The sequence below is a fragment of the Malus sylvestris genome, chromosome 12, assembly GCF_916048215.2.
Source record: "Malus sylvestris chromosome 12, drMalSylv7.2, whole genome shotgun sequence".
Taxonomy (NCBI): Eukaryota; Viridiplantae; Streptophyta; class Magnoliopsida; order Rosales; family Rosaceae; genus Malus; species Malus sylvestris.
This window is the reverse complement of record NC_062271.1, coordinates 18,693,834-18,744,615: the sequence shown is the minus strand read 5'-3', so window position 1 is coordinate 18,744,615 and position 50,782 is coordinate 18,693,834. Positions and strand designations below refer to the sequence as shown.

Here is a 50,782-nt window from a genome sequence, read left to right as displayed (position 1 = left end):
GAGAGAGAGAGAGAGAGAGAGAAAAGAAGGAGAAAGATTATCTTTGTATTTATTTCAGAACTTGAATTATACAGTAACCTTACAACCTTCTTATATAGACCCTTAGTCCTTAAGCTAGCTGACAGTTACTAACTAACTAACCATTTATCTGAGGTGGCATAACAGAATTGTTGACATAGCATCTGATGTGGCACTATCTCCAACATCCCCCCGCAATCTCAACTGGGATTTCCAAGTTGAAGATTGTAACAATGACGATTGAATGTTGGACTATGTAACCCTTTTGTTAAAACATCAGCAGTTTGATCTGCGGTAGGCACATACACGACTTCTAAATCATTCTTCTGTACTCTCTCCCTAATAAAATGATAATCGGTGTCTAAATGCTTTATTCGAGAATGAAACACTGGATTGGCACTTAATGCTATGGCTGACATATTGTCACAATAGAGGACTGGAGGTGCAGACAATTGAACTCTCAGATCCTTCAAAACATTTCTCACCCATGCCAAATCAGCCGTAGTGTGTGCAAGAGCCTTATATTCAGCTTCAGTTGAACTTCTGGAAACTGAATTTTGTTTCTTTGCTTGCCAAGATATGGGATTGTGCCCCAAGAACACAACATAACCAGTCACTGATCTTCTAGTGTTTAGGTCCGCAGCCCAGTCTGAATCCAAGAATGCACTGAGACTAAACAATGTATTTGCAGTATAGTTAATGCCAGTGTGAATAGTACCTTTCAAATATCTGATAATTCGTTTTACTGCACCAAAATGTAGCTCTGTTGGAGTATGCATGAACTGACAAACTGAATTAACTGCAAAGGCAATGTCTGGTCGTGTGAAAGTTAGGTACTGTAATGATCCAACCAAGCTTCTGTATAAAGATGGATCTGCCATTGGAATCCCTTCGGCATTAAGTAATTGATTGTGTGGCTTACAAGGTGTATTTGCAGGTTTGCATGACTCCATTCCTGCCTTGTGAATCAAATCTGTAATATACTTTGACTGATTAACAAATATATGTCTTCCTTGTGTATGCGATGACTCTCCTTGCACACATAAAGCAGACATAGAAGTAGTGAGATTTGTCATTCTTGACTCAATATATCTTTCTGCACCAAGAAGCTGTGCTCGAAAATCTTTTAATGATATACAAGAATCCCTTGCCAAGATTACTGTTTTAATGACTTCAAATTCTGGTGGCAACCCAGATATCGCAGCAATTATAAAGTCATTATCAGCGATCTTTTCTCCAGCAGAAACTAGTTGATCTTTGATTGCTTTCAACCTTAACAAGTACTTATCCACCGAATCTGTGCCTTTCTGTATGGTATGAAACTCAGACTTCAATTGATTCACCCGAACAACAGAAACTGATGCAAATCTTTCTTGAAGAAATTCCCAAGCCTCCTGAGATGTTTTACAACCCACAATATGATCCATCGCCTCATCAGAGAGAGTAGCAATTAGCAAACTTAATAATGCCAAATCTTTCTTCACCCATTCTTTATATGCAGTTGTTATTTCCTTTGTAACCCCAGTTTCTGTACTCACAGAATACTTTGATGGACATTGAGACTCACCAGTAAAGAACTCAAAAAGATCATACCCTCTTAGCACAGACTGAAATTGATAACTCCACTTTGTAAAATTGTCATCTTGAAGCTTCACAGTTATCATTCCCAAAAGCCCTTCAATCTTTACAGAGTTTACCGCCATTGTATCCAATTTCGAACACCTTTCTTTCCCAGATTCCTTATTTCTTCTTCAAATTAACACCAACCAAACAACAATCAAACAAACACACCTGTAATCAATTTCAAATCTAATACTTATCACACTTTGGCATCGGCCTTTTTCAAGTGTTAATCAAGAAACACAACTATATCACTGTAATCACACTTTGGCATCGGCCTTTATCAAGTGGATATCAGAAAAGCAACTTCACAATTATATCAAAATTATCAATAACGGCTTCGGCCTCGTATTGATGATGCACACAGCACCTGACATTTACACAAACACATAGAGTGCAGTAACTTCAAACATACCCTGAAATCTCCACGAATCTTGAATCATGAACCCCAGATAGCATATCACATACTCCATACCCATTGCATAAAACCCTGATTCCTGAAAAACACTTTGCAAGAAATACCCAAGAACACCAACAGATTACCCTTTCAAGCTATCTGCAAAAAACCCCAAAGCTACCAGCAAAAGAAATACCGAAGAACATCAGCAGAAGACACTGTAGATCGTGAAGAATCACCAGCGGAAGAAATCACCAGTAGAAGAAATCACCAACGGAAGACCATCCTGGGCGATTGATACCATGTTAACATATCAACGATTCTGCCATTGATGAAGGCAAGAAGCATTGATATCACAGAGCCTTATACTCGAAGAAATGAATACAAGTGAAAGAAACAGAGAGAGAGAGAGAGAGAGAGAGAGAGAGAGAAAAGAAGGAGAAAGATTATCTTTGTATTTATTTCAGAACTTGAATTATACAGTAACCTTACAACCTTCTTATATAGACCCTTAGTCCTTAAGCTAGCTGACAGTTACTAACTAACTAACCATTTATCTGAGGTGGCATAACAGAATTGTTGACATAGCATCTGATGTGGCACTATCTCCAACACCCTATTTACACCCTCATTCTTATTTCCTCACCTACTTATTATTCCAATATTAACCCTTGTAGCTCCTTCCCACTCTAACCCTAGTCCTTGTTTTTTGAAAGGAAGACTTTGGATGAGATCCCTAACTATGAATATTCTTTTATTGAAATCTTGTTGGTTTTCAATTTTTGATCGAAGTCCTTGAAATTAATGTGATAATTTATTTCTATATACGTTACTATATTTTTTAAATTATAAATTATAAATTATAAATTTTAGGTGTTTATATAAATGAGATTTTAAATAAAAAAAATCATAATTTGTGGGATTAAAAATATTAAAATATAAATATACTATTGTGTGTGTGTGTAAACATGAGTACATTCATCAAAATTAACCAAAAAATTATTGTATCAAAACATGGGTATATTCTTCAAAATCACAAAGAAAAAAAAAGATATTAAGCTTAATAACATTAGTAAATTTCTTCGATTAAGCTTGACATGGATACATTTTAAAATCAAAGAAAAAAGAATGTACCCATATAAGTTTAAAAAATGGATTAGAAAAAAATTGAATAGATTTTATATATAAAAAAGGGTACATTTTACATATAACAAATTGGAATAGTTAAGAATGAGTACATTTTAAGATTAAAAATTTGAAAAAATTACATGAATGGTGGTATACATAATAGCATGGGTAAATTTGGCAAAATAAAAAATGTCACATCCTGGCCCGGGGCGGATCACTTCCTGGGCCCACTCCACCACTGTAGCACGATATTGTCCGCTTTGGGCTTACCATTCCCTCACGATTTTGTTTCTGGGAACTCACGAGCAACTTTCCAGTGGGTCACCTATCCTGGGAGTGCTCTGGTCCCCTTCTCGCTTAACTTCGGAGTTCCTACAGAGCCCGAAGCCAGTGAGCTCCCAAAAGGCCTCGTGCTAGGTAGGGATGAGAATATATATTTAAGGATCACTCCCCTGGGCAATGTGGGATGTTACAAAAAATGGGTACAAATAATTTTTTTTTTTTTAAATGGGCACAAATACAAATAAAACTTTAAAAAATATGGGCACAAAAAGAAATTAATATATGAGTACAAATTAAAACTGAAATGAAAATTGGTACAAACTAAAAAAGGGTTACAAATTAAAAATGGGTACAAACTAAAACTAAAAATATATGATAAAAAATTTAGTCATAAATATAAATATAGTAGTTGTAACATTTTTAACATTAAATGAATATATTTAGAAATAAAAAATATTTTATTATTGAAATAATTAATGATGTTATTAATACCCAAGAACCTTGATCAAAAATTGAAAAAGAATATGATTTTAATCAATAAAGTAGCAAAAGGAAGGATGAGAACCTAATTTTCCCATTTTGAAATTATAACGGTATTCTACTATAAAGAAATGACAGGAGATTTGAGTTAAGTTATACAATGAGTCTACCACAAAATATCGAATTCCACACACATATATATTGTTACCCTACACGAATACTTGTTTCTTGGTTGAATTTTCTAAAACCCATAATATGCTCTTCAGTAACTAAATTCTAAAGGTTTGGCAAACAAATAATAAAAAAGAATAAAATTTTGAGGTGCAAAATTTTATATACTGAGGAAAAAAAATGATAAAATAAAGAAAAAACATAAGGTACACACATGGGCAGCTCACAAAACTGGAGTAATTTTTCATTATTGTAACCAAGGTATTAAATATCGATGATATCAAAAATATCGGTAGTCCAAAAACACGGAAATTTCGATGGAAATATCAGGATATTATCGATATCGATAAAAATTGAATAAAAACCACGAAAACTGTAAGAAAAACTTGGAAATTTTTATTGAAACTTTGCAGGATGTTTATTTAGTCAATTATCTATTAGTTTATCACAAAAAATTGGAAGGAAATGCATTACATGATAGATATAACTGATTTAAGTTGATTACATAGCGAGCTGGCAAACATTGTGAGTGTAGAAAATATGTAGTAATTAATGAAAGAAGTTTAAACACACCATGATCATTTATATATAATGAATTAGTACAATATTTTACACTTTATACATTGCATGGTAAGATACATGAGTGACTTAGCAATGTCTAAAATATCGATGATATCAAAAATATCGGTAGTCCAAAAAAATATCAGTAGTCCAAAAACACGGAAATTTCGATGGAAATATCGGGATATTATGGATATTTTAGATCATGATTGTAACTTAAGGTGAGGCATATCAACATTGCTGTCTGCCACATTATAATTTAGCTACAGTAAAATTGCTTAAGTAGATAAAGTTGGGGCCAAACTAATTTTATAACTATTAATAAAGGTGTAGTTAAAAATATTATTTACTGACTCATTTATCCTTAATCGAAGTATACCAGCCCCATGTTATCATCTTCTTCGCATTCTTTAAAAGTCCTTTCAAGCTCGGCCCTTGTCACCGCCATCTCTTCCTCTCATTCTCATCGGACCTGGAACTGGGTGTGCACCTTTTCGTGGATTTGTAGAAGAAAGAGCCAAACAAAGTTTGAATGGTTCAAGAACTGCTCCAGTGATGTTCTTCTTTGGCTGCAGAAACAAAGATAAGGATTTTTTATACAAAGACTTTCGGTTATCTCATTCCGAAAATGGTGGGATTCTTTCAGAAGCAAAGGGTGGAGGGTTTTATGTTGCCAAACAAGTGCCTTGCACCGGTGTGGCACTTGGAATCTTGTCCCTTATCATAGTGGCATGAATCTATTGCCAAACAAGTGGGTGTTTAAGATCAAACGACGTGCATCTGGCTCAATTGAGAGACATAAGGTGAGGCTTGTGGCAAATGGTTTTCATCAGAAACCAGGGATCAATTACAAGGAGACCTTCAGTCTTGTTGTTAAGCATAGCACCATTAGACTTGTTTTAAGTCTTGCAGTTTCAAAGAAGTGGCATATTTGACAGTTGGACTTCCAAAATGCATTTTTGCATGGGTATCTGAATGAGGATGTATATATGAGACAACCATCGGGTTTCATTGATAAACAGTATCCTAATCATGTTTGCAAACTCCAGCGAAGTTTATATGGATTAAAACAGGCATCAAGGGCCTGGTTTCAAAGGTTTTCTGATTTTTTGTACTTCAATTAGGGTTCCAAGAGTCCATGTGTGATTACTCTCTATTTGTTTTTAATCAAAGAGGAGTCTATTTGATCTTGTTAATATATGTTGATGACATATTGCTCACAGGGAACAACAACACTCAAATGTCATGGTTAATCAAGAAGCTCAGCACGTTATTTTCCATGAAAGACTTAGGTCCATTAAGTTATTTCTTGGGTGTTGAAGTCACATATTTTGGTGATCACATGCATCTGACGCAATCAAAGTACGCTCTTGATTTGTTGGAACACACAAATTTTACAAATGCCAAGCCTATTGCAACTCCAGCTCCTGCAGGAAATAAACTCAATGTCTATGATGGTGAACCCTACAAGGATGAAGAACAATATATTGAAGCGTCGTCAATGCTTTACAATTTAATTATCACAAGGCCTTATATTTATTACGTTGTTAACCAGGTATGCCAGTTTATGCATTCACCCAAAGATATCCATTGGATGGCAATTAAACGTATATTACGTTACTTGAAGGCCACGTATGATCATGGTCTTGTATACAAACCTGGTGGTGTACAACTACATGTTTTTTCAGATGCAGATTATGCAAGCAACCCAGATACACGCCACTCCACTGACGATTTTTGTGTTTATTTGGGACCAAATTTAGTGTGTCATGGTCTTTGAAGAAACAGAAAAATGTCTCCAGGTCTAGTAAAGAAGCTAAGCATAGGCAGCTTGCATACACTGCCGCTGAGTTATCTTGGTTACGCTCATTGTTCAGAGACATGCATTTGAATCTTCTTAGGCCTCAAATATGGTGTGATAATGTTTCCTCCATAGCCTTAGCTTCTAACCCGGTGTTCCACTCGCGCATGAAACATTTAGAAGTAGATTATCACTATGTCAGGGAGAAGGTGGTCCGTGGAGAGCTTTTGGTAAGTTTTATATGTTCCGAAGATCAGATTGCTGACCTATTTACAAAGGGTCTGTCTTCATCACGTTTCAAGTTCTTAGTGTCCAAGCTTTCTGTGGTTGCTCGACCAAGCCAAACTTATCAAGCATCCAACTCTAGTTCAAACTCTTCAGTTGGATATTCTAAAGTTCAACCGTTATCCAAGGACAAGTGTGTTAGGTCTAAGTTTGATAGCTTTGTATAATTTGAAATTCAAACTGTGCGTGTAAATGGGGTTTTTCAAAACCCTTCTGTAATTTGTTGACTGATATAAATACAAGCAATCCATCATTATATGGATATGCAAATTGAGCTGAAAACCTTAAGTGTTCTAAGTTTTACAGTGTGCAGGTTGCTACGGTTTGTTTTGGTTGTTTTGTTGGGCTCAAAAGTCTGCTTTGACTTTTGTTTTGTTTTGTTTTGCTGGAGGTCCATTTCTTTTATGCTTACCATGATTGGCCTCCTATATGTAAATTTGATGTGTTGGTAATGAAATTACCTTTCTCTCAATAAAAGAAGATATTGACGAAAAAAAGACCAACCATCCACGTTACTGCTGATTAGTGATGACTATACAGAAATTTGAATAGACTGGAAAATTTTCAAAAAATGGAAACAAAATAAATATTTTTCCAAACTCGACGGCGGATCCCGTAAAAGCAGGAAGCACGTGGAGTACCAAAAATGTACCAAGACTGAAAGCCCAACGCTCCTCGCGGCCGACGTCGTGGGTAGGTATGTCTTGCACTTGCAGAGAGAGATGCCATTTCTTCAGTTCCAGTGAAGACTGAAGTGCTTTTTCAATGTGGCAATTATTTGCCGCAGCTGTTGCGGCCTCCACCGGACTCCTCGCCGAAAAACACATATTCTTCGAACCCACCGCCGTTCCCGATCACAATGCGGAGCGTCCCCGTCCAGACCCCAACAACCCCTCCGCCGCGTCGCCATTTCAGTCTCAGCCGCCTCTGTGGGAGATCAACGACTTCGAGGAGCAGCGAGAAGGGACCATAGGTCTGGCCCTGAGAAATTAGGGGTCCTAGGCGAGTCTTCGAGTGGGGGCTCTAAAGTTCTTTGACACCCAACTCATTGTACATTTATATGTATAAGAAAGGGTTTCGCTAAATACATGAAAAAGTTCATTTCTACATAAAAAATCATAGAATTCATATCCAAAGATGAAAGATATGCAAACATTACTTAAATATTACACGTCTCGCGTTTTTAGATGCAAATGTATTAATTAAGTTTACATAATCTAACTTTTCAACCAATTCTTTTTCAATTGACAAAATAGCAAACTCATTCAATCTTTCTTATGACATAGTGATCGAAGATACGATTTGATCAACTTTAATTTTGAGAAACTTTTTCCTGCAGAGGCAACTGTAACTGGTATGGTTAACAAAATTCAACATCGAAACTTTGAATTATCTTGAACCAAAACTAGTTAGGAAGCAAAAGTAACCAACCTTGTTAAGTGCACCCATAATCCATTTATCTTCTTGAAGGGATTTAACCACTTTATCAAGTGCATCCATAAGTTCGAATTTTATAACTACAATATAGACACTTGACAAGTGAATACTCTGATTTTGCATAAACAACATGCATTAAAATAAACAAATCATAAACCCTAGAATTGAAAATCCTAATTATATTTACAAGCACAGCACTCACAAGTCACAAATTAAATTATAGAAAAAGAAGCAGAAGAGAAGAGAAGCATTGATCGGGTACCTAACCTCTGTAAGTAGAGTGGGAAAGAACCGATTCGTAGGCCCAGACTTGCTACCAGTATGTTGTGCGTTAAATTCCCAAAAAAAAGTTGAATTGTTTCTGAAGTTTCACCCCACTCAAGACACTTTGTATGCCAAGTTTCAAGACAATTACATGATTTTATATTTAAATATTTTATTAAATTCAAACTCTAAAAATATATTTATATATATTATATATACACACATATTTATAAGAATGTTTTTGGGAGCCCCTACCCAAAATGCTACACGGCAAGTTCCAAAAAAATATTTATAATTTCATATTTAAATATTTTACTCAAACTGCAAAATTAAATATATAAATATATATAGAAAATTATGATTGCCACTCCAAAATTCTTATTTTACATTCCAAACTTTCTATATTTGGAAAAAAAAATATACTTGTGAAGAGTGTATGAAGAGATTTTTGAAGTGTCAATAACATTTCCCTATATAAAAAAATTAAAAAATTTAAAAAAAATTTGGGCCCCCCCCGAAGTGGAGGCCCTAGGTGGGCGCCTACTCGGGCTACCTCAGGTCGGCCCTGTCTTTAGGTTTTCGAGCGAGGCGGCGTCGGGTCGAGGCAGGAGTGGGACCTAATTTCTGATGAGGATGAAAACTGGTTCAATCAGGTCGAAGAAGAAGAAAGGGGTTGATGCTGAGGTTGAGAGATCTAACGGTGTGGAACAGAGGAGGACTGCTAGGAGAGGGGTTGGTGTTTGCTTGAAGAGGAGGAAGACTGGGAAGAATGTAGATGCTGCCAAATGTGGATCGTCTTGTTCCAAAGGTTAGTTTCGCGCTTTTCCCTCTCTTACTCGTTTCTGTTTGGTTGCTAAGAAAATCACGAGGCAAAAAAAAAAAAAAAAGGGGTTTTACTAATTTACGTTGATCATAGAAAATTATGAACTTTTATGAATTATAAAGCTGCTGATTGCTGAATCCTGTAAAATTGTGAGCATTTTAGTAACTTTTCGGAATTCAAATCGAATTAGGCATGCAAGAAGTAAATTATTGATGAAATTTGATCCCAATTCCGAATTGTTTATGATATTTCAACATCAGTGTGCACAATGTAGTCCTTGGGTTGCTTGCTGGGTATATTTTAATTGGGAACTTTAACGAAAAGCTCCTGGTACTGTTCACTTTAACGAAAAATCATATTTTTATACTAAAAAGTCAATCCTGGTACTATTCACTTTACCCTTTATTTTGTCCTTATCATTAAAACTCAAAGTTTTCAAGCCCTTTTCATTAGTTTTCCTATTTTAATTTGGGATTTTATGAAAAGCTTTCCCTTGGAAAAGTTTTTCTTGTTATTGGTCGTTTTTGAAATAATACTTGCGAACATATGTCACGAGTCGTTACCCAACAATCAACATTGTAAAAGACTAAAAGTAGAGTATTATGGACTTTGTTTATACCATACTTAGGGCCTCCGTATTTAGACATCGTATAAATACTCGGAGGACTCAAATGTAATTATGTAATAAATGAAGGGGCAAATATGTAATAAGTGAGGAGCTCTTATTCTATAAAATGACTCCTCGCTCTCCTCATTAGGGGAGGCCAATTCTTAGGCCTCGTGATCCCATCAAGCCTTTCAGATTGAGAAGAGCTCTCTGACCCTCAGAAGCTCTATCTCTCCCTCTTCAACATCTCAGAGAAATACAATATCAGTGTGGACGTAGCCTAAACATTGGGGTGAATCACGATACATCTTGTGTTCTTTACATTTTTTGCAGATTCACGGTCGGATTTATGTTGTTCCAAGACCTCCGGTTTTGTGCATCAACAAACTTGTATATGAGTTATCGGATTAGGGTTGAACGTTGTTGATGAGCCTTACAATTTTCATTTGACATCTAATCGCTTTTGAGAAAGCATTCGGTGGACCATGGTTGTTGTTTTGCTACAAAGCGTAATTACACATATCGAAATCTCTGGTGTGGTGATATTTTACTTGAGTATAAGACCATGGTCTTGGAGGTTAGGTTTTATTACGTATTCATATTTCCTGCAAAAAGACGGTGATGCTGATTGTATGTTATTGCAATTCTGGTTGCCATGTTCAGGTAAGTTAATTGTACAAGTTTCAGTAGGTTACATTCTGCAGGTTGGCTGCCCGCAGCCTTGTACGAATTCTTACTGATGGTGCTTAGTGGTTCCAAAAGGATAAAAAGGAGATGACTCAATCCAAATGATTAAGTGATCATAATTGTCAAGTGATCCTTGAAATTTGCTCCTGAAATCCTAATTAAGTAGAAAATCATCAAAGCATTTGATCTTATTTATTACAATTTTGAATCAACACATCCTTTAAGTACAAAATTTCTATCCAAGTTTTGATCAACATTATTTTAATAGCCTTCTAAGCTTTTCCTTGGGCTTGAACCTGCGAGGATTTTGTTAGTTTGGTTTTTTTAGTGTCACAGTCTACAAACATAATATTCGAGATTCTACTGTTAGGTTTTGAACTTACACATATCATGATAAGGATACCTAAACGTGGGTTTAAACCAATTAGGAGTCATGGCCATGTCAATAACTGATCTCCTAGAATTAAGGGATATGGGACGTGATAAGGATGCCTGCATTGTTCCACGTCAAAGGAAACTGATGGCTGCAGTTCATAGCAGTTGCTATCCAATCATCATGATAGATGGAAGTTGGAGAAGTTCAGTTCAATATAATAAAGGATTCCCTGCTCACAAAGAACACGTTTTGTAATCAGGGTTCTATCACCATTGGAACATAAGGTCTTGAGTGAGTAGAAGAGTTCTTATGCGTTACCAGTAAACACAGCCTGCACCAGATTTTTCAGTTGGTGTTGCTGCTGTCTTTGTTGCTGGACAGATGGGTTCTCAGCATACCATGAAGCAAAGGTTGACACCAGAAAGCGGAATTTAATTGGATATGCTCTCTTCTTCCTCGCTATCTTGATGCTTATAATTGTGGATGTAGCCACATCTGCGGGCGGAGGAGTTGGACCTTATATCGGTATATGCGCATGTGTTGCTGCATTTGGGGTTGCAGATGCCCATGTTCAAAGTGGAATGGTCGGGGATCTATCGTTGATGCGTCCTGAATTCATCCAGTCCTTCTTTGCTGACTTGGCTGCATCAGGCGTGATAAATTCTGGTGAGTTAGTTTGGTTCCTGGAGGCAGACAAGAAAATGAAAGAGAGAAAAACAGAATCGGGGGGGGGGGGAATGTGAAAGGTTTCTTATCTGTGAAGTAATCACAGATATTTCAATAAATATCAACTTAGGATATTTCCTTACAAGCTAATCTAGAGCAATCTCAGCCCTTGATTCAAAACAAAGATCTAAAGCATACACTTGTCTTATGAGACTAGACATACACTTTTCTATTGATTTCTTCCTTCTTAAACACTTGAACAAAACTGAATTCTATTTAATTCCAACACTCCCCTTTAAATGAATTCTGGTTTTGATCCCAAGCATTCCTCTGAGATAGACAAACCTTTCCCTCGGTAGAGCTTTGGTGAAGATGTCGGCCATTTGATCCTGTGATTTGCAGTAGATCAGTTCAATGGTATTCTCCTGCAAGGCTTCCCTTATGAAGTGAAACTTCCTTTTGATATGCTTGGTTTTCTGATGAAAAATAGGATTCTTGGTCATAGCTATTGCTGATGTGTTGTCACACATAAGTGGTGAAGCATCCACTTGCATTTCACCAAAATCCTTTAACACAAACCTCAACCATATAGCTTGGGAGGTAGCCATTGCAGCACTCACATACTCTGCTTCAGCCGTAGACAATGCAACACTTTGTTGCTTGACAGAAGCCCAAGAAAATATCCCAGAACCGAATGTAAATGCATATCCTAAGGTACTTCTCATGTCATCTTCACTGCCACCCCAATCGCTGTCACAGAAGCCTACCAAAATTGCTTTTTCTCCCTTTTCATATTTGATTCCATAATCCAAGGTCCCTGAGATATACCTTAGTACTCTCTTAGCAGTTCCCATGTGAATTCTCGTGGGATTATGCATAAACCTTGATAAGAGACTGGCTGCATACATAATGTCAGGTCTTGTAGCAGTCAAATAAAGCAGACTTCCAACCATCATTCGGTATAAGCATTCATCAGCAGATTCAGAACCATCCACTTTACAAAGTTTCTCATTCGTGATCAATGGTGTTGCCACAGATTTGCATCCTTTCAGATTGAATCTTTCAAGCAGTGATTGTGCATACTTCTGTTGATGTATGAAAATCCCAGTAGTTTCTTGTATTACTCCAATTCCCAAGAAGTGATGCAACAAGCCAAGATCCGACATCTCATATTGTCTCATCATTTCCCTTCTGAATTCTTCAATCATTTCTTCACAATTACCAGTAAAGACCACATCATCAACATATATAGACACAATAAGTATCTCAGAGTTCTCACCAGTTTTTGTATATAATGTTGCTTCACTAGGACTTTTGTTAAATCCACTCTTGCTGAAATAGGAGTCTATCTCACTGTACCAAGCCCTGGGGGCTTGTTTGAGTCCATACAGTGCTTTGTTTAACTTGTAGACCTTCTCCTCTTTATTTGGCACTTCAAATCCTTGTGGTTGATCCACATACACTTCTTCCTCCAAAATGCCATTTAGAAAAGCTGATTTGACATCTAACTGGTGAAGTTTCCATCCCTTTTGGGCAGCAAGAGCAATCAAGGTTCTAATGGTGTCTAACCTTGTCACTGGGGCAAAGGTTTCATTGAAATCTACCCCAGGTTGTTGTGAGTAGCCCTTGGCAACTAATCTTGCTTTGTTCTTCTGTATTGATCCATCCAAATTCAGTTTGATCTTGTAAATCCATTTCACACCTATCACAGGTTTATCACTCGGTCTATTTACCAATTTCCAAGAAGAGTTTTTCTCAATCATGGCAATTTCTTCACTCATTGCTTTCTGCCAGGATTGATCATTCTCAGCTTCTTCAAAACTTTCTGGTTCAACAACACAATAGTTACACACTGCATAGATCTCATTTAAACTCCTTATTCTCGATGAAGTTGTTTCAGGGGAGGAATCCTGTAATTCTTGTCTTTCTGCATTTGAAGTAGAGGACTGAGATCCTTGTGTTGGAGTTGAAAAATCAGTTTGACTCTCATCTTGTATAACAGGTTCATTCACATTTTGCACTTCAGCTTGTGCTTCTTCCATTGCTAGTGGAAATGAGATAGTGTCTATGTTATTGGTTTCCCAATTCCATGCTTCATTCTCCTTGAACACCACATCCCTTGAGAGAATCACTTTACGTGACTCAATATTGTAGAGCCTATAGCCCTTTTCACAGCTTCCATAACCTACAAGGACACACTTGACACTATTGATCTCAAGCTTGTGTCGTAGTTGAGATGGTATCTGTGCATAGCAGATTGATCCGAACACCTTCAAGTGCTTCACACTTGGTTTTCTGCCACTAAATGCCTCAAACGGTGTTTTCTTCTCAAGTGCTTTAGTTGGACACCTGTTTAGGAGATACACAGATGTATTGACAGCTTCACCCCAAAAAGAAAGTGGCATTTTCTTATCATGGAGCATTGACTTGGTCATTTCAACCACGGTCCTGTTCTTCCTCTCAGCCACACCATTCTGTTGTGGTGTGTAGGCCACTGTCAATTGCTTCTGTAATCCTGCTCCTTCACAGAATTCTTGGAACTCAAGTGAAGTGAATTCACCACCTCTGTCGCTTCTTAGTCTTTTGATCTTGAGACCACTCTGAAGTTCAACCATCATTTTGAATTTCTTGAAGATTGAAAAGACTTCACTCTTGTTTCTCATAAGATATACCCAAACCATCCTAGTGCAGTCATCAATGAATAGCAGAAAATATCTGTTCCCACTGAGTGTAGGTGTCTTCATTGGACCACACACATCTGTGTGTATGAGTTCTAGAGGTTGACTTGCTCTCCATGCACTTCCAGTTTCAAAAGAGTCCCTGTGATGCTTCCCCAGTATGCAACCTTCACACGGTTCTTTAGTCTCTTGTAACTCAGGAAGACCAGTCACCATTTGTAGTTTCTCCAATCTCTTTAAACTGTGAAAGTTAAGATGTCCGAACCTCTTATGCCATAACCAAGAGTTTTCTGCAACACTTGCTTTTAGAGCAATTGAATCATTGTAATCTAGCATAAGTGGAAAGCTTTTGTTTTCTGTCATGCCAACTTGTGTTACCAAGTTTTGGAGGCTTCTGTCATCAAAGATCTCCACCATATTGTCTCCAAAAAGTAAGAAGTAACCATGAGCAATCATCTGTCCCACACTAAGGAGATTCTCATCAAGACCTGGTACAAGTATTACATCCTTGATGAATCTTCTTCCACCCTTTGTCTCTAGAACAAGATTTCTTTTCCAGTAGCTTCCACTAGTTGTCCATTCCCCATTTTAACTCTGCAATTGAAGCTTCTGTCAATGTTGATCAGTAAGGATTCATATGCAGTCATGTGATTACTGCATCCACTGTCAATATACCAGATTCCTTTCTTGTTTTCAGTTTTTGCAACACTACAAGCATAAAAGACATTTACTTCCTCTTCTTCTGCTCTATGTGCATAGTTGACAACTTGGTTCCTTCTTGGATTACAATCTTTTGCTAGATGGCCAAATCTGTCACACTTGGTGCATTTGGGTTTTCCCTTGAACCAGCAAACACCATAGTGTAATTTGTCACAGATTTTACACTTGGTTTTGGTAGACTCACTGCTAGATTCTGATTTTGATTGTGAAGTATGGTTGTTGTCCCATTTCTTCCCTTTTCCTTTCCATAATTTCTTTTGATTTGAGTTGCTCCCCTGACCCCTGTAACTGCTATCTCTCTCAGTCACACTTAGGCTAGTAAAAGCCTTTTCAGCTAAGTTTTCAGAATGCATATTTAACCTCTGCTCATAGCCTTTCAATGTACCAATCACTTCTTGAACCTCAATGGAGTCAAGGTCTTTAGTTTCTTCTATAATAGATGCGATGGAATCATAAGATTTAGGCAAGCTAATAAGTATCTTTTGCACTAATCTTTGATTTGTCAGTTCTTCACCGAGAGTTTTCATTTGATTCACAATATCAGTCAATCTTGTTAAATAAACAGATAGAGCTTCACCATCATTCATCCTAGTGTACTCAAAATCTCTTCTTAAACATTGTAGTTTGACAGACCTAACCTTTTTATCACCACGAAATTCTTGTTGAAGAACATCCCATGCAGTCTTGGAGGTTTCAAAGTTTGAGATTCGAGGAAAGATCTCATCAGACACTGCCCCTTGAATGATACCAAGAGCTTTTGCATCTCTTGTTTCATTAACTTTCATTGCTATCTTCCTCACAGACTGTTGATCTTCATCGCTAGAATCATTTTCAGTTTCTACAGTTTCATAACCCTTGTCCACCAAATTCCAGAGATCATGTGATTTGAATATGGTCTTCATCTTGATGGACCAAAAATCGTAGTTGATCCCATTGAAAATAGGAGCCCTCAGATCTCCTCCACTGCTCGAAGTAACCATGTGAGGCTTTGTAAGAACAGATGAGATTTTCACGATCTGGGTATGTTTTTCCCCCTTTCCTTTTCAGAGATACGAAGCACACACACAAAACGCCCAGTCCTGAATTTGATCAGAACCTAAGCTCTGAGGCCATGATAAATTCTGGTGAGTTAGTTTGGTTCCTGGAGGCAGACAAGAAAATGAAAGAGAGAAAAACAGAATCGGGGGGGAATGTGAAAGGTTTCTTATCTGTGAAGTAATCACAGATATTTCAATAAATATCAACTTAGGATATTTCCTTACAAGCTAATCTAGAGCAATCTCAGCCCTTGATTCAAAACAAAGATCTAAAGCATACACTTGTCTTATGAGACTAGACATACACTTTTCTATTGATTTCTTCCTTCTTAAACACTTGAACAAAACTGAATTCTATTTAATTCCAACAAGGCGCTCTAACCTCTGGCTTGAGGCTGATGACAAAAGCTACCTTTGAGAAGTCTCATGGTGGTCTTCGCAAGGGGACGATGTTGTTTGCGATCCTTGTTGAAGACTAACCATTTATAGTTCCTACATTTGGTATCAGAGCATGATTAGTCTACTTGGATTCAAACTTAATTATCTTAACATTTATACCTATATCATTTACTGGAAATATTTGCTGTACGAGGAAGAAAATTGCCTCAACCTAGCCCCTAATGTTAGCATCGGTGATTGTTGCCTTGATTCATGACAACATCTAATTCCCTACTTCATGGCTGCCTTGGTTAATGATAGTTTCATTTATTATTTTGAGGCATTTATTTATGACTATTTTGATTTCTTGGTTCATGGTTGCCTCGATATCTTGTTGCCTAATTCCTAATTGCAAGTTCCTGTAATGTTTCTTGGTTGTTTATATATGCAAGAACAAGTAAAAGGATGATTAGATCACCAAACGTGTGAAACTCAATCTTTGCTTAGAGAACCTGCATGTGGCGTTCATCTTGGTTGAAAAGACACAGAATTAGGCAAATTCTACAAAGAAGGGAAATTTTGAGTGGTTTGTTTTTTTGCTATGTTGCATGCTCGTAAATTTTTCTCTTCATAAGCATGCGTTTTTATTTCACTTTTCTTCCCTGATCTCCTTGGGTGCATGCAAGTAAAGTTGAAAATAAACTATTTTCATGCACCGGTTGATGGTGTGTAAATGAACATTGCGAGACGATGGTGTGTAAATGAACATTGTGAGACGATGGTGTGTAAATGAACATTGTGAGACGATGGTGTGTAAATGAACATTGCGAGAATGTATAGTAAAATTATACTGCAGTGTGTGTGCTATCTGCTGCTGTATTCTTCTGGTAAAGTTTCCTCGTTAAACAACAGATTGAGTGCATGCTCTGGGACATGACTAATCAAATGATGTTTTTCATTAGTTTATTAGTATGATTATATCCCATTTATTTAAAAATGGAAGATGAAGTGGCTTTATGATCTGCATATGCAATGTGTTTGGCTGCAGTGAGAATGCAGTTTTCATCTATTTCTGTTGTGATCAATATAATGATTTGTATATTGTTGGAACTATATCACTTTGAGTTTTATCTTTTCTGCTACTATACTAACAGTTTGGTTTGCAGTAAATGTCAAGAACATTGTTCGATTACAGTAAAGGAAGAATGTTTGTGGTTTAAAACTCAAGAAATGTTCACATTCTTTTCCAAAGAAGGGGATGTATAAATTATTGGTAGTTTTAATCAGTGTATGGCATCATGTAGATCAGGCTATATTCTTGTCCAAAGACTTGTAATAATTGCAAGATAAGATCCTTGAATGATGGCTATACAGTGAAGGTCAATGGCAGTTTATATCTCTTGCCCAAAGGTGTGATATAAACATGCATTTAACAATCACTAATGATTGTTTCAAGTTTTCCATGTCTTCTTAAGATAGTCCTTACAGTTTTCCAGATGATTTCAACTGGCGTATCAGGATAGATTTAAGGACTGGGAATCTTCACGATTTGAGATTGTGCCGCTGCTGTGTTATGCGGGCAGAAGCAGATGCTGAGGTATCATTCTAATGCCTTCATTCTTTCCCATGTATGCTGTCAGAAGCATTCCCATGTGGTTACTGTTAAAGTGTAACCTTCAGACTTCTTTCCCATGTTTGTTACACAAATCTTTCCCATGCGTGCTGTCAGAAGACAGCAGATGGTGCTACTGCATGTGTGCTGCCATATACTTGATATAATTGTATGAAAATATCTTATAATGGTGGGTGTACAATAAAGAATGAATGGTTGCTTATAGTTTTAACTAAAGGTATGTTATAAGCATGCATCTCAACGATTTTTCCATGTCTTCTTCAGTGAATACCTCGGCTATGAACTTGTGATAAGAAATCCTAATGCTTTATGCATGTATAAAATTCGTATGATGATTGCTACAATTTTTTTCTATAGCATGATTAATTGTTCTAATGCCATATGTTGCTGCCAAAGTTTTATTCACAGCAGGAAAAAGAATATATGGTTTGGAGATTAAAACATTGTAAGCATTGTGCTTTTATCATTCTAGAATTGGTAGTCATGCAAACGATGATCGATATCTGATTGAAATCTGGAATATGATTGAAATCAGTTTCTTGATATCTAAGTATGTATTGGCAATAGCCATTGGTGTAGATTGTAGCTTAGTAACTTTAGGTTGAACCTGATACATGTGAAAATAATCTATAATTAGATTTTACTTGTGTAGAAAATTGGTTTTTCATTTGATGTTTGGATGATTTCTACAATCAAATTGAAATGCTAAAGTTTTATGCAGGTTTTCAACACTAATAATCTCTATACTTGAACAAATGTTTGAATAAATCTTCATCAAAGTGGGAATTATTAGAAAATTTTGTTCAAGGGATTCTTAATTGAATTTTATGAGTGACAGTTCATTGCATAAGACCAATCTTTCAAAAGAAAGAAATAGTGAATGGCTTGAACTGTGATACAGTGTGTAGTATTTTATAAAAGTTTTAAGTCAACTTTGTTCCCTTGTCCAAAGACATGATTTGAGTTGTAACTTGAAATTTTTGTGAAATAGCTATGCAAATAAGGATGCATGATTAAGATGCATAACTGATATTTTATGTCTCTTGCCCAAAGGTGTTACATAAATTGCATGTCATGGTTATTCACTCAATGACTAGTTTATCTGCATAAGGCATGGTTGGAAGCATTAGGCAAACTCATTGGAGTTTGATAAAGGATCGAATATGATTGTATCATATTTGATGTTGTTTCATATATATATGTAGTGTTTGAAATGATGAATTACTAATCAAACCGAGGTTTAATGAGCTGGTTATTGTAAAAGGCTTATCATTGGAGCTAAACAAAGGCTTGATAATGATGTTTGGTTTGATCAGTGGGAGTGTAAATAATAGACATGTTAAATATGTCTATTTGCTCTGTTAATATGATGCATGAGTAGTTTTGGGGGATGTGATTTCAGAGTGTTAGTACAAATTATGAAGTACTAATTTTCTGGGGTTCAACTTTTGAAGCTATTCATGGCAGATATGAGTTGTTGTATGGTTGACATGACTTAAGTGATCACATAAGGGATTGGTTTAATACGTTGGACAAGGAACATGATAAGTGGAAGTTCAAAAGTGGGAGAATGTTAGGTTTTGAACTTACACATATCATGATAAGGATACCTAAACGTGGGTTTAAACCAATTAGGAGTCCTGGCCATGTCAATAACTGATCTCCTAGAATTAAGGGATATGGGACGTGATAAGGATGCCTGCATTGCTCCACGTCAAAGGAAACTGATGGCTGCAGTTCATAGCGGTTGCTATCCAATCATCATGATAGATGGAAGTTGGAGAAGTTCAGTTCAATATAATAAAGGATTCCCTGCTCACAAAGAACACGTTTTGTAATCAGGGTTCTATCACCATTGGAACATAAGGTCTTGAGTGAGTAGAAGAGTTCTTATGCGTTACCAGTAAACACAGCCTGCACCAGATCTTTCAGTTGGTGTTGCTGCTGTCTTTGTTGCTGGACAGATGGGTTCTCAGCATACCATGAAGCAAAGGTTGACACCAGAAAGCGGAATTTAATTGGATATGCTCTCTTCTTCCTCGCTATCTTGATTGTGGATGTAGCCACATCTGCGGGCGGAGGAGTTGGACCTTATATCGGTATATGCGCATGTGTTGCTGCATTTGGGGTTGCAGATGCCCATGTTCAAAGTGGAATGGTCGGGGATCTGTCGTTGATGCGTCCTGAATTCATCCAGTCCTTCTTTGCTGACTTGGCTGCATCAGGCGCTCTAACCTCCGGCTTGAGGCTGATGACAAAAGCTGCCTTTGAGAAGTCTCATGGTGGTCTTCGCAAGGGGACGATGTTGTTTGCGATCCTTGTTGAAGACTAACCATTTATAGTTCCTACATCTAGGAGTTTAACAATTCAATTTACTTCTTGTTTTATACTCTTCAGATTCGACGCTATTTAGTTGGGGGCTTAATGTTGGATCATGTACGTGATGTCTGCTGGAAAAGCTGAGATCAATAAGCTGAATACAGCCATGGATGAGACCGCAAGATTTGTGCAGGAGTTACAGTCTGAGCTTCATAAAAGAAAATCCCCACACACTCTGCAAGTTTCAGGTTCTGCAAATGAAGCCAATACAAACCATCGGATAGCTAGTGACAAGCTTTCTCAGCCAGAACTCAACAATCCAAGTACAGAAAACAGAGGCGCCATTCATATGCAAATGTCCAGTTTTACTGTATCTGAGGATGCCGGATGTGCTAGTAGTGTCCTTACGGAGGAGCAGGACCCACATTTCGAAGTGATGGACATGGATCAATTAGAAGCAGAACTTGAGTCTGAATTGCAAAAACTTCCATGGTGCGCTACGGATACTCCTCGCCATGAGGGATTGTGTAATCTGGGTCAGGTCAGTCTTTAAAGGTCATTATATTTTCTTCGAATAGGTTGATTTACCTCACAGAGACGTGCCTTTATGCTGGTGCTATAAACTACAGCTGATAATCAAGTGTAGATTATACAATTTAGTAGTGTTTTGAAAATGTTTGGAAGCCAGTTTTGCGTTCTTAGTTAAATATAATGGATGCTGAACCAACAACTTTGTCCTAGTTATTTACCAAGAACAAAAGAACTACATACCTGTTGGATCGCACCATCTCCAAAACTAATCGCCGCTAAGAGTTCAAGTTACAAACTCCATAAATGACTTGATCATTTCGAGATATAAGGATTGTAATTTTGTTCCTTTTTTCGGGTCGACCAATGAACAGGCAAATGCCACTGTAAATGCGTAGATGGTGAACTTCATGTTCAAACTCTCCATATTATGATTAGATTATTTTGAGATATAAGGATTGTAATTTTGTTCGTTTTGTTGGTCGACAAATGAAATGGCAAAAGCTATTGTAATGCCTAAATGATGATATTCACGTTATGCTGGCCTGACTGATTTTTCCCTTCTAATACCATTCAGGACATTGTCTCTGAGGTTACAGCTCAAGGGTTTCATGACCTAGAGGGACAGTGTTTTGTTACTCAGGAGTTCCATGGAGTATTGCCAGCTCAACTGGATCAGAAACTATGCCATGTGCTCATCGAACAGCAGGAAATCCAAATTGTGGAGCTGGAATCTGAACTGCTATTCGATCAGCCCAATCAAAACTCCAACACAAAGAAACGGAACTGGAAACATTGAAGGACTGTGTTAGACGCTTAACCGAGTTATCTATTGGAAATGTCTCAGGCAAGACTTCATAATCGCCTTTTAAGACCTCTCTCATTTTCGTTAGTTAAAGTTTCTTGCTCTATTTGGTTCCACAGCACTCTAACACAACATTGTTTCCCAGATGACGAAAACGGAACAAGCATTGGACAAGAGAAGACCACCAATTGGAATCACAACATGGAGGGATGTGAGTCAACAAAACCAACGGTTGGGATGAAAAGACCTATTGATTCCGAATCTTAAAGTTACGATGCATGATGAAACTGTTTCATAATAGGACTTAACATCCCGTTGTAGATAAGTATCTCTCGTCGTATATGAACACGAATTTAGTAATTCACTAATTTTTATCGTCACAAGTGGACCCTTTCGATCTAAATCATAGCAGCCCTACATTTCCTGTGCTGTCTAAAATGGCAATAGTTATTAGTACAGCTTGTGGCACCCTACATTTCCTGTGTTAATAGTCTGAAAACTATGCAGTTGCTTTTCTTGCATTCTGCAGGCACAGGTAATATCAAATTCTCATATGCTTATATATTTACCAAGTGATTCCCAAAATTGCCAGTTGACTTTCTTGCCGTGCCTGTTCCTGAAACCAAGGTTGACCTTTTGTTTTCTTGTTGGGGAAAGGCCATGTAATTTACTGATCTAGTAGCCCCCAGTCACATGTGAAATTACTATATTGCACCTGGGAACAGTGTAAGTTGGTACGAACTGGGTAGGGCAGAGATGGGAAAGTAAAAAGTGTAGTGTGAGGGTATTGAAAACTCTAGTGGCGGTGGTGGTTGCAGAGAGAATTGATAGGAAAGTAGTGGAGCCATTCAGTGGCGTGCTGGGAGAATTTTCCTTTGCCCTTGCCTTTCCCTTTCATCTCAAGGATGATTTATTTTGTGTGCGCTTCAGAGTCGCGCAAAAAGAGTAGTGTGGGGGTGGCCGCGTTCGACACAATAATTACAATAAGTTTAGGAAGGAGAACAACTTACATCAAACAAGTTCATTGTTATATGATGTTTTTGTCCAATAATATATTGTCATTTGGAGAAAAATTTGCACATGACAATACATCATTGGACAAGAGACGCCACATGACAGGGAACTCGTTTTATGTAAGTTATTCTTCTTATGAATGAGAGAAATCTTATGCAACTGGGATCCTAAGATGACGGTATTTCAAGTCTATCGTGTACTGCTAGTCTGTCAAGTGTTTTAACTAACTCACACAACATCAAGGGATTGATTTGAGATATTGGCATCGCAGTTGCATGTAAAGATTGATATATATACAATTTTGGCCTAATTGGATTTCTTTTCTTTGTTTCAAAAGTGTTTGAGGGAAGGAATTTAGAGGTCCTTTTCAATTAAATCGTTTCAAATGAGCAATTTTCTTTTGTGTTATTAATCTAAAATAAGTACGTACAAACTATAAAGGATGTGGAAAGGTTAAATTGACTTTGATTCACGTGTTTGTTTTGATGTTTAATTGGAAAGGTTAATTGCACAAATCCACCACATGGTTTTGTCGTAGATCAATATTACTTACTCATGTGGTCGCACTTTGTGGTTAAGCTTGTTGCCAATCTCAATCTAATTTGAGCTTCACATCTAAATTCTCTCTAATTCAGACAAATGTTCACATCATTTACATGGATAAAAGGATTCTAATGACACTTTCTTCACTAATAACACGGAAATGGATAAATGGTCAATTAAAGTGAAGTACGAATACTTCGAAATATTTCGTACTTCGAAAAACTATATAATTTGATTCCAGCTTCACCTCTAAATTCTCTCTAATTTAGACAAATGTTCACAGCATTTGCACGAATAAAAGGATTCTAATGACACTTTCTTCACTAATAACACAGAAATGGATAAATGGTCAATTAAAATGAAGCACGAATACTCCGAAACACCATATAATTTAATCGGAGAGTTGGATTCAACTTGATATTGGTTGAGCTTTAACTGTAATGATTTCTGCCTTGAAAAGTAGGCATATTATCAATCACCATTCAATCAGGAGCCAGTCCAACACACCAAACACAACCCTACAAAACAAGAAGCAGGATTCTCTCCCTTCCCTTGTCTCCCCTCCTCTTACATATTACATATTATTTTTTATCTTATTATTTTTATAAAAATATCAATATAAAATATTAACGTGGTTAAACTGTAACCTTTCAAATAGAAGGGAGGGGAAGGGAGAATAGATTATGAAGCCTACAACCTCGTCGATTCATAGAAAAATCTTTACAGTCCATTCACCCATCCGTGCAAAGATTAAAATACCAAATTTCACACTCCCCAAAACAAAAGAAGAAGAAAACAAAAGGAATTGAAAGCTAACACAGAGCTCTCCACAGTCACCCATTTTCCAGAGAGAAAGACAGAAAGCTGCTTTCGTTCTTCTGAAAAGCCTGAGAAAACCAGACCCAAATCTATCGTTTATTCTGATTGTTATTCGGATTGGACGGAAATGAAGCTCTCTGCAAAACCCATGTCGAGTCCGGGTCGGACGGACAAGTTCCCGCCGCCGTTGGTGAGGTTTCTGAGGACCAACGTCGGGAGCAGAAGCAGAGCCCGGTTGCGTTCGAGCCCAATGTTCGTGAGGAAGAACACACCCGCCGTTGAAACACAAGAGCCGTCGTCTCCTAAAGTCACGTGCATGGGGCAAGTCCGAGTCCGGAGGTCCTCCAAGCAAGGCGGTTCGCGGCCCCGGCGAGCTAGAGGAACTACCGGAGCTCCTTCCCGACGGCGATGCAAATGGATCCGAACCGCCCTGTTTTCCCGCCATTTTCCCGGGAAAATCAAGGCCAAGTCTTTTCGACCCGTCTGGCGCAAATGGGTACCTTTTTTCCAACTGGGTTTTTGCAGAAAGGGAGAAGTCAAAAAGGACCCAGCAAAGATTGAATCGAAATTTGAAGACCCAATTGAAGGTCTTTCAGATGGGGAAGATTTTGGCGAAGAACAAGGAGACCAAGAATTCGAAAGAAAGGCGAAAGCTTTCGTCGTTTCTCCTTCTTTGTCCACGCCGCCGAGGAACGCCTTGCTGTTAACCCGATGCAGATCTGCGCCTTACAGGTCATCGTCTCTGGCGAGCAGATTTTGGGGTTCGCCGGTGAGAGCCGAGGAAACAGAGGAAGAACAGAAACCCACGTCGGAAAGGCAGTCGATTTCGGATGAGGAAGCGAGATTGGAGTCGGAGAGCGAAGAAAAGTTGGAATTTTTCAGGGAATTGGAGGGCGAAATTCGAGAAAGAATGGCGAAATCGGCGAGCATCGAAGATAAAGACGGAGACTTTGGCGGGTCGGCTCGGCCGCTGATACTGACGAGGTGTAAATCGGAACCGGCGAGAACCGCGGCGGAGAAGCTCGACCCGGAGTTGGGTTTCTGGAAAACGAGAAGGTTGGGAATTGTTGATTCATGCTCACCGAGTGTTTTGTGATTAATTATTAGTTGTTAATTAGTCTCATTAGTGTTTAATTCGTTTTTTAATTTTTTGGTAGCTGAATTAATGAAAATTTATTGATGATAGTTGTCTGATACCATAATTTTATAGTGATTAAATATTGAAAGTGTGTATATTCACATCTATGGTCCCACGAGAGAATCCCTATCGCTTTCCTCTGTAATTAGTCTTTAGTAAATATAAAAAAACGCCGTTGAGCGGTAGCTGAAAGTTGAAACAGTGAAATTGCTTTTGCTCTGTATTTGTTATACCTAGCTTTTCGGCGGAAAAACAACTTATATGAAACAGACTTATTGAAAGCAGCATTTGAAATTGGACATACTGAGAGGAACATAGCTTACTAACCTTTCTATCCAACTTATTTTTTTATTGTTCATTTAGGGTGCGTTTGGTACGGGACGGGACGGAACGGGACGGGACGGGACGGAACGGAACGAAGGTGTAATTTTTGAAAAAGACATGGGGTATATTTGTCTTAAAATGGTAAAACATTGTGTTCCACAGACGTGGAGCAAACCCGTTCCAGGGGGAGGTGGAACGCAAAAACACCCAAAATCTGTCCCGTGGAACAGCCCGTTCCACCCATTTTTGGCGCACCAAACACGGGACGGAACGCCTCATCCCGTTCCGTCCCGTCCCGTCCCACGTACCAAACGCACCCTTAATGTCAATCCGCTTAATTTCTGAAAAATTTTCTGTTACTTTAATTGTCTGTTTAGCGTTCGTCCAATTTTACTAGGCATATATATCTTCGTTATTAAGACTCATGAGTTATAAGTTGGGGAAATTTTTCTTTCTGACAGGAATACGGATGAAACATCACGTGTTTTTAAAGAAGTGATGAAATTTTTTATTTTTTAAGTTATTAACTTTTTAACATATGTATTTCACATTTTGTATAATGACACGTGATATATCACATCATGTATGGATCACACTGAAAAATCTCTAAATGATCAACACCTCATGGTCATCGTCATGGACAACCTTACTTAATGGAAGAGGATCCTCTCCTGACCAGCCCATCTGAGCCATTCAAACTTAATTCAACGATATTGCAATTATTATAACTTTTAGAAGGCCTCCATGTTTGGAGTCGTTGGATTAAATTTGAATGGCCCAGATGGGCTGGTCAGGAGGATCCCCATCCTGAGCTCGGGAGAGGATCCTCTTCCTTACTTAATACCGTCTTTGATGCCGTTGAATTGAAAATTGAACTCAGTTTCTGTTCTCGAATTTTTGAAAAGTGCTCTCATGGAACTGTTTTCGGTGTTTTCTTTTTCTTTCTGTTTTGTTTCATGATAATGTAGGATAAATTTTTAGTTGTGACAGGAATACAAATGGTACAACACGTGTTTTAATAGAAGTTGTGAAAATTTTTATTTTTTAAGTTATTAATATTTTAGCATATATATTTCATCATTGTATAATGATACATGATGTATCATTCCATGTACTGATCACATTGAAAATTTCTCGTAACGTATGGGGCTTAATTACTGTAATGCGCACCCATTGGATACGCTGACCTACTTTATTTTTTTTGGTGACAAGTTAGGCTCATATACTATTATTCGTTCAGAAGGTGACTACTTCTGCATTTAATACATGTTGCTTGGTACTGTTTTGCTACACTAATAGCGTGCTTGGGGGATATTTTATACAGACAAGGATTGTCTGCCCTCCCGTGCCTTTCTGTTTGTGTGATCACAATTAAGTCAAGTCAACATTTTATATTGTTTTTTTTTATAAAGATAATAAAATAAAAATGAATAGTAATATAAAATATTGACGTGGCTTAACCGTGACCACACAAAATAGGAATGCACGGGAGTGCACCGGAAGTGAGAGGGCAGACAATCCTTTGCCATTTTATACTCTCAAAATTTTAACCGTTAAATTTTTTGCAGTGGTCAAAATCTAATTGTCTTGTACTTTGAAGCGCTATAAAATCTTTTATGCATGGGTTGAATTTGCTTATTCAAAACAAAAACACATTGAGGAGATAATAAGGGCTCCAATATATAGCCCGACTCGTAAATGAATGTGTGAAACATGAATTCAAACTTTGTATGTGAGAATCCAACGCAATGCGCTTGATGCACACAAAAATACATCTTCTCGATCCAATGCATTGCGTTGACTCTTGCAAAGAAAGATACATGTTGAACATGAATTTCAAACTTTATGAATAAAAATCTAACTCAAATGAGCTTTACTCGTAATAAATATGTTCACCTCATAACTACTCGACTTAAGTGATGAGTGTTATTATAAGAACATGCATATATCTACTACATCCCCTATGCTATGCCAAGAAAGGGTATGTACGCACACTAAATCAAAATTTTCAAGCTTCAATCGTAAAATTTATACAACCAAGTGGTTGGAATAATATATGTTGGAACTTGTAAGTGGGACTCAGTCCCACATCGCCCAAACATATTTCTAAAGTCCTCTTTATAAGTCTTTTCCCTCCTTTATGGTTTGAAAAGAATTGGGCCAAAGCTATGGATCTTGGACCTTACAAATAAAGGTTTGGATGTATATATTAAATGTCAAAGATGGGCCTTGGGCTTGGATTGACAGAAAAACACAAGTTTTATTTTTTCGTTTTGAATTTTTGGATTCAGTTTTTCCAAAAGGATAAAACTAAGGGAACAGTTACGTCAGTTTTGTAACTGATAAGGACGAACGGTTGCGTTTGTTCAAGTTAAGCCATTATATATATGGCAGTCCGCTCAGAAACGAAATAGATCAATCCAATCGCTCCTTTTACTCCTTACAGAGAACAACACTACCAATTCGTCAAGAATCCAAGTTCGTGTGCAAGAACTTGGATTAGATAGTTGTATCCTGCAAGATAGACGTCCTTTGAACTACTGCACTGGTGTAGGGGCGTATTTCTGTCTTAGGAGATTGCTCTGCAAGCCTCTATCTGCAACGATCAAGTCAGTTTTTTGTGATTTACATGCAATTTCGTTAAGTGTTAACATTTTGATATATTACATCTTTGTTGAATTTGCTATTTGCAATAAACTCTGCAAATTATATATATATATTATATAAGTAACATTTGATTGGTTATAACAATATATATTGATCACTAATGATTAATCTAAGCTTCACTATTGTATAAATGGAGTGGGGGTGCCACGTCACAATAAACTTGTTTTTATGTAAGTTGCTTTACATTGCGATTTGTATGGACATAATATTGAGTCTCCCACTGGCTATAAACCTTATGAACATAACACGTATGAACATAATGCGTCATTCCAGGGTCCAATTGTTTCCAGCCGCAAACTTAACAGATTGAATTTGAATGACCTGCTAAACCCATTCGCTGCCAACTCTAGACTGAGATGATAGATTAGTCGGAGGATCACCTCCAGGCGTTGAAAAAGCGACATAAGCGACTAGAGAATTTTAATTTATAAGGTCCTAGCTAGCTCGGCTTTATACTCTGAAAATACTGGAGTCTGAACGGATCATGGCAACCTTCTCAGCCCTCCTCCTCCTCCTCCTCTTCTTCTCTCCCATTTCCGCTCTCGACTTTCTCTTCAACTCCTTCTCCAACATCACCAAAGGCACCGACCTCATCCTCATCAACGACGCCCAATTGGACGCTGCCGCCATCTTCCTCACAGACTACACCAATATGTACACCTTCGGCCACGTCTTCCACCCAACCAAAATCCCCATGAAACCCACTTCCAACTCCAGCTCCGTAGCCTCCTTCTCCACCTCCTTCGTTCATGGCGGAGATCGCGAGCATGGGACGGCTGCAGCACAAGAACTTGGTCCAAATGCGGGGTTTGTGCAGAAGGGGAACGAGTTGATGCTGGTGTACGATTACAAGCCCAACGAGAGCCTAGATGGGTGGATTTTCGGCAAGCCCAAGACTGTTATGGGGTGGGAGAAACGGCAGCACGTGGTGGTGGATGTGGCGGAGGGGCTGAATTATCTCCACCACGGGTGGGACCAGATGGTTGTTCACAGAGACATCAAGTCGAGCAATATTTTGCTAAACGTGGAGATGAGAGGGAGGCTTGGGGATTTTTGGCTGGCGAAGCTGTACCGGCACGGGGAAGTACCCAATGTGACAAAATGTAAAACCATTTTATGAATGACAATGAATTATGCCAAGAATTGTTGAGAGAATAATTGACTTGGCATACAAGTTAATAAAATTTGTAGGATTTTCGGTGCCTTAAGGAAATAAATATATTGGAGTCCTAATTACATGCAATCAATTAAGGGTATTTATTAAGTAAATACAAGGAATGAGAGTCATGATGAGACTTAATCTTATTGAAGAGAGAGATTATCACTCTTACTGATAATATGCTAGTTTTAGTGAAACTCTAATATGATAAAGTGAGGATACATACATACATACATACATATAGATATATATACATACATACATACATACATACATACATACATATATATATATATATATATATCAACTGAGGAAGTCCCTGCTTCCACACAATTAGATTTTCAAAACTAAACCCTATTCAATAGTAGAGATTGTTGTTGTGTGTTGGAAGTAGAAGACTACTTTTGTTATTCATTTAATGGCGACTCCATCAGGTAAGTCATCCTTGCGACTAATGTGATGCTATGATTTGGTTGTTACTGATCTTTTTGTTCATGTTGGTAATCCTAACACTGCGTTGGTAATATTGTTAGGTTAATTCTTATGTAATTCTTACATGTGGTATTAGAGTAATATTGTTAGGTTAATTCTTATGTAATTCTTACATGTGGTATCAGAGCCACCCAACGTGGCTAGGGTTCTTTATTTTTACTAAAGGAACAGAGGTATATATATTTGATTCTGGTTAAATTAATGCTTCCGCTATACTCTGACCAATTCATCTGCAATTTCTTTTAAAATCAATTGCATGATGAATAATTACATGGTATTCTTCGAGTTGTGTTTGTTACATTTATGCAGAGACAGAGTAATGAAAACACTTGGATGATCCTGGTTAAACGCTTCCGCAATCCTGAATGAGTTTGTTGTAAACTTGCTGCATATTTCACACACATCAAAACTGGTACTTTGCATATTGGCTAATTGCTTCCATCCCTAATTAATTAGCGTATACATACATATACATGCTTGTACAAATCTTCCTCGGAAGAAATGCTTGCAGAATGGCATCAAATAGAAGGAGTATCAGACTTCAACAAATGAAGTAAAACTTTAGGAATCAATATCATTTATCTATCACTAAATGACTTGATAGATAAATTGATGATTGATTTTTATTTTGGATGAACCATGTGAGTGTTTGCTCAATGGTTCTTGGTTAGAGGTTCAACTGATTAACATAAGCTTGAGACGCAAATATTTTTCCGGCGGCTTTTGGCTTTATTTGGCGTTTTTCATTACAAATTCTCTCCGGAAAGGTATGAAATTGTTCTTCACAATTTAATCTATACCTAATTTGGTTGAATTGAAATTAAGCTTTTGGTTCCAACTAAATCGATTAAGTTAAGAGTTCATGCTTCTGCTTATGTTTAAAAATTTTAAATTTAAATTCGGAAGGTTCTCTATTACAATCTTGTGATATTATTTTGAGTTGATGGAAATTAACCTTATAGATACTAGTTTCCTGGGTGAGCCATTGTACATGATTTCATACTTTAAAATTTGGATTTGGATACCATGGCACTAACATGTCGTATGCAGGCACACAAGTTCATATCTTAGTTGAATGTATGAATTAATTCTACAGAAACTTAGAAGGTTTAGAAAACTTTTCAAGTCCCAGATCTTGCGATCCTAAGGAGCTTGAACTATATGTACATATGATATCTTGTTCACATGTTAAGTTTTCTGGACCATATGCCCAAATTGGGGTTGTGAGGATTTTCTTCAATCACTTTTAATTGTCGTTTGTTCTAATCCGCTGCATAATTTTGAGTAATGGATTAATAAATATAATTTTTCCTTCATTTGATATATGTAATTATATTTTAGTTCATGTCTACTACATTTGTCCTCTGTGTTTACTGATCTTCGTCTTCAAACATAAAATTAGATTAATTGAGACCCAATTGATTTTAAGAAATTCCTCAAATAAACACATTAATGCCGTGGCCATTTTGGTTTCACTTTTGAATTGTTTTCTTATCTTAGAAGTGATTTTGATATATGACAATGGACATGCTAAAGGTTGTTCTAAAAACAAGACTATGATGTTCTATTTTTGTTTCTGATCTTGATAGACTTCCATAACTCCAAATATTATGAAATTTTGTCATGTTGTAATATTGAATGAAATGTAGATGCTGGTATTATTTTTTCCCCAATTTTTGGACAAGAAATGAATTTATGGTAAATTTTAAGTGTTACACTATGTTGCTGGAATTCTGCACCATAGTCTATTTGTGACATTATTTTGATATATTTGTGTAACTCATAAATTCATAAACTTTTAGTATGATATACATTGATATGTTTATTTTAGGTCTGGAAATGTTCACGCACATTGGTTTGAAAATGACTTACTGGTGAATTTTTAACCTCGGGACTATACTGCAAAATTTACGCAGCTTCTGCAGCACATTCCATTTCGATTTTATTTTTAGCCCACTTTTAAGATTGCAAAAATTATGGAACTTTGGGTAACAGTAAATTTATATGTCTACTTCATTTCTGAAAATCTTCATGCATATTGGAGAAAAATTGATTTTTTGGTGAATTATTTAGTCTCCAGTATGTACTGCAGAATTTTTGCAGTTTCTGCAGCACATCCCATTTCTAATTCTCTTTTAGTACACTTGTAAAGTCTCAAAAATTATGAAATTTTGGGAATTAACAGATTTGTATGTTTACTTTATGTCTGAAAATCTTCATGCATATCGGATGAACAATGAATATTTGGTGAATTTGTAATATCAGATCTGTACTGAACATTTTCTGTAGTTTCTCAAGCACCTCTCTTTTCGAATTCATGTTTGGCTCGCTTAAAAATTTTACAAATTATGAAATTTTGCGAAATAGTAGCCATATATGCATACCTAAAAATTTTCATGATAATCTAAAGAGAATTGAGTTTTTAGTGAATTTGCAAACTAAAGTAGTACTGCTGAATTTTGGTACTTCAAAACTAGTTTTGTTATGTGATATTGTTTCACTGATTTGTGCACATCTATCGGTACCGATTATTATACAAGTTTATGGTTCCAATATGTCCTTATTTTATGCAAATTCTCAATACTAATGACTTTTATAGACAACACTGATTAAATTTTGATTTAAAGATGTATTGGTTTGTTTTGCTTAAACCGATGTTTTGTTTGGTCATCAATTCTGAATATGATGATAATTGTCTTTTGAGAGAAAATTGAAAAGTTGCATCAGTTTAATAATTGATCATTTTGGTTCCTATCGAATAACTGAATAATCATGTTTCCTCTTTCGAGAACTCTATTGTTCAATATCAATAATAGCATACTTTTGTGTCTGATTGAATCTTTTAAGAATCATTGAATATCCAACAAAACGGTTATTTAATATTGTTCTAAAGGATTATTTTGAAAAAATTAGAATTCTAATTTATATGGTGAATACTTTTGTCCCAATGGGAATTTCAGGAAATCACTCACCAATTATAAATTAGTATTATAGCAAATCATAAAGTACTTTTAACATATTTTCATATGGCCAAAGCTATTGAAGCTATATGTATTTGGTGTATGTTATGTTTTGGCAAGCTATGTAGGTATTTTCTTTGCATGATTAGTTTCAGCTTGATAGGTGCATTATTTATCACATTTTCACTTTAATTATCCCTAAGTTTTGTTAAAGGAATTGGTCTTAAAAGATCCTTATTACTTTCATTTTCTTTGTTTTAGCCAATCTGCGCATGCAGGACGTTTTTGGGTGATAATTCGATTTTCTGGAGGAGTTTTGATGCAAGGCCAATTGGAGAAGGAAGCTAAGGGGCGGAAGATCATTGTGTCCAAATTTCATAAATTTCCATGAAGCCAAACGTTACAGTTTTCGAAGTTAATCCCGTAGAAGTAGTTTTCCAGTTAGAATTGCGCAACTGTAAGAGAATGAAGATTGAAGGCTTTCCCAATTTTTCATAGTGGTGTGTGATATATGCTTGGAAAGATAAGAGATCAAGCTACGTTTCCCATATTTTTACAGAATTTTCCAGAAGGGAAATTGACCCCAAATCTGGTGTGCAAATCAGATGCTGTGTTTCCCAATTCAAAAAGGATTCTTTCCTAATTTCTCCCATTGATTATTTAGGAATTTTCTTTCTTTTAGGATAGGTTTTTATCAGACTTTTGAGGGTTTTACTAGAATAAATAGAAGGCCCTAAGTCGTGCAAAGAAAAGGAAGGAAATCTAGCGTGTTTTACCATTCTTTTCCGGGTTTTATCTTTTCCATGACTTCTTTCGTGATTTTTATTATGACTATGTGTAACTAAATTATTTTTCTAAGGTTTATGATGAAGCCATGACATGATTATTCCCGAAGTATCTTGTTGATTATTATTCGATTACATGCGATGTTTAGTTCTTAATCTTTGTTCTTAATCTATTCTAGTTTCGAATGTTCGTGTGACAGGCCATCATTGTGAACTTGTTTCTAGATAACTAGATAAATCTAGGAGGATGACCAATATCAATTAGGTTTATTGGAACTAAGATTAAGGAGAGTAGACAAACTAGTGAGGATGGCCAATATGAAACTAGTCCTACTTGGTTGACATAATTCTTTAGTGCTTAATGGGTTTTTATGTTTTAACTGGATGCCTGACCAATAAGACACGTATAAACACACGAGTTGATGCCTGACCACGGATTAATTCATACCTTAGAAAGAACAACCTTAAATATTGGCATGGTAATTCGATAGTAATTGGCTTGAAAAAAAGGGAATAAGATTGTTATTGGTGGATTCATGACCTTAGGCTTTCATCACATTAATTTCTTTTAAACTTTCATTCGTTGCATGTTTTCGTTATTCATATTCCTAGTTTAATTTGAAGTTGAAGTTTTAATTATTTTTCATAATCAAATAATCAATCATTCATTTCCTATTTAAGTTAAGTTTCACGTAATCAACTAGTTGAATTGGTATTAAAAGCAATATTTGTGGGATCAACCTTGTATTTGTGTTTATTTCTACAATTGATTCATGCGCTTGCGAGTTTAATTTGGTTTAGATTAATCTATTATTTAGGTTAGTTTAAATACACATCACTGTCCAAAGGTGTAACAATCATGCAATTTGCGGTTGGTTCGATCCTCCACAACTCGACCACTTCCATGATGAATCTTGCATAATCGAGAATGAGTAGGTAAATTTACCAATCTTTTGCCTTAATTTTCTCTGAGTTCTAAATTGGATTAAAATTATTGTTGGAAAATTGATGTTATTGAGATATCTAAGTGTTTATCGACTTTGTTTAAGAATTAAAACATAAATTTTGAGTTTGGATTATCTTATTAGGTTTCATTTTAATTTATGACCTAATCTTTAACACATATGTGAGTCTTCTCTCATACACTAAAATAAAATAAAATTTGTAGTCATTGCATAAGTTTTTATTTATGAAACTTTTAATTCTAACGTACTTTAAAAAAAATTATGTATTTGATCTTTATTGATTCAACTACCCTATATTTTGTTATATGAAAACCACTTTCTCTAGTGTTTAATCTTGCAATTTTGAGGAGTGTTTGCCCAAGTGGGAGAAATAATATTTTATGGGCTTCACACTCATTAATTTTGCATCCATTTAAGGTCATGTTGTGGGAAGATAAGATGTACATTATCATACTTGTTTATATTTTATTGGTTATATATGCAACTAATCTTGCAGGAAATTCAAGAAGGGTTAATAAGTATATTTTGCTCAAAAGTGTTTTGCTTATTAATTCTTGTTTGTTGTTCAAGAAATTGGACTTGTGATTTATATGTTATTGATGGATAATTAATCTGCTCAAAAGTGTTTTCTTATTCAGTACAACTATAAATCAATGTATAGTGAAGCATGGAATTGACAAGATTGTATATACTTCATCTGCTCAAAAGTGTTGAAGCTATACGTTTGCCCTTCTATTTTATGTTTTAGCTATGCAAACCTAATATAATTAGTTTCTGTCCAAATATGATTCTGGAATTATATGCTTTTGATGAAATAAGAAAACATTTAGTCTCACAAATTTACGTTCTAAACCCCATGACTAATGTTTTGCTAATGGGAGTATTTGAAAGGTATCTGTTTATTTTGTAGACATTTACGAAGTTTTGTTTTACTCTCTTAATCAGTGGGAGTAATAATAATTTATCTATATAATTTTGTCTCTGTTAATCAATGGGAGTAAGAGATTACCTTTTGTGTTAAAATTTTGAAGTGTTAGTGGCTGATACTTTAAGAGTAAATTTTGTTTAAATTCTATTCACAAGTTTTAATAAGAGGTCCGGATTTTGTGAACAATATGTCGTATTTTACTTGCTGTCTTATTATATTCTAAATTGACAGAAAAGTAGGATTTTGTTACCAACCTTGTTGAGTTCTTTTGTGAACTACTTTTGTACTGAAATATATTTTCATATTTTCAGTTCGACTATTGTGAGCTAATGTTTTGACTATTAGCTCTTGATATCATGACTTTGTTAGTAACATAGTGTTTTGAGTTAAGTGTGCATGTAATCATGGAGTGCAAGGAATTGTCCAATGTGTGCCTTGTTTTCTTTGGTTCTGCACTTAGTCTCAAAGTGACAAGTTACTTGAGAAGAACGATTGAGTACTTTAGTGGACTCAAGTGATCACCATATATATATTTATCTCGTTGAGGTATTCTCATTGACATTCAAATGGGAGACTGTAAAACCATTTTGTGAATGGCAATGAATTATGCTGAGAATTATTGAGAGAATAGTTGACTTGGCATACAAGTTAATGAAATCTCTAGGACTCTCGGTGCCTTAAGGAAATAAACATATTGGAGTCTTAATTACATGCAATCAATTAAGGGCCTTTATTAAGTAAATACAAGGAATGAGAGTCATGATGGGACTTAATCTTATTGAAGATAGAGATTATCACTCTTACTGATAATAGGCTGGTTTGAGTGAAACTCTAATATGATAATGTGAGGATATATATATATATCAACTGATGAAGTCCCTACTGCCACACAATTAGATTCTCAAAACTAAACCCTATTCAATAGTAGAGATCGTTGCTGTGTGCTGGAAGTAGAAAACTACTTATGTAATTCATTCAATGGCGACTCCTTCACGTAAGTCATCCTTGCGACTAATGTGATGCTATGATTTGGTTGTTATTGATCTGTTTGTTCATGTTGGTAATCATAACACTGCGTTGGTAATATTGTTAGCTTAATTCTTATGTAATTCTTACACTTGGCACCTGAGTTTGCAACTGGGGCGATGCCCACGACGACAAGAGATGTTTACAGTTTTGGCATGGTGTTGTTAGAGGTGGCGCGTGGAACGAAGCCGATTATGATGAAGGTTGAGGAAGATGAGGTGGTGTTGATTGATTGGGTGAGGGGGTTGTATGCTTGAGGGAGGGTGGGTGAGGCGGCGGACTCGAGAATATAAGGGCAGTATGAGGCGGAGGAGATGGAGACCACTTTGAAGCTTGGGCTAGCTTGTTGCCATCCTGATCCTATGAGGAGACCTAACATAAATGAAATTGTTTCAATTTTGGTTGGTGAGGCAACAACCTCTATCGCACCCGCCGTAATGTTGTCTGAATTATCAAGGGGTGATAATAGTATCTGCGGAAGAGACGACAGTAGTGATGATCAGCCTATGGAAGTGAAATCAGTGTCGGAAGTGGCACCACTAGTGCAAGCAGCATGTTGTTTACAAATTTAAAGCTCCAGAATGCTTTCTTGTTGTACTATACCAGCCTTGTTATCATAAATTTGAAGCTCAAGAATTTGACATTAAAATATGCAGATTGGAAGTTTGGAATTCCGCATTAGATTACATGTCACTTAAAAATGCTTCTACTTGGATGATAGAACTGTTTTTTTCTCCTTTTATTTTTATTTTCACAGAGGTTTGAAGGCTTGGTTTCACAAAGAAGGTGTGTGCTAAAGTTTGCAGACGAAATTTACATAGCATCCTCTGCTTTGCATGCAGAAGCAAAGGCTTTGTTTAGTGGTTGCAAATTAACCTCAAAAGTTTTAGTGTAAAAACTGTATTGAATCTACTTCTCGACAGCTTTCAAAGAGTAAAGTGGGAGTTATTCCCTACCCTTTCCAGGATTATGGTGGTAAGCAATGGTTTCCAATCGGTGTCGTGGCGCAGGGTTCCAAAAACAGCGGATGCTTTGCATCGATGGCAAGTCAGATGATGCACGGTGAAGTCTGGTATAACATGTAGGGATGACAATTCTAACCATTAAACCCGACAACCATGGATAATCGCCCTAATGGATTGGATTTGGGTGTGAAAAACCATCTTCTTCTTTTATCAATGTCATTCTCAGAGATGGGTTGCCTTGTCCTTTATAGCTAGACTTCTTGCTCTTGTACCCTGGTTTTCATCCTTGGTGACTTAATGAATTATCCCTTGGACCAAAAAAATAATTCAAATCATATATTGTTACTTCATGTATTGAGCAATTAGACATTAGACAGAAAATGCCACAGGATCGGGAATTTTCAACCCTAGAATATATGTTTGGTGATTCAAATAACGACTCTTGTTGAGATTGAAAACAAAAGAGCCAAGGCCTTCTAGATGCATTAAAATGGTCTAGTCTGCGATTGATGAACCACGCATCATACAAGGTAAATACAATTATGGCAAGCATGATCACAAAATACATAAATATGCTCCAGTACCATGCTATACAATTTATATGATTTTTCTTTATAGTTTCAAAGTATTTATAGAAAAAAACTGTTGAAAATAAACTAATGGACAAATAAAATATAACTATGAACATTATTTTATTAAAACAGATTGTCGAGATGGCTACAATCGAATGACTACATCTTGGAGGGTGTATTCAATTGGAAATTTGAGAGATTTTAATAGAGTTTAATTGATTTGTAGAGATTCCATATAAAATTTTGATGCAATTCCCTCAAAATCTCATAGGAGATGTGAGATTTGTGGATTTTTAAAATACACTATGAAATCTCTCAAATTCCCTCTAATTCCTCCACAATTTTCAAATTCTTTAAAATCAATTTCTAATTGAATACACTTGGAATGTTATAAACTTTTTTAAAATCCTAATTGAATACACCTAGATTTCTTTAATAAACTATCTTAAAATCCTAATTGAATACAGGTTGAATTTCAGAGAACCACTTAAAATTCTAATTGAATACCCTAAATTCATAAAAAGAATTAAAATCTCTCAAAATGCCAATTGAATACACCCCTTCTTGATTGTCTTCTTATTCTATAGAGTTACAAAGTACCATATATATAGAAAACTAGTCTAACTCTTATAGGCAAAGAAACGAAACCCTAACTAGGATGGGCTAAGTCCAAATCCTAAACTAACAAGCAAATCCCAAATATTAAAATAAACCTAAATACTAATACTTTTCAACACCTCTCGTCGAACTCATGGCGATACATGACATGAGTTTGCCAAAGTAGATGTGGATGCAAGCTTCATTATACTAATTTTCGATGCCAATTCCAATACGAAATTATATCGATGCAAGTGCTAGATTTCAAATGCTAGTGCAAGATTCCAATTTCAATCCAGGCTTTCGAACAAACAAAACTTCAATTTACCACATACACAACGTCACTCGAGTGGTCGCAAGTCCAAGTTCTCGAGGAATCATTATGTGTGCAACAAGCAGCTCCAACAGCAAGTTATTTTCATGTTATCCGTGTGGACCTTAAACACAAAAATCAAACAACAATTTTCTTCCTTGCCTATGTGAGCCTCTCAAAACAACAAGTGGCCCAAGTGGGCCTCAAAAGGCCCAAACATGAAAATCAAACAGCAAATTTTATTCCTTGCCCATGTGAGCCTCTCAAAACAACAAGTCCAACAATAGAAAAACAACTTATTTTTCACTTCAACGCCTCACGAATCAATAAATTTCTTTAGTGCTACATTTACCATCTACTTGCATCATCACTTGTACTACATCTCTCTAACAGAAGTAGGATCTGCCAACGCATGTAGGTTCCATCTTTATTAAAGAAATAGTACAAATGATGGTATGAAGTAGATAGTAAGAATAACATTTTTATTTCAATTTTTCTTTTTCTTCTTTTCTCTTACCTCTTTTTTACCTTTCTGTGCGAACAAGAACCCCAATACACAACGCGCAATGTGCAGAGGGTGTGGATGTAGTGTGGAAAAGGTGTGGTGATAAGGTTGTAGAGGTGTAGGTCAAAGTGGCGGCGATGCAGTGCATCGTGGTGGTTCGATGGCAAGTGTCGAGGTTTCTGGTCTTATGCGCACTACAGCGAAGGATGACAGGTTGTGGAAGCACGTCAAGCTACAGGTGCAGTGGTGCAAGTTGAATGCAGATAGTTTAGGTGGAGGTGAACTTGATCCGAGTTTATGGTTCTCGGGTTTGGGCTTTGTCAAAACCAATGGTGGGTCGTTGTTGCAGGTACGGAAAATATAGGTCGGCGGGATGCAGGCGTTGATGTTCCGATGGTAAGAGCATGCTAGTGATGCGGGCTTTGAGATGGTGCGATGTGGGCCCAAGCATCAACATATTCTTTTTTGTTTCTTTCTAAAAATGAACGACATAAAAGGGGACCTAGCTTTTCTGTCCTCCTAGTTCCCATACACTCCCATCCTCTCCTATTTGTGCAATCACGATTAAGCGACGTCAACATTTTAATCACTGTCGTTTTTTGTCTTATTATCTCTATAAAAAAATCAATATAAAATGTTGACATGACTTCACTGTGACCACACAAAATAGGAGGGGATGAAAGTGTATATGAACTGGGAGGGTAGAGAAGTCGGGTCCCATAAAAGGGTAACCCAAACCAGAAAATGAAAAAAGTTTCACGAAACAAAATTGGACAAAACAAGCTATTGGAGACAAACAAACGGATTCGAACAAATAGAAGCAGATTAAATCTCGAAGGATCAAACTTGTTCTAATACCAAGTTGAAAATAGACGACGAATAAATAAAATATAATTATGAACATTATTTTATTAAATGAGATTGCTGAGAAGGCTACAACTGAATGACTACATCTTAATTGTCTTCTTATTCTATATAGTTACAAAGTACCATATATATAGAAAACTAATCTAACCCTAATAGGCAAAGAAACGAAACCCTTGGATGTAGGGGTGTGAACGGGCCAGGCTGGGCCCAATTTTGAAGGGACCGGACTGGACCCAGGTTCAAAGGAGATGGGTCGAGCCAAGGACAACATATTCTAATATAGGAACCGGACCTAACCTGGCCCGGTTGAAACGGGCCGGATCCACACACACTTGTTGACTATCAAACCCTAATTTCCCATTTCATTGGACTAGAATTTCCATTTGCAGTGATTGCGAAGGGTTCGAGTGGAGCCAAATGGAGGACGAGTGAGGGGAAACCTTAAAATTGGGGATTAAGGTTTCAAAAAACGATCAGGCAGAACAAATCAAACAAATTGAGAGAGAAATGGATCAATTGCCTTCGGATTCAAGCACCATCGGCACCACCTTAGTAAACCCTAGTTCTCAGGCCCACCTCTCGGTACCTTAGCTCACTGACCGCAAACACGAACAGGTACAGCGGGAATTGCTGCTCCATCACTACCTCATTGATAACCCTGTCGTTGGCGCACCACAAAGTGTTGCCAAAGATTAGTGACGAACAAAGCATTGCCAAAGATCGAGGCATGATGATGATGGTAGCGGATGTAGTAAGGAATACATGAGCTAATCAGGAGGAAAGATCGAGGGAGGAGAGATCTAGAAAGGGAAGAGTCGAGTGAATTGAGTTTGAGAATGGAATGAAGTCTTAGGAGTCCTGAACAAGAGAGAGAGAGAGAGAGAGAGAGAGAGAGAGAGAGAGAGAGAGAGAGAGAGAGAGAGGGTGAAATCAACGGTTAGGGCCGGGGGCCCCTTTTTTCCCATTTTTAGAACAGCCCTTCCCTGCCCCATTTTGTATTTATAATTTTTGAACCCACCCCGAGCCTTGATTACCCGTCCTGACCTGCAGTTTCAATACCCGTTTGTCCACCCCTACTCAGATGGACTAGACCCAAATCCTAAACTAACAAGCAAATCCCAAATATTAAAACAAACCTAAATACTAATACTTTCCAACGAAAACAAGATACAAAACTGACTCAAAAATAGCAAATAAATCGACAATGAATTGATGGCTCGCCTCTTTAAAACTCTCAACAATTGTCGGTCATATCTTAGAGGCTTTATATATTTGTATTTGTTTGTTTTTTGAGTTTGTGATTTAGTACACCTAGCGCAGAATTGGACATTATGGAAATTATATCAGAAGCATCCTACGTTCTTGCATGTAATTCCATTCAATTGGTTCATGAATGGCATGAATATGACAACAAAAGCTTCTCATTTCATTTGGGTGATACGGGCCAACATCAAAAGTTTAAAAATTCTAAATCCTAATCAAATGTTTAGTAAAAACGGTAGGTTAAGGTTTGACAATTCAAACCCAATCATATTTGAAAATTTGAGAAGAAAAATTAATCTTCCATTTTCTTACAAAAATATTATCGTCGTGATAGTTTTGTTGTGGGAACGAAACTATACAATTGTGTTAAAATTTTAGTTTGATGTCACTTTGAAATAGGGAAGGTGACCAAAATGATCATATAAAAATACTTAATCGTATTGTAAACTTCTAGTTTAAGTGTGATTGTGTAAATCCTAGATTAGATTTGATTCTAGTTATTCTTTCCTATATGGACTTGTATTTCTTGGAGGAGAAGGATTTCTTCTTTCTCTTATTACTATAAATAAAGTCACTGCGTAGGGAGAAATAACATATCCTCTACACACATTCCTCTACACAACCCTACAAACAGGTTATCAACATGCTTCTACCACTGCGCTTAGGAATCTGAAGTGGAAGCTTTATGCATCAAACCAGTTCACCAATATCATCACACAATCAGGTTCTTCCAAAACAACGGTTTTTATCTCAATATTTTTGCAACCCTGATAGCATGAAGATTCACCATAATGCATGACCTAACAAACGACACCATCCCGTGGCTTTGGTGTCCCCGTATCCCCACCGTAGCAAAACCAAGCCCTTAAAGGGCCCTTCGAGTTCCTTGCACTCAATAACACCATATCCCAGCTCGTAGCTGGTGCATTAGTACACCTGGCCTGTGATGCACTCGATCGCGCCCCTCCCCTCCCCCCCCCGGAACACATACGCTCCGTGCCTATCTATTTTGGGCTTGCAGCCCAGCCGAATCCAACCCTACTTAATTTTTGGGCCTGGGCCACACTGTTTCAATTTGCTCAGCCCATTATTTTGGGCCCCGAGCTTAATTGTTTATTTTTTTTAGACAATTTGGGTTTTATAATTTTTTCACCCACACTTTAAATTTGGCCCGAAGTCCAAATAATTAATTCAATTATAATTATAGACCTGAAGTTTTGTTTGCATATTTTTGTAGACATCGAAATTTTGAAATTTCCATGTTCACAAATTTCTTGTTGCATATATATATATATATATATATTTGTGTTTGTCTACAAGAACATATGAACTTGAAGTTCATAATTATTTCAAAACCTGAAGTTTCTAGAAACATGTCTTATTTGAAAACCTGAAGTTTTCCTTAAAAACATCACCCATGAAAACTCGAAGCTTTTTCATGCGAATTTAAACCAGTACATGTCTGTTAGAAACTGAATGTTCTATTCCTATATGAATGGATTGATTTTTTCTCCATTACACTAACCACATCTTGTCCATCTATTTTGTGATAGGAACATGTCGAATTTGAAGACTTTACCGCTTTAGAGGTCTCTGGAAAGAATTACCTCAAGTGGGTCCAAGATTTAAAGCTCCACCTCACTACAAAGAATTTACGTCCCACCATTGAAGATGAGATGGACAACTCGGTTGGCGAAGCTGAGAAAGCCACTACCATGATCTTTATCCGAGGACATATTCGTGACACACTGCAAACTGAGTACCTTGCTAAGGAGGATCCATAAGCACTCTAGGTCACTTTGGCTGATCATTTTGATCACCAAAAGGACATCTTCTTACCTGAAGCAAAACATGACTGGAAGCATTTGCGCTTCCAAGACTTTAAGTCTACGAATGAATATAATTATGAAGTTTGTCGAATCCAATCACTTTTCAAGTTCTGTAACGAGACCTTGACCTAAGAGGATCTCTTGTAGCAGACCTATTCGACCTTCTCTGCTACTAATATTGTCTTGTAACAACAATATAGGGCTCAAAAGTTCACTAAGTTTTCAAATTTGATCTTTGTTTTACTTCTCGTTGAAAAGCAGAATCAGTTGTTAATGAAGAATCATTAAGCTCGACCTACTGGGGTGATTGTTGTGCCTAAAGCACATTATAGCACTAACAAACGCCCAAAACGCCAAAATAGTTGTGGTAAGGATGGCCAGAAGCCAGCCCGTCAAGGTCAACAGAGTCAAGGCCCATCTAAGAGAGGAAACCAAGCCCTGAAGCGCCCTAACCTCGCTCTCAATGCCCCAAACTTCAAGAATAAAAGTAAAGCACCTGAAACCATGGATGCGGATATATGCTATCATTGTGGTTCAAAGGACCATTGGTCCCGTGTTTGCCGAGCTTTCTAGAAGGTTGTAGTTGAATATCAATCTCGTTGTAAGAAGTCTGAATCAAACTTTATGCAAGTGGATGAACCGGAGAGTAGACCCGGCAGTTTCTGACACGACACGGTGACACGATACGAAAACGACACGAAAATAACGAGTTTCGGATCAACACGATAACTTATCGGGTCATTATCGGGTGACCCGTTAAGAACCCGTTAATAATGGGTTCTTAACAGGTATATACGCGGGTAACACGTGGGTAACCTGTTTCGACCCGTTAAGAAAAAATTTATTTTGATAATTTTAAAGTTTAATTACTAAAAGATTTATTATAAAATACAATAGTCATATTAATATATACAATATATTCTATATTAAATATATAATTTTGTATTATTATTCTATATAAGTTAAAAAAAAAAATTTTAGTCATTATTTATTTTTATTATGAGAGTTCCTTAATATCATTACTAGGATAAATTTTACTTAACATGTTGTTGTCCAAAATTAAAATAAACTAATATAATATTTGTATAGACAAGAACTAAAAAGACATATATACAAGTATGAAAAATGTGAAAGAATATGTAAACACTCGTGATTCATCATTATTCCTCCACGAGTAGATAATAGTTACATTTACATTATTGTTTAGATTTTTAAAATCCTCCAAACCTTCACGAATAATGTTTTTTATTTGAGGGAAAAATTAATAAAATTAATAATAATTATTGTAGAAGTGTAAAAAATGTAAAAAAAAAAAATATACAATCACTCATAGTGACAAACTTTACAACTTTCATGAAGGGGTCAACTTCAAAATCCAACATTATAATTCATAAACCTTAAATTTATATTTAATCGTCGATTGCCATTTACGCTTTATTCTTCTTACTGTATTTCATTTTTAAAATTTTATTTTTTGAAAACATGATCATTTGGCGGATGTAAGAAGATGAATGGTTTAGATCTTTGATATCATGTTTTGATATTTACGGTTAACTAAAATATGAGTCGATGTCATATAGTTTGTAGAAACTTTATAAACATCAAACAATATTTTCACTAACCGTAAAACTCTGAATATAATATCAATGATCTAAACCGTTCATCTTCCTACATCCTCTAATAGATCAAGTTTTCAAAAAACAAAATCTGAAAAAACAAAATTTGATGAGAACAATGAAGCGTAAATGTAAACAACAATCAACGGTTAAATTTTGATATATGATTTATATGATTATAGTGGCGAATTTCGAAGTTAAGCTCTTCATAAAAGTTGTAAAGCTTGTCATTACGAATGTTTATATATTTTTTCTATATTTTTTTACACTTCTACATTAATTAAAAAATTATTAAAGACTTTAGGTAAGTGAAATATACTTAAAAGAAAAATGTGTTTTTATGTTTTGGATGTGACAATATGATATGTATATACTTATTTAATATTATGCTTTTCATTTGATTATTTATTGGTTTAAAATATATTTTCATTAACGGGTAACGGGTCGGGTCATATTACCTGTTAATATTATCGGGTCGATTTTGGGTCGGGTCATTTTATCCGTTTATTTTAACGGGTATTACACGATACGACCCGTTAAGATATCGGGTATGACACGAAAACGACACGAACATGAAAAACACGACACGGATGCCAGGTCTACCGGAGAGTACCAAGATGGAGGTTTCTGACTTTCAAGAGGCTATTACCCCTATGAAAGATTAGAATCTTAGACATAAACTATCTTTCTAGTTGAAATTTAGACAATAGGGCTGAATTCCACCTAGTGGCCGAATCCCCCCCCTTTGTTTTTTGGTTTAAATTTTGAATAATTTTCCTTTTATGTTTGGATTATTTATTGGTGATTTATTTTTGGATATTAAGTTTTTAATTAATTACCATCCTTGAATACTTAAAATTATTTTGAATGGATATTTATTTTTAGAACTTTATGCATGTGACCGATTCAAATTAATTGTCATTCTAGGTATGACTAGTGGGAAAGTTAGTTGTCTGGCAGATAGTGCAACCATGCACACCGTTTTGCATGAACGCATCTATTTCACTAACTTCATACCTAAGAATGCACCTCTGACAACCCTTTCAAACCCATCCAACATGATCGAAGGATATGGTAAGGCATGTACAGTGTTGTCTAATGGTACAATTTTAACCATTGATGAGGCATTTTATTCTCCGCGTTCTGGAAGAACGTTGTTGGGTTTCAAGGACATTAGAGATAATAATTACGATGTTGAAATCTATGTAGAAAATGGAGTTGAATTTCTATGCATAACTTCTTACGAATATGGCCAAAAGCGTATTATAGAAAAGATGGAGCATATCCGGAGTGGTCTGTATACTACGACCATACGTCCCATAGAAATCCACTATGTGGCCGACCTTATCTCTGGGACTGCACATGAAATTACACTTTGGCATAATCGTTTGGGACACCCTGGACAAACAGCGATGCGACATATCCTCAAATCAACACAAGGGCATCCACTAACCCAAAGTTTAGGTTCAATTCAAGGAATCGCATGTCAAACTTGTTCTATGGGAAAGCTTATTATTAAGCCTTCTTATGACAAGATTCATTCGAATCCTCCTATTTTTTTTACAAAGGATTCAGGTGGACATTTGTGGACTAATTCACCCTCCATGCGGACCATTTAGATATTTTATGGTTTCGGTTGACGCTTCCACATGTTGGTCACACGTGTGCTTGTTGTCCACAAGGAACGCTGCATTCTCTAAACTGTTGGCTCAGGTTATCAAGCTCAGGGCTCACCGCTATGATTATCCGATCAAATCCATTCAATTAGATAATGCTGGAGAATTCACATCTAAAACTTTTGATGACTATTACATGTTGGTTAGAGTTGAAGTTGAACATCCTGCACCTCATGCTCACACCCAAAACAGTTTGGCAGATGCATTCATTAAATGCTTACAAATGATTGCTCGATCGTTGGTCATACGTACCAAGCTCCTCATCGCTGCTTGGGGCCATGCAATATTGCACGTAGCCATGTTCTTCCACCTGAGGCCTGTTGCGACCCAACCATATAACACCATTCAGTTGGTTACTGGATATGAACTTGACATATCGCATCTACGCGTTTTTGGTTATGCGGTCTATGTGCCGATTTCGCTGCCCTTACGTACAAAAATAGGGCCTCAGGAAATGATGGGAATCTATGTCAGATATGATTCGCTTGTGATTATTCGTTACTTAGAACCTTTGATAGGTGATCTGTTTACCGCTCATTTTACGGATTGTCACTTCTATGAGACAATCTTCTCGTCGTTAAAGGGAGATAAGAACGTCAACATTCCTGATGACCGACGTGAATTATCGTTGACGATTCCCACTTTGTCTCATTTAGATCCCCGCACCGCTTAGTCTGAAATTGAAGTGCATCGCATATTAGATCTCCAGAGCATAGGTCAGAGCATGCTATATGTTTTCACCGATGTAGCGCGAGTGACAAGATCACATATTCCAGCTGCGAATGTGCTTGCAAAGATGGATGTACCAAATGTATGACAGACTTCCATCGTGGAGGCCTAGAATGCCACCTTTGGCGATCCACATACATTAACGGCTAGCCAATCATCTGCCCCTACACAAAAGCATGACAGACTTCTTGATTTAAAGGATTCACACCCTCGGGAGAAAAAAACCCAAGACACAAGTACTTAAAGAGCCTACCGTGAATCCCACTGTTGCTTACTCATTCTATCCAACTCATGAGGAAATTCTAAATTATGGAAGCATCCTTGAAGAGATGAATCCACATCTCGAGAATCGTGAGATTTCGGTCTATTATGCTAGCTTAGATGATGTGTGGTGTAGAAATGAGATGATCATCGAATATGCATTAGCATATACAGTAGCTACTGAGATCATGTTGAACGATGACATTGAACCCCATTCCATGGATGAATGTCGACGTAGAACTGATTGGTCAAACTGGAAAGAAGCAATCCAAGTCAAACTCGATTCGCTTGTGAAATGTAAGGTGTTTAGACCTCTGGCTCCTACTCCTCCACATGTGAAGCTTGTTAGCTACAAGTGGGTTTTCGTTCGGAAGTGTAATGAAAAGAACGAAATTGTGTGTTACAAAGCTCGTCTTGTTGCGCAAGGCTTTTCACAACGTCTCGAGATTGACTATGATGAAACTTATTCACCCATTGTGGATGTGATTACTTTTCGGTACCTCATCAGTTTGGTAGTTTCTGAAAAACTAAGTATGCAACTGATGGACGTAGTACCTACATATCTCTATGGGTATCTTGATATAGAAATTTATATGGAAGGTCCCGAAGGACTTACATTGACTGGATCAAATATTTTTAAACCATGGAGCATGCTCTCAATTCAGATGAGATGTTCACTTTACGGTTTGAAGCAATCCAAAAGAATGTGGTATAATTGTCTGAGTGAGTATTTGACTAGTTAGGGATGTGTGAACAACGAACTATGCCCTTGTGTGTTCATTAAGAAGTCACATTTCGATTTTGCGATTGTTGCAATATATGTTGATGACATGAACCTCATCGAAACTCCTGAAGAACTCACAAGAACTGGTGCATACCTGAAGTCTGAATTTGAGATGAAAGATCTAGGAAAGACTCGATACTATCTCGGTCTCGAGATAGAGCACCGTTCAGATAGAATCGTAGTACATCAAACGATCTACACCCGGAAAGTGTTGCGCTGCTTTAATGAAGATAAAGCGAAACCATTGAGTACTCCTATGGTCGTTCAATCGCTAGATGCAAAATGAGATCCCTTCTATCCGAAGGAAGATGATGAAGAGATTTTGGAGCCTGAAGTTCCTTATCTAAGTACGATGGGCACTTTATTGTACTTAGCTCAATGCACTATACCTGACATCTCCTTTACTATTAATCTTTTGGCAAGATACAGTAATGCACCTACACGCAGACACTGGACTAGTGTTATAGACATTTTCCGTTACCTTACGGGTACTATGGATTTGGGCTTGTTCTATCCCTACGAATCCTCGAGTGATGCCGCACCCCCTTTATCTCTAGTCAATTATCGCCTTGTTGGTTATGCCGATGTAGGATACTTATTTGATCCATACAAGGCACGCTCTCAAACAGGTTATGTCTTTACCATTGGAGGCACCGCAATCTCTTAAAGGTTAACTAAATAGACCTTAGTTGTCACTCCGTCTAACCATGCTAAAATTATCGCCTTACATAAAGCAATTGGAGAATGCTTTTGGTTGAGAGCAGTTGTGGGCCATATTCAAAGCTCATGCGATCTTTACCCCGTCGTTGACATCTCGATGATGATCTATAAAGACAACGCAGCATGCATCGAACAGCTCAAGAAGGGTTACATCAAAGGAGACAACACCAAGCATATTGCACCGAAGTTCTTTTTCTCACATCAACAACAAGAGCATTAGAATATTGAAGTCATGCAAATCCATTCACAAGACAATCTAGCCAACCTCTTCACCAAATCACTACCAAATGCAATGTTTCAGAAGCTTGTTCAAGGAATTGGTATGCGTAAACTTTCTGAGTTGTAACATTGCTAGTTCTTTTTGGAATTATGTCAAACCCATGGGGAATATCCTGAAGTATACTTGCTTGATCTTAATGTACTTTTTTTCCCTACGATTATGAGCATTTTCCCACTGGGTTTTTGCTACCTAACTAGGTTTTAATGAGTCACCCACCTTGGGTTGATCATATCCTTGATGACGTCCTGTAGACGTTTCATTTGACCTTGCATTACTCACGCATTTTTCCTTAGACTATGGATTTTGTCCCTACTTGGGTTTTTGCCATAACCATAGGTTTTTTTATGAGACTTAGTTCCTCATGCAAGTTCCTACCTCATTGAGAATAGCGTGTTCCTAGAATTAGTGTCGATGAATCAACTTCCTCAACTTCTACATAATGCCGAATCTACTTGAGTATTTACACACTCAAGGGGGAGAGTTGTAAACTTCTAGTTTAAGTGTGATTATATAAATTCTAGATTAAATTTGATTCTAGTTATTCTTTCCTATATGAACTTGTATTTCTTGGAGGAGAATGATTTCTTCTCTCTTATTACTATAAATAAAGGCATTGCGTAGGGAAATAACATATCCTCTACACAATCCTATAAACACATCTCTCTCTATTCTCTCTGTACCGTCGACCATCTTTCCATGTCAGTTAAATATAAGCCACAACAAATCGTTGTTTTTAAGGATATGTTACGATTTTTTATTTGTTAATTATTACTCGATTTTTTAACGATGTGCCATTGATATTTGATTTGATTTGATATCTGACTTTTTTGTCAATGTCTATAAAATATGAGAAAGTCTATAATTTATTTATCTAAAAATCAAGGAAAACTTTACTAATCATTGAGCAATGGATAAAGAAGGTGATATGCATACGTTCGTGGCAAAACCTCGTCCCCATTGACCATTAATCCGAAAACAATCATTTGGTGGAGTGAAGTGAAGTGATCGACTTTGACACAAACATGCAAAGTAAGACAGACGCCACAAATTGAAGTCCCCAATCTCCATGCTAGCTAGATGATCAAAGAACGAAGATACATGGAAGACGATGATATATAAATAGGTTCAAATAAAAATACTAGATTAAAGAAATTATGTTTGCATGACGTTTTATCTTTTTTAAAGATATAGTGTTTTGGAAGAAACCTCATTATATTCAATTTTTTTGACGAAAACATATCAATTTGTGATATGCACACTGAAAGTATTAACCTTGAGAAGACA

At 36.7% G+C, this 50,782-nt stretch overlaps 2 protein-coding genes, 1 long non-coding RNA gene and 1 pseudogene across 3 annotated transcripts; all 4 read left to right on the top strand.

Annotated features, from left to right (window-relative positions):
• Positions 1 to 7,508: 7,508 nt before the first annotated feature.
• LOC126592990 (protein POLAR-like 1) lies at positions 7,509 to 22,084 on the top strand (annotated as a pseudogene).
• On the top strand, positions 10,935 to 20,429 carry LOC126592997 (uncharacterized). Its single transcript, XR_007612849.1, has 3 exons — positions 10,935 to 11,197; positions 19,892 to 20,042; positions 20,113 to 20,429. It is a non-coding gene; the product is annotated as an uncharacterized LOC126592997 (long non-coding RNA).
• Positions 22,085 to 23,912: 1,828 nt separating the features above from the next.
• On the top strand, positions 23,913 to 25,262 carry LOC126592991 (uncharacterized). The gene has a single exon (XM_050258826.1). It carries the CDS (start codon positions 24,205 to 24,207, stop codon positions 25,171 to 25,173), a length of 969 nt encoding a protein of 322 aa, XP_050114783.1. The 5' UTR covers positions 23,913 to 24,204; the 3' UTR covers positions 25,174 to 25,262.
• Positions 25,263 to 28,473: 3,211 nt separating this feature from the next.
• LOC126592993 (L-type lectin-domain containing receptor kinase S.1-like) lies at positions 28,474 to 29,447 on the top strand. The gene has a single exon (XM_050258828.1). It carries the CDS (start codon positions 28,691 to 28,693, stop codon positions 29,324 to 29,326), a length of 636 nt encoding a protein of 211 aa, XP_050114785.1. The 5' UTR covers positions 28,474 to 28,690; the 3' UTR covers positions 29,327 to 29,447.
• The last annotated feature ends 21,335 nt before the right edge of the window (positions 29,448 to 50,782 follow it).

Excerpts from the sequence above, each read along its gene's own strand:
- LOC126592991 (XM_050258826.1), top strand. The coding sequence starts at position 24,205 with ATGAAGCTCTCTGCAAAACCCATGTCGAGTCCGGGTCGGACGGACAAG.
- LOC126592993 (XM_050258828.1), top strand. The coding sequence starts at position 28,691 with ATGGCAACCTTCTCAGCCCTCCTCCTCCTCCTCCTCTTCTTCTCTCCC.